Below are 72089 nucleotides of genomic sequence, written 5' to 3'. Positions count from 1 at the left end.
CCCTCCATCCATCCACTCCATCCATCCATCCATCCTTCCCCTCATCCATCCATCCATCCACTCCATCCATCCATCCTTCCCCTCATCCATCCATCCATCTCCTGATCCATCCATCCATCCATCCATCCCTCATCCATCCATCCTTCCCCTCCATCCATCCATCCTTCCCCTCCATCCATCCATCCATCCTTCCCCTCCATCCATCCCCTCATCCATCCATCCATCCCTTCATACATCCATCCATCCCCTCATCCATCCCCTCATCCATCCATCCCCTCATCCATCCATCCTTCCCCTCATCCATCCATCCTTCCCCTCATCCATCCATCCTTCCCCTCATCCATCCTTCCTTTCATCCATCATCCATCCTTCCCCTCACCCATCCATCCATCCATCCCATCCATTTATCCTTCCCCTCATCCATCCATCCATCCATCTCCTGATCCATCCATCCTTCCCCTCCATCCATCCACTCCATCCATCCATCCTTCCCCTCATCCATCCATCCATCCATCTCCTGATCCATCCATCCACCCCCTCCATCCATCCATCCATCCATCCATCCTTCCCCTCATCCATCCATCCTTCCCCTCCATCCATCCATCCTTCCCCTCCATCCATCCTTCTCCTCATCCATCATCCTTCCCCTCATCCATCCATCCATCCTTCTCCTCATCCATCATCCTTCCCCTCATCCATCTTTCCCCTCATCCAGCTACCCTTCCACCCATACATCCAGCTATTTACATTTTCTCTCCATCCTTCCCCTCACTCATCAATCCATCCATCCTCTCTCATTAGCCATTTATTCAATCTTTCATTCAACCATTCACCCTTTCACTAATTCATCCAGCCATTCACCCATCCCTTCACTTACTTACTCGCTGACCTTCCCATATTAATTTTGAGCTGAGCCCTTTTGAGAAGAGGCCCATCAAGAACTTCACCCTCGCTGCAGGGGCCGTTCCAGGACTGGGACGGAAGCCACCCAGGGAGGAGACAGGATCCACCACAGGGGGGGACAAGAGCCACCACAGGTGGGGGTGGACTGGAGCCACCACATGGGGGACAGGTGCCATCACTGAGGGGAGGGCAGGAGCCATCACAGGAGAGGGAAAACAGGGGTGGGCATGCAGTATTCTAGTATCATCTTGGGCTCCTCTCCTGCACAAGACAACGAGAAGACAGGCTCTCTGTCCAACATGCCATCCCCCACTGTGATGTACAGTACTTAGAGGAGATACTCTAAGAGAACTGATTGAACTGATTGTCCTCCATACTTTGTTAATCAGTGTGGGTGCGATTGTGCCATTTCTTTATTTTCTTATATTATAGAGTGCATGTTTGAAGAACCGAGGTTTGCTTACAATTTAGTGACAGTAATTAAGCTCTGTGAAGAGAACCACGTGCTGCCTCGGTGTAATCAGGGGTGTAATCTGGCCGAGTCTCGGATGTTTGGGGCCCTGGGTATAAATGGAATGTGTGAGCCCCCCTCTAAATAGCAGATACATGACACATTCAGGGCTGTTTGCATGTGAATAGATGTCGCTGCTCCTGAACCGGCAGCCCCTCCCTCTCAGTCACCTTCGAAGCACCTCTTAACAGGTCATCAAGGGCTGGAGGTGTGAGAGTTGCCACCCCGCTGTGCCTCTCCAATGCTGCGGTGCATCTGAGGAGCTTTGGTGCAGCATCGGAGTGAAGAAAAGAGGTGAGTGCAAGCTGTGCCGGCTTTAGGGTGGAGCAACCGGTGCCCTGTTAAAATGACGGACAAATGGCGTCCGTTAAAGATTCCTTCACGGACAACGGACAGGCGGCCGAAATTACGGACTGTCCGTGAAATTTACGGACGGTTGGTCACCCTAATTTGCACGGAGGCTATTATTCCCAGGCACAGAGGCACAGCAGCACTTTCTCCACCTTCCCACACCTCGCCACACCCGCTCCGCGGGTGCCGCTTCGACCTGTGGGCATTAGAGAAGGTCGGCTGACGGAGTGACGACGCAGGCGGTACCGGGCGAGAGGCACCAGCCGGGCTGCGAGCGTGCGGGGACTCCATCAACCAGGAGTCCCTGCAAGACCGACGACCAGCTTCCAGTCCGCTCTCCCTGCTGGCCCGCCCCCCGCCCAACGGAGGATCAGAAAAACATCCCTCACCTGTCGCTTGCCGGTTACTTGCTCATTTGCACGGAGGCTATTATTCCCAGGCACAGCAGCACTTTCTCCACCTTCCCACACCTCGCCGCGCCCGCTCCGCGGGTGCCGCTTCGACCTGTGGGCATTAGAGAAGGTCGGCTGACGGAGTGACGACGCAGGCGGTACCGGGCGAGAGGCACCAGCGGGGCTGCGAGCGTGCGGGGACTCCATCAACCAGGAGTCCCTGCAAGACCGACGACCTGCTTCCGGTCCGCTCTCCCTGCTGGCCCGCCCCCGCCCAACGGAGGATCAGAAAAACATCCCTCACCTGTTGCTTGCGGGTTACTTGCTCATTTGCACGGAGGCTATTATTCCCAGGCACAGAGGCACAGCAGCACTTTCTCCACCTTCCCACACCTCGCCGCACCCGCTCCGCGGGTGCCGCTTCGACCTGTGGGCATTAGAGAAGGTCGGCTGACGGAGTGACGACGCAGGCGGTACCGGGCGAGAGGCAAAAGCGGGGCTGCGAGCGTGCGGGGACTCCATCAACCAGGAGTCCCTGCAAGACCGACGACCAGCTTCCGGTCCGCTCTCCCTGCTGGCCCGCCCCCCGCCCAACGGAGGATCAGAAAAACATCCCTCACCTGTTGCTTGCGGGTTATTTGCTCATTTGCACGGAGGCTATTATTCCCAGGCACAGAGGCACAGCAGCACTTTCTCCACCTTCCCACACCTCGCCGCACCCGCTCCGCGGGTGCCGCTTCGACCTGTGGGCATTAGAGAAGGTCGGCTGACGGAGTGACGACGCAGGCGGTACCGGGCGAGAGGCAAAAGCTTGGCTGCGAGCGTGCGGGGACTCCATCAACCAGGAGTCCCTGCAAGACCGACGACCAGCTTCCGGTCCGCTCTCCCTGCTGGCCCGCCCCCCACCCAACGGAGGATCAGAAAAACATCCCTCACCTGTTGCTTGCGGGTTACTTGCTCATTTGCACGGAGGCTATTATTCCCAGGCACAGAGGCACAGCAGCACTTTCTCCACCTTCCCACACCTCGCGCACCCGCTCCGCGGGTGCCGCTTCGACCTGTGGGCATTAGAGAAGGTCGGCTGACGGAGTGACGACGCAGGCGGTACCGGGCGAGAGGCACCAGCGGGGCTGCGAGCGTGCGGGGACTCCATCAACCAGGAGTCCCTGCAAGACCGACGACCAGCTTCCGGTCCGCTCTCCCTGCTGGCCCGCCCCCGCCCAACGGAGGATCAGAAAAACATCCCTCACCTGTTGCTTGCCGCTTACTTGCTCATTTGCACGGAGGCTATTTTTCCCAGGCACAGAGGCACAGCAGCACTTTCTCCACCTTCCCACACCTCGCCGCACCCGCTCCGCGGGTGCCGCTTCGACCTGTGGGCATTAGAGACGGTCGGCTGATGGAGTGACGACGCAGGCGGTACCGGGCAAGAGGCACCAGCGGGGCTGCGAGCGTGCGGGGACTCCATCAACCAGGAGTCCCTGCAAGACCGACGACCAGCTTCCGGTCCGCTCTCCCTGCTGGCCCGCCCCCCGCCCAACGGAGGATCAGAAAAACATCCCTCATCTGTTGCTTGCGGGTTACTTGCTCATTTGCACGGAGGCTATTATTCCCAGGCACAGAGGCACAGCAGCACTTTCTCCACCTTCCCACACCTCGCCGCACCCGCTCCGCGGGTGCCGCTTCGACCTGTGGGCATTAGAGAAGGTCGGCTGACGGAGTAACGACGCAGGCGGTACCGGGCAAGAGGCACCTGCGGGGCTGCGAGCGTGCGGGGACTCCATCAACCAGGAGTCCCTGCAAGACCGACGACCAGCTTCCGGTCCGCTCTCCCTGCTGGCCCGCCCCCGCTCAACGGAGGATCAGAAAAACATCCCTCACCTGTCGCTTGCGGGTTACTTGCTCATTTGCACGGAGGCTATTATTCCCAGGCACAGAGGCACAGCAGCACTTTCTCCACCTTCCCACACCTCGCCGCACCCGCTCCGCGGGTGCCGCTTCGACCTGTGGGCATTAGAGAAGGTCAGCTGACGGAGTGATGACGCAGGCGGTACCGGGCGAGAGGCAAAAGCGGGGCTGCGAGCGTGCGGGGACTCCATCAACCAGGAGTCCCTGCAAGACCGACGACCAGCTTCCGGTCCGCTCTCCCTGCTGGCCCGCCCCCCGCCCAACGGAGGATCAGAAAAACATCCCTCACCTGTTGCTTGCGGGTTACTTGCTCATTTGCACGGAGGCTATTATTCCCAGGCACAGAGGCACAGCAGCACTTTCTCCACCTTCCCACACCTCGCCGCACCCGCTCCGCGGGTGCCGCTTCGACCTGTGGGCATTAGAGAAGGTCGGCTGACGGAGTGACGACGCAGGCGGTACCGGGCGAGAGGCACCAGCGGGGCTGCGAGCGTGCGGGAACTCCATCAACCAGGAGTCCCTGCAAGACCGACGACCAGCTTCCGGTCCGCTCTCCCTGCTGGCCCGTCCCCCGCCCAACGGAGGATCAGAAAAACATCCCTCACCTGTTGCTTGCCGGTTACTTGCTCATTTGCACGGAGGCTATTATTCCCAGGCACAGAGGCACAGCAGCACTTTCTCCACCTTCCCACACCTCGCCGCACCCGCTCCGCGGGTGCCGCTTCGACCTGTGGGCATTAGAGAAGGTTGGCTGACAGAGTGACGACGCAGGCGGTACCGGGCGAGAGGCACCAGCGGGGCTGCGAGCGTGCGGGGACTCCATCAACCAGGAGTCCCTGCAAGACCGACGACCAGCTTCCGGTCCGCTCTCCCTGCTGGCCCGCCCCCCGCCCAACGGAGGATCAGAAAAACATCCCTCACCTGTTGCTTGCGGGTTACTTGCTCATTTGCACGGAGGCTATTATTCCCAGGCACAGAGGCACAGCAGCACTTTCTCCACCTTCCCACACCTCGCCGCACCCGCTCCGCGGGTGGCGCTTCGGCCTGTGGGCATTAGAGAAGGTCGGCTGACGGAGTGACGACGCAGGCGGTACCGGGCGAGAGGCACCAGCGGGGCTGCGAGCGTGCGGGGACTCCATCAACCAGGAGTCCCTGCAAGACCGACGACCAGCTTCCGGTCCGCTCTCCCTGCTGGCCCGCCCCCGCCCAACGGAGGATCAGAAAAACATCCCTCACCTGTTGCTTGCGGGTTACTTGCTCATTTGCACGGAGGATATTATTCCCAGGCACAGAGGCACAGCAGCACTTTCTCCACCTTCCCACACCTCGCCGCACCCGCTCCGCGGGTGCCGCTTCGACCTGTGGGCATTAGAGAAGGTCGGGTGACGGAGGGACGACGCAGGCGGTACCGGGCGAGAGGCACCAGCTGGGCTGCGTGCGTGCGGGGACTCCATCAACCAGGAGTCTCTGCAAGACCGACGACCAGCTTCCGGTCCGCTCTCCCTGCTGGCCCGCCCCCCGCCCATCACGCCCCCTATTTCATCTCCACAGTCTCCCGCAGCGCGGGACGCAGCCCGGGGCGAAGACCGGGGCGAAGACCGGGCAAAGAGCGGGCCGTTTGAGGCCGTTAGAGGCAGGTAGAGACTGGACTGGGCCACACCACTTGGTCCTACCGCTCTCCCTTACTGGCACTACCCCGTCGATTACCTTGTTTACTCACTATGGCAACCCGAGAGTTCAGAGACAGAGCGGTCAAGACCAAATTGAAAAACGGCACTTTAGATGATTTTATTACCAGGACCCAGCACAGGGTGTCTATTGAACTAGACGCTGCAAGAAGACTGTCACAGGAGCTAACTGCAGCCAAAAAATCCTCCCTAGGGCCCATTGCTTGGGCCAAAACACCTGACCGCCCACCTGGTCCCGCCCCTACCTTGATTGTTACACACGTAGACATCCACCAGCCACAAACAGCTATTATACCTTCATTGCAGGGGGGGTCTCCATTAAAATCCGCCTTCTCCTCACAATCCCAACCGGGTGAAATTGCTGGGCAGGAGAAGGAGGCTGAGGTGGGACTATCGGCAACAGCGCCATTCCGTAAATCCACGCCATCAAAAGGAGGCAACTCTCCTACTCCACAAAACGGACCACATATTAAAAGGAAGCGCAAAAACACTTCGGCATACTCGAGGAAAAAGGCCAAGATAGCGAAGGCCCAGCTATTAACTAAGGCACCATCTCAAGCTCCCTTAGATCCCATCCCACTGACTACTATTCACTCTTCTGAAATGAGACTAGATCGGTAGTTATTCACAAAAATAATGACCTCACAATAGAAAGTGACACCACTGGGGCCCCGCTTTGCACCATAAAAGGGAAGGATGTCGAGTTCCTATCAATTGTGTGGGAAACACTTAAAAAACTGCTCTCCCCACTTGAAGTGAGACTTTCACACATAGAAACTCAGCTCCTGGAAACCGAAAAAAGTATCTTAAATTTGGCAACCATTACTATGCAGAATAAAAAACCTACTTGCCCGCATGGAACTTCTACCCCCACAGCCCCATCTGATACTATAATCCCAGTTGCTGCTATCCCGCTGGCTCCCGCGAAGGTTAAGCCTACGGGATCTACTAATGCCACCCCACTCCCCTCTGCTACTACATCCACAGCCGCCATCTGTACTACTAGTCCAAAGGCCAAACCGATCCCAAAACCACGGCATAAGGCAAATACTCACGTCCCAACTAACAGGGCAACGACGATCATCAACCAATCGGTGGCTGATAACTTGCCACCAACCTCATCAGCCATGCCAGGACAATTGGTACCATCCACGATAGGTCAGTCAAACCTGAGGCATAATGGCCATAACTCTAATCATTCCAAAACTCAGAGAGCCAATACTAATAATACACGCTTCAGGGGCTATGTAGACCTTCCCCCTAAGGTAAGATCCTATGTTGTAGTGCTGACAGGGGTTACAGAATTGACTCATAACCAGCAGGAAGACTTTGCTTCACTAAAGAACAAAGTGATCCACTGGCTTAATGTCAATAGGCCAATACCCAACCACCTAAGGAGTAAAATCCTTATGGTGCGTAGGGTACCATGGGTAGGCACCACACACAAGTCCGTTAGTGGCGACTGTGTGATTGTCTCCTTTGAGGACCCTAATACTGCACATGCCATTCACTCCTGGAATAACTACAGCACAAACTCACCAATAGCATCCAGACCCCTCACTTACTTTTACCCACCCCATTCCTATTCAAACCAGGGAGGGAACTGGAGAAGGATCCCGGAGAGGAATGGTATCTGGGGAGGGCCACCCAACCATTGGGCGGACACACATGGCGGTTGGAACGGGGTACCGACTTCCAACAGATACGGGTGCCTTGAGGAAGTGGATTGACGTCCACACCTGCCTACCACCGTAGCCTCAGCACCCGTCTCAACAAGTTGCCCGATCCACCCCATGGGTCAATCAACTCTCACCACATTAAATGCACACTCGGGCCGTTTAATTTCTCCCCCACCACAAAACCAGCTGGAGGATTATAACTTCACAGAAGGGCCAGGTAGGCATGATGTCACAATACTAAAGTCAACTAAATCTAAAACTCATAAATTAGATACGAATGTCAAGGATAGCCCTCCTACCCTGTCTTGCCCAAAATTGAAGAGGGTCCCATCGGGCACACCTCTCCCCACCCAACAAGGCGTATCCACCCTACGCAAATGTTCTCTGCCACTAGCTACCATTAATACACCGGAGGCTCCAGGAGTAATTTCCATTCTCTCATGGAATGTAGCCGGGTTAGCTAACAAAGCAGATTCACCTGAATGGGGGGAACTCATTGAAGGGTATGATATATGCCTTTTCCAAGAGATGTGGGCCAGAGAAAAACATTCCCGACCGGGTTTTGCCACCTTCGAGATTCAAGCAAAATGGGGAGGAAAGGGCCGTCCATCAGGGGGCCTTTCGATCTGGGTTGGGTCCCACTTGGGCTACAGGGCCACACACCTGGAAACCAATTCCCTGGATTTCCAGTGTGTATCTCTAGAATGGCCAAGTGGAGGAAAAGTAACACTGATCAACATATATTCAAGACCGGTGGGGGTAGCAGCCACCTCGGGAACAGTTGAGGACCTAGCCCTGTTTCTTGATTCGCTCACCCTCTGCTCCCCATTAATTGTAGGTTGTGACTTTAATCATCAGTATGAACCTCTCCCTGACCACCTGGCGGGCATATCCAGTGAAGAGGACGAACTATGGATCATCCCTACCCTGACCGACCCACTGGTCAGGGCCTGGACTCCACTTGCCACTCAAATAACGTCCCTCACGCTCAGTCACTCGCTGAGGGCCTGCAACGGCCGAACAAAAGGGGATATCCCGCCAAAATATACCTTTAACAGACCAGGCCACGAGTCACGTATTGACTATATCATGGTCTCAGTCAGGGATTGGGGGAAAGTGAAAGATTTCGGTGTAATTCCCAGATCCGACAGTGACCATAACCTGCTTTCCCTAAAATTCGAGCTACAGGGGCCACAAACAGTCAAGGTAGATGAAAACTCCTCTTCTCAGGTGGACCTTGCACTATCCAGCAATAGACGTAGAATTAAATGGGCAAAATTGCTGGAAAACCCGAGTAACATCGGAAGACTTTATGCATTAGTTGCCCCCGCCCTAGAAAAGGTTGAGCGCTGCATGCACCAACCAGTTAACGATCTAGAATTCGATCCCCCAGGTAATTCCATGGCATCTAATCCCTCCCTAGATAAGTCTGCACAACTGATTGAGCTTGGTACCATTCACTCTGAGTTATGCACCAATCTCGCAGAGGTGCTGAACCCGGTGGCCAGGCCAAAGAAGCCCAAGCAGAAAAGAGTCACCTGGTTCAGCGCTTCCTGCGGGATAGCAAAAGCTGCATTACTGGAATCACTGAAAGCACGAGACACTCCAAGCGAAATTAGGGAAAAACGACTAGCCTATAAATTAGCCCTCCGTGCTGCCAAAGCAGATTGGGATGAGGGGAACTGGACCAAAATGACAGCTGCCCTTGCATGTCGAGATGCCCGGACTTTCTGGCAAATCGTCAAGCACGGCTCAGCTGAACCACTTGCAGCAGTGGAGGCCAACATAGCACCTTCTGTCTGGGAGGAACACTTTAAAAATCTTTAAAAATCACATAGTAGCGACGAGCCGATGACCCTACCTGAAGATGTGTTGCACTCACCCACTGAAAGTGTAGCCCCCATGGATGGATTCAGTGTGGAGGAGATCGCCATGGCAATCACTGCCCTGGCTGCCGGGAAGGCGCCGGGCCTTGATAGGTTGCCAGGCGACCTCTATAAACACGAACCTAAGATATGGGCTCCTTATCTTAGGGTGTTATTCAACTCGATCCTGAATGGCATGCCAATCCCCTCGACTTGGCCGGGGGCAGAGATAGTCCCAATTTTTAAGAAGGGATCGCCTCTGCTACCAGCCAACTACAGGCCAATAAGCCTGATTGACGTGTCACAAAAACTCTTTGCAAAGCTGCTGCTAAACGGCCTGCTTGAGTGGATTAGGGATTGCAATATCCTGAGTCCTTTCCAAGCAGGATTCAGGGAGAAGGTCTCTACCATAGACCAGGTCTTTCGGCTTGTCCTCATTTATTGGAAAACGGTGCAGCTGGAGGGTGGCAGCCTCTATACTGTATTCGTGGACCTGAGGGCGGCGTTTGACCTGGTCCCCCGGACCAAGCTGTGGGAGGTCCTGGCCAAATTGGGGGTTCCTGAGGGCTTGTTGAAAATGATAGTTCGCCTTCATAGCGCCAATTTTGCACAGGTGAGATGTGGCAGGATGGGCGTACTGTCCGAGAGGTTCCCCGTTGGCAGGGGGGTAAGACAGGGTTGTGTGCTTGCACCGACCCTGTTTTGCCTCTATGTCAACGGGGTTATCTCTCACCTGGAGGGGGTACCCAACTCTGATGCTCCAAAATTGGCTGCCGAAAGGGTGCCGGCCATTATGTTTGCCGACGACACCCTGCTGCTATCAAAGTCGGCAATGGGTATCCAGCGCATCCTCAATGGCTTTGTGGTTTTCTGCGAGGGCCATGGTTTAGAAATCAACACTATCAAAACTAAATTCATGGTCTTCAATCCCCCACAGAAATTCCACTCCAGCCCCAGTATTGCACACAACAGGCTCGAGAGGGTGAAAACCTTTGAATACCTGGGCATTATGTTAAATGATAAATTATCCTGGAACATGCACCTGGAGAAGGCTCTACTTAAACTGACCCAACACTCGGGGGGCATTATGAACCTTCTGGCGAACAATAAATCTTCAATCAGGCCCATTGGACCCCCAATGCAGATTTACAAAACACAGGCTAAGGGGGCCGCTATGTACCGGTCTGAACTCTGGGGCCATGTAGGAACACCAGACCTCTTGAAAGTGGAGAATAAATTCATCCGAATGCTTGTAGGACTACCTCCTAGTACGCCCCTTGTCCCCCTCAGGATGGACCTGGGCCTGCGTCCGATAGACGACGATTTGGCTTTCCGCCCGTTGGCCTATTGGCGCAGACTGTGGGCAACCCCAGAATTGGCCAGCTACAGACAGGGACTTCAGGAGGTCCTTGCTATGCCGGATGCTGGAAAAATCAAATGGCTCAATTTTATCAAACTGGAACTGGAGGGTTTGGGACTTTCTAAAATGTGGTCTGATCCCTTGGCCACTTGCCAACTCATTCCCAAAAAGGAACTAGCCAAGGCATACCATGACAGCAAATTATTGCTGCTTCTCAACCAATTAAAACCCGGGTCACTAACAGACTCCTTCATGTCCTTTAAGGCCACTTACAACTTTGAATCAACTCTAGACAAAGTCCACCCTCCTCTACTTAGGAAATTATACCTGCAGTGGAGACATGGGTCCCGCCCTATCCGATCATTTACAAGCAAATGGAGCAATGATGTAACCAGTACTTGCCCAGCATGTAGAACCTCGGATGAAACTGAACTTCACATTCTCTTTTTCTGTCCTGTCTATCGAGAAATTCGCAAACACTGGATTGTCCCCTTATGCAGAAATCTGGGATTTGGAAGTGTCTGGCCGCTTTTAGAGTCCTGAAAAACAATCTGACTGACTACATTGTGTTTGCGGTGGCTAAATACCTGGGCTCTATCTGGATTACCAGAAGGAAATGCCTCAGGGCTGGCAACTGACTCTTCTGTATCCAGGATACGGCAGTGCAACACGAGACTGAGCTAAACCCTGATTTTAATATTTTATATTACACTGTATAACTTTTTATGAAACAACAGTTTTAAAATGTATGTTTTTTATTGTCTTTTATGGTAAAAATTCTTACCGAAATAAAGATACTTTGAAATTGTTTGAGTTAAGTCATTTGTTGATGTCATACAGACTGTTACGTTTGCACAGTTGCCAAGTTTCCAGATTTGCTTCTATGTGCCATCCCAAAGTTGAGGTGTCTTTATCTGTGGAGTCCAATGTGGGTTGAGAAGGTGATGGAGCAGGATTCGCATGTAATGCGACTTGCTTGTACTCAGTCCTCTTGACATAACGTTAATACATGAATCAACATGTTTGTCATATTAATATTGCCTTTCACAACACATTGGGTATCTAGAAGAAGCTTGCATATGTGTTTCTACTAATGATAAACCGCTTGCAATTAAAATGGCTGTTGCTACGCGGGATTTCCTACTGCGCATGCGTCTGTCATACTCAGGTGACATGACGTATCTTTCACCTCCTACACCTGGCACTGAACCCACACTAACTTTGTGTATCGTGGGAATGAGCAACCTACCTTTAACTGCAGAATTGAGTGTAGGGGGGGGGGGGACCTAGCTCCCCAGTTTTTGATCCATCCCTGAAGTTTACCAGTGCTATGATGGGCCTGGCATTAACGATTGAACAGGGTGTGATGTGTTTTCCACCACCAAGGGTTGTGCACGAACCACACAGCTTGTCCCTCGTTGAGCCGCCTCTTCTGGCATCACTTCCATTGGATGTAGAAAGCTGTATTGAAGGGATTCCTGGTAGTGGTTTCAATACAGTATTGATACCAACTGCGGGGGTGGAATCAGCCTGGCGCTCGCCGGAGTTTCCCGGGGCAGATCATATGTCCATGCCCTTGGCCAGGGTTCCTAGTTCTACCCTTGACCCCCCAGTGACTGATCCTATCTCACGGTCGGATAGAGCTGGAGGCTCTGTACTGAAGATGGTCAGCTGGAACATAGCGGGCCTCGCACGGAACATTGACATACCCAAATGGAATTCCTTTGTTGAATCCTTCGAGATATGTTTATTCCAGGAAACCTGGTGTTTGGAACCAAGCTACAAGGTGGGTTACACCACCTACTTTGTATCGGCGTCCCAACCTTCTGGAGGGAAAGGCCGCCTGTCTGGCGGCCTGCTAATCTGGGCTAGGGTTTCACTGGGATTGACCATCAAGTCCTTATCGACTAAATCACCTGACCTGCAGAGACTACTTATGAGAGGGCCAGCAGGGGGGCGGAAGCTTGACATTTTTAACATCTATGTTAGAGGGGCAAGGGCTGGTACACCTATGCTTCATCTTACAGGCATTGAGGAGGAACTAGGCTCTTGAAGTGCTGATTCACTTGTCATCCTAGACTTCAATTGTACATTTGAACCCCTTACTAGTGATGACATTCTTGGTACTAGGGAAGATGATGCTAGGAGAGGCACCCCCCCCCTCACTCTACCACCCATTAAAAGCTGGACCCACAGAGCCATTGATCTTAATGCCCTTTGTCTGGAACACGGCCTTAGAGCAGCTAATGGTAGATCAAAATCAGACTCCTCCGGGGCGCATACATTTAACAGAGTGGGCCACTCCTCAAGTATTGATTACATTCTTTTGAATTTCAGGATTTGGGCTCACTTGATTGACATGGTGGTTTTACAATCTATTGATAGTGATCACAACCCCCTAGCTCTGACCCTGTCTACCTCTTGGATGGGTGTGATTCCGGTTTCATCCCCACATACGTGGAAAGCATCGCACGAAGTCCGCCCCTCCAATTGTGGTAGGCGCTTGAAATGGAATAAAGTTGCGGCCAATGAGGGAAAGATCCTGGAAGTAAATTCCATAATGTCTAACACCATGTTGCGCTTAGATTCCCCTGGTTTTAACCAGTCTGATGTCCCAACTTTGTTTTCCGAGACCACCAAAATGTTAGGTGAATTGTTTGTGGTCCGATCTGTGGGCGTAAGGGGCAATGTAAGAGGGGGACCGATGGGTAACACTGGTTGGTTCTCTCCTGCCTGCCGTGTTGCCAAAAGGGAACTAATCCAAGCCGTGAAAACCAAGGAGGGCATCCTGATTAGTCTTGCCAGGAGAAATTACAGGAAGGTTCTATCTAAGGCAAGGGTCGAACATGAGAACCAGTTCTGGAACGACCTGAAGGTGGCTAGTTCCAGGAAGGACTCAATGGCATTTTGGGCCCTGCTAAGAGCTAGGGATAAACCCGTAGAATCTCTGATAACATGTAATATAGCTGGGGGAGTGTGGTTTGACCACTTCTCCCAGCTTTATACATTGCCTGTGGGTCCTGCCGCTACCCCATTAGAACAGCCCCCTATAGTATGTACAGAGTCCAATGAGGTAATACCTTTTACACCCAAGGAAGTAGCGGGGACGGTTAAGTGCCTTGTTTTAAACAAGGCAGCGGGTCCTGATGGCCTCCCGGGGGACCTGCTTCGGGCTAACCCAGATGAATGGGGGAGATTGATTGCTACCCTACTGAACTCAGGCTTGGCTGGGGGGACTTTCCCGGACTCATGGAAGGGCGCAGAGGTCGTCCCGATTTTTAAGAAGGGGAGTCGGGATGACCCTGCTAATTACCGCCATATAAGCCTCCTTGCTTCCACGTAGAAGGTGGCAGGCAAAGTGATCCTAGGAAGAATCTTACAGTGGGTAGAGGAGAAGCAAATTCTCTCAGACTTCCAGGCCGGCTTTAGAACTGGTATGGGGACTATTGAACAATCTTTCCGACTTATGATGCTGTTTTGGAAAGTGGTTGTACTGGGCAAAGGCAGTCTGTACCTTGCTTTCATAGATCTCCGGACTGCCTTTGACCTGGTCCCACGTAACCAACTCTGGAGTGTACTTGATGCACTGGGTATTCTCCCTTACCTTCTTAACTTGCTGATAAAATTGCACGAAGATAATTTTGCGCAGATCAGGTGGGGTAACCAGGGTGAGAAAACCCAATGTATTCCTGTAAATAGAGGCGTCCGCCAGGGATGTGTATTAACCCCCACTCTGTTCTCATTGTATGTTAACGGAGTGGTGGAGCATCTGCTACAACATCCAGCAGATGCACCTTCCCTGGCGGGCAAGAAAATTCCTACCCTCCTATTTGCAGACGATACCCTCCTGATCTCCAAAACCCCAGCAGGCCTGCAGAGTCTCCTAACTAGTTTTAAGACCTTTTGCGACTCAAGGGGACTAGTCATTAATGCAGGGAAAACCAAGTTCCTGGTCCTACATCCCACGAAGAAGACTGTCAACCCCCTATCCTGGAATCAGTTCCACTTGAAAGGGTTAGGGAATTCGACTACCTAGGTATTCGCCTTTGTGACTCTATGAGTTGGCAATGCCATCAACAGAAGATGCTGCTGACCCATAAGAGAGTGGTGGGGGCTCTTCTTAAGGAACAACGTGCTTCACCCCTTAAACCCATCGCACCAGTACTTGATATCTACAGGGCTAGAGGGGTTAGCGCAGCTTTGTATGGGGCTGAACTATGGGGCGTGCAGAATGTGGATCAATTGTCTCGCGCAGAAAACAAGTTTCACAAAGATCTTATGGGCCTCCCTTATAGTACTCCAACTCTCCCACTTCTTCTGGATATGAGCACTCAGCCCATCAGCGACCAGGCAAGGCTAAGCCCTCTTCTTTTGTGGTCACGCATTTGGAGAGTGCCAGAATTGTCTGGTTTTGCAGATGGCCTAAAGGAAGTTATTTCACTACCTGGTTGGTCTAAGGTCCGTTGGCTGAGGGAAGTTAAGCGCATCCTCACTGACTTGGGCCTTGAAGACGCTTGGATCACCAGATCTGCTCCGCCCAAGATTGTCTTGAAGAAGCTATATTGGGGTTGGGTCTCTGATGGCAGAAATAGCAGGGCCAACTTGTGTAAGTTCACAGTTGAATTCCTTATGGTGAAGGAAGTGTATTTTTGTGAGCCATACTTGAATATTATCCTAAATTCCTGGGATAGGGCCCTTTATTTTAAGTTCAGGGTAGGCCTTCTCCCAGTGGGACAATTAACTGCTAGCTGGAAGGTTCCAGCGCAGTCAACACCATTTTGCCCCTTTTGCACTAACAGAACAGAGTCAGTTTCCCATTTACTGTTCGAATGCCCAGCATATGCAGCCCCACGCCGCAGATGGCTGAAGCCACTCTGCAGAGAGCTCGGCACTAGATCACATAAGGAGGCCCTACGAATTTTAAAATCAGATCCTCGGCCTTTATTTGCTTGTGGCTTGGCAAAGTATCTGGGATGGGCATGGCGCATTAGATCTAGGAGGTTTTTGTACATTGTTTAAAATCCATTTTATAGATTGTTTTTATGTATATGTCTTCGCATTATGAACTGTATACTTATCTCTATGCACTGACCTTTTTAAATGTTTTTATGTGTTTGTATTGCTTTTTAAGATACCATCTATATCGAAATAAAGCTTTCTACAACAACAACAACATATTAATATTGCCTTTCACAAAACATTGGGTATCTAGAAGAAGCTTGCATATGTGTTTCTACTAATGATAAACCGCTTGCAATTAAAATGGCTGCTGCTACTCGGGATTTCCTACTGCGCATGCGTCTGTCATACTCACGTGACATGACGTATCTTTCGCTAGAGGGGAAACTTTCGCTTCTGCGCATTAGAATTAAAATGGCTGCTCTGTGTAACCGCATGCATGAAGCTTGCTCGGCTGCTTTTGCTAAGCTGTTCGTTCTGCTTAATATTAACGCAATAGTTAAAAAATAAAGTAATGGGAATAGAGTAGAGACAAGTGGTATACAGTGCATTCATTTATTCTGTGTTCTCAAGCTGTTTCTTTTTCTATTCTTACATGTAAATCATTTTGGGCCTGACGCCTATTGCTGAACTCCATATTGAAAGAAACTTTGACTGCGCAGAGAAACACAAACCCTGAAGCATTGGCATTGAAACCCGGCCAAGTCATGACTTGCTAGAAGATGTTTCTGGGCAAGTCAACTTCTGACCCCTGTGAAGGAAGCTAAACTAAAATATGGACTACATTGTAATCATTATTGATAAATTCACTGCCGGGTGGAATAAAGATGTAATGAGAAAAATAAATTGATGAGCGGGAACATTAACTTTTAATATCATCAAGAAAAGTTTCATTTTGGTATGGTGTGATGACCTCTCCTCATTCCTTACCCAATCAAAATTTGGGATCCGTACACTTGCAACATTAGGGGGTGGTACACTGACCTGGAAAATAGTATAACTAGGGTAGGCTTAGCTAGTTAATTTGTCCGACTTGTCCGAATAGCTGACCTGTCACTGACCCAACGCACTCAATAGGTGCCAAGTGCTTTGCCAGCACTTCAGCTTCCTGGAACCCTGATTGGCTTATAGAATCTTCTCACAGAGAGCTCTGCAGCCCTCTGCTAGAAGATTCAATAAGCCAATCGGGGTTCCAGGAAGCTGAAGTGCTGGCAAAGCACTTTGTCGGTGAAATCGATAATCCAATCGGGGTTCTGGCTGTTAGCTGCAGAGAGGGAGTAGCGCATGCGCTGCAACTGAACTGCGGGTGCCGATCTTAACCTTTGGTGGTCCTGTCCAGATCCAAATTGGCTTTACCTGTCCTGATTCATATCTGCATCTGCAAGCCTACTGGCGACTGCAACTTTGGGGTTTCTGTCCTTTGTCCAGCCCGTGCCCAGGGTTGGTCTTCACACCATTCTAGGTAAATATACATTTGTGTGGGTTTGTCGTATTTTTTTCCTTTCTCTTTACCCTTCCTATTGTTAAAGCTTCAATTACATATGTTCCCTTCTTTTACCCTCCCTTTGTTAAATGCTCAAAATCATTTTGATTTCATATTATGTTCCTTTTCTTACCCTCCCTATTGCTAAATGTTTGAAAACTGTTTAATACATTTTTTGCATAGTTACATTCTGATATTGATTTTCATTATTGAGAGTCTTTTAGTGTTTAATCTTTGGATCATGACCATTTAAGAAACTTAGATAAAGATTTTAAAACTTCCCGAGTCTGTGGTTATTATATGAGTGCAAATGTTATTTTTTTTCCTCTATCTATCTTCAATCTAACACCCTGATCCAATAGGTTTATAGGTACCAGCGACAAGTATTGGTAAGTCTTTTTGAAAATCTGTTTATTAGCATAGTGGTTCGAGCAACACTACAGAATTATCAGTAGAGTCCAAAGCAGAGTGAGTCGTACTCTCATTGACATAGTACCAAGTGAATCATCATACAGTTTGTGTTTTGTTGTATTATGAAACAAGTAAACAGTCCCCTTAAAAACCTGAAAAAACCCCACCCTCCACCCACAAAAACCCTCCCCCCGACACTCGTAGCACATGCATTGATAAGTCTGATCGTGCTTGGCTGTACCCTTGGGTCCGTTCTTCTCAGTAGTAGCACCCTATACAGTTAGTCATGGACAGCAGTAATTGAAGCACGGGAAGTCCCGTGACATTGTCTAGTGTACCACCTGTGGTGCGGCACGTGTGTGCCCGGTATGGCGGGACTCAGTCCAGTGCTATGGCATCGACTCTACAGACTCCCCATCTCCCTCCGCTTCAAACATCCCAGTAAAGCAAACCAATCCAGTGAAATCGGTGTTTTTCTGAGGCCCCTGCATTCTTCACGCTGTAGCGCTACCCCCTCCGCTTTGCCCCACCGGGACACCTCCGCTTTCCACAATTCGGGATCAGGTGGTTTGGGTGACTTCCACCTCATCGTAATTGCCCGTTTAGCCAGCAGTATGGCCAGGTCAGTGAAGCATGTCGCCACACTTCTAGCGCGTGCCGTGGGTCCCAGCCCCAGTAGCGCATATTCCGGAGTGAGCGGGCGTGGTAGGGCGCCTGTGCTGGTGAGGGATTCGTTGACAGTGGTCCAGTAATAGCCCAGTTTGGGGCAGTCCCACAACATATGGAGTAGTGATGCGTCATCCGCGGTGCATCGGGGACAGGTGTCCACTGCATTAGGGAACATTGCGTGTATGTGGTGAGGTGTTAGGTAAGCCCTATGGAGGAGCATGAGCTGGATGAACTTAAATTTAGGGTTTCTGGCTACCTTCTTGGGAAATTGGAGAATATGTTCCCATTCCTTGTCCCTTAGCGGTCGTCCCACATCACCCTCCCACCTCACCCTGAGAGGTAGGAGCGGGAGTGCTCTCCCCGCTCTGATGCTAGCAGTCAGCCATTTAGTCAGGTGGCTCCCCGTCCCCATGAGATACAGCATCATTGCGCCCATTTCCCAGCAACGTAATGGCGGAGGCCGGCATGTAGGAGGAAGGATCCCCCTAGGACGCCATGTGCAGCCCTAAAGTCTCCGAAGGACAGCATCCGCCCTTCTGCAAAGAGGTCCCCTATGGTTGCCACCCCATTGTCAAGCCATGGTGTGAGTGCGTGTGTTGTGAGCGGGCCCATCTCCAACGGGATACCTAGCAGCGGGATTGTAGGGGCATAGGATGTCGCCGGTGTAGTGTATTTCAGCGCTTTCCGCCAGTATCGGACAGCAAGCCGAAGGAGCGGGGGAGTATTCCTTGGTATGTCCGAGCGGGGCAATAGCAAGGCATGAATCTTCCCTCTGGAGCGGTCTTCCTCCGTCATGTCAATTTCTTGTAGGTTCCGACCAGCCAGCCAGTACGCTAGCCATTGCAACTGACATGCGAAGTTGTAGGCCCTGAAGTCCGGCACTCCCATGCCACCGGCTCCAGAAGTGAGCTGCAACTTGGCAAGGCCTATGCGCCGCCGCCCTGAGCCCCATATGAGTTCGGTGAGGAGTGTATCTAGCGATTTGAACGTCGATGCAGGGATCAGAAATGGCAAGATGGTAAAATAGTAAATGAGGCGGGGGAGCATCACCATCTTGGAGATAGCTATTCTGCCGACCACTGATAGGGGCAATGACAACCAAAATTGAACTTGCGATTTGAGAGTTCTAATAGCACGGCCAATGTTGCCATCTAGCATGGCATCGGCATCCCTGTAGATCTGTATCCCGAGATAGCGGAAGGTGGTATCTGCCATCTGGAAAGCGTGCGGTGTGAAGGGTAGGGGAGTGAGCGGACCAGGGGCGGCAACCGTGAACCCGTAGGACTTGGATTCGCTTATAGTGAGGCCCGACAAGTGTCTGAAGTCCTCGAATATTTGAGCTATAGGAGCCAGGTCTCCCCTCAGGTCGCAGAGATATAGGATAATGTCATTGGCATAGGCGGACACCATGTGGGTAGTCGCGCCCCGTCGAATGCCACAGCGGGGAGCCGCCGTCCTAAGTTTACAGAGTAGCGGTTCAAGGGCTAGGATGAATAGGAGTGGGGATAGTGGGCATCCCTGTCTGGTGCCCCTGGCTATGTCCACTGGCCCGGAGATGTATTTGGACGTGCGCACCCGGGCAGTGGGGCGGGTGTATAGTAGTTTGACCCAGGCGACATATTCCGGTGGAATCCCAAATCTTACGAGCGTAGCAAACATGAAATCCCACCTTAGGGAATCAAAGGCCTGTTTCAGGTACAAAGAGATGCAGCCTTCAGAGCCCATGTCTGCCGGGTCTCGCAACATCATTTGGGCGAGCCTTCTGAGGTTCATGGCCGTGCTCCTTCCCGGCACAAACCCGCATTGGTCGGGGTGGATCAGGTGGGGGATATGCTGCGCCAGGCGCATTGCTAATACCTTACTTAGAATTTTGGAGTCGGTGTTAAGGAGGGATAAAGGCCTGTAGTTATCCAGGTGCATGCCATCCTTGCCCGGTTTTAAGAGAGAGGTTATTAAAGCCTGTAGAGAGGACTGCGGCAGCATGGCCGTCTGTCGCGCCTCCAGGTAGACAGCGTGTAGGCGCGGGGCTAAGAGGTCGATGAACGTAGAGTAGAACTCAGCCGGTAGGCCATCCGTCCCAGGGGCTTTGCTCCTCGGGAGAGCACGTATTGCCTGCCTGATCTCCGCGATAGTAATAGGTCGCTTCATGTCCTCGCTTTGCCTAGTGGTGAGTTGGGGTAGGTCTAATCCCCTCATAAAGTCTTCTAGCGCAGCCTCGGGGAGACATTGGTGGAGGCCATAGAGTGCTGTGTAATAGTCCCGGAATGCGGTATTTATCCCTGTTTGGGTCGAAGCCAGTACACCGTCCTGATCGACTATTTCTAAAATCGGGTGGTTCATTGGGATGTCACGTATAACACGGGCCAGCAGGGGGCCCGACCTATCTGCCTGTGTGTGCTGTCTGTTAGTGTACTCCTTATAATCTAGCAATCTCAAATCTTCCAGCAGTGTAGCGTGTTTAATGTGCGCCTCTTGCAATGGGGTGAAGTGTGTGTTCGTGCCCGCAGCTTCGCTTTCCAGCATTGCCAGAGTACCTTCCACTTCCTTTAGATCACCAATCACCTCCCTCCTCCTGCCCACCCGGGAGGCCATCGCTTCCCCCCTGATGAAGACCTTGAAGGCGTCCCACTCAATTCGCCTAGAACTGGCGGTGTTAGTGTTTGTGTTAAAGTAGGTCTCAACAGCATCCGTCATGGACGACCTGAAGACCGAGTCTTCAAGCAGTTCCGTCGGTAATCTCCAAGTTGGAATAGGGGCCAGCACCCGGCCCCATTGCCAGGAGAGCTCGACAGGATTGTGATCCGAAAGGGTCTTCCCCATATGCTGGGCTTGGACGACTGACCCCAGTAGGGAGCGAGAGCAGAGTATGCGGTCTATTCTGGTGTGCAGGTGGTGTGGCGGGGAAAAGAAGGTATATTCCCTATCCAAAGGGTGCATGCTGCGCCACGCATCCGCCAAATCCCAGCCCACCGCCCATTGCGCCAGTGCATCTGCCTGTTTCCTGCTTTCCGTGGCATGCAGTGGGGGATGGGACCTGTCAAGTGCAATATCTAACACAGCGTTGAAATCCCCACCAATCATCCACTGGTGATCTGCCCAATCCGCGAGCCCCCTATTGACATCGACTAGAAAATCCAATTGGCCTGAATTCGGCGAATACACACAGCCCAAGACAACAGTGTCCCCATCCAACAGGCCCTTCACAAACACATATCTGCCTTCCCTGTCAAGTCTCTGCTCAATCGGCTTAAAGGGAACTGAGTTGCGGAGCCAGATAGCGGCCCCCCTTGAGAACACTGAGTAGGACGTGGCAAAGAGTTGACCCTTCCATTTCTTCCTCAGTTTTGTACCCTCCGCGCAGTTCAGGTGCGTTTCCTGTAGGCAGGCTATCATTGTCCCCCGGCGGTTGAGCTGGGCTAGGATCCTATGTCTCTTGTGGACCGAGACCATGCCCCACACGTTCCAGGTGCACAAGTTATAAACGTTAAGCGGCCCCATGACTGAGCTTGTAGTACGGCCACGGTGGGACCGTGAGTGACCATGCCAAGTACTTCGTGCTGTAGGATGAGAGTGTCGTGCAAACAGTTAACCCCTGAACATCGAGGTCCCCGTGCCAACGGGCTCGGGATCCAAACCAAGGTGCCCAACGTGGGCAAAGTTTAAACAGTTCCAAATGCATTCGGTGGGGGAAGTGGGCCACTCTTGCCTGACTTGTACTGGCTGGCGGTGGTATGGAAGCCCACTGTAGTATAGCCTGCTAGCAACCCCCCATTACATAAGGAGAAACTCTGTACATACATTACCACCCTGGCTTTGTTCGTAGTGTGAGCCGCTGGCGTTAGAAGTCCTCCGCTACCTGCGCCGTGATCTTGGGAAACAATTGTAGGCTGTCCGCCGACCCCGACACTTCAGTGTGCGTGTCAGAGGCACTGGCCTGGCCCCTGGAGATTTCCGCGTCATGAGCGGCGAGGGCCTCCTCTGTCAGATGCACCACCGATGATCGATCCGTCTGTTGGTCCGCTGCGGCCTGTCCCCTCGGAGGTGGGCGTGTTGTGGTGGTTCGTCCAGCTTTGGAAGCGTGACGACTCCGGCCTGAGGGATTCCGTTGTCTGTCGCTTCTGGTATCCTCAAAGGGGTCCTGGGAGGTCGGCGGTGTCAGTGTCACCTCCATCCACTCCTCTGCCTCCTCCGGCGAGTCAAAGAAGTGAGATTTGTTCCCGTGCATAATCTTGAGGCGAGCGGGGAACAGGAGGGCATATTTCAAGTCTCTCTCCCTGCAGCTTGCGCTTCACCCCCATGAAGGTGGACCTCGCTCGCTGCACCGTGGGCGTGAAGTCAGGGTAAATGGAGATGTTCTTGTCTTCATATCGGATCAGCGCCTTTTCACGTGCCACTCTCAACACCGTGTCACGGTCTCTATAGTGGAGGAGGCGTGCGATTAAGGGGCGCGGGGGTGCTCCTGGTTGCGGAGGTTTGAGGGCATCCTATGCGCCCGCTCGACGCTATATAGTGCCGTGAGATCTTCCGGACCCACCATCTTCCTGATCCAGTTTTCCACAAATTCGGTAGGGTTCCTCCCCTCGCTGCGTTCCGGTATGCCTAGGATGCGGACGTTGTTGCGGCGCGCCCGCCCTTCCGCATCGTCCACCGTGTCCCACAGCAGCTTGAGTTGCTTTTCCACACCTTCCAGCTTCGCAGATTGTTCCGTCTGTTGAGGTATGAGGTCGTTCAGCGCAATTTTCTGTTCCGACACCCTTTCCGCAAGTTTGTTATGGTCGGCTCTGAGTAATGAGAGGGCCATCGCCATACTGTCTATACGTGATTCCAGCGCCTCCCGTGTGGCCCGTATTTCATTAGGAATGAGATCAAGTTTGGCGTCCTGTGAACCTTTACCGGTCGGCGGGATAACGTCTGCACTAGATGAGGCGAGAGGGTCCTTGGATCCGGTTGATTGCATATCTGCGGGTGCGTTGTGGTCCTGGGTCCTGCCCCTGTGCTTCCCCATCGATCTGGTGCACAGGGTGGCGTGGAAGTAGGCGCGCTCACCGCTCCCGGTTCGCCCGCTTGATGATACTCCGGTGGGCGGGAAGGACGTCTGTGCAGGCACCCGTGGTATCCCAGGAGGCAGGCGAGATGATGATACACCTCAGGGCGAGGCAGGGTCAACAGCCTTGCAGTGACAGTGGTGCTTGTGACGGCGCTCAGTGGAGGATCCTCCACCAGGTTGCAGCTCTGGCCCCTGTGGTGTGGCGAGTGCGGGTGCCGGGTCGCTTGTGGGGGACCCGTCAGCAAGTAGCAGAAGGGAAGGCGCTAGTTGTCAGTCCAGCAGAAGGCACCCCTCAGGTCGTGGTCCCCTGTGGTAGCTGTGTGTAGTGGAGCCCCACGGTGGTGCCTAGGGTCTCCTTCTCCGTGCTGTGGGTGCAGGGGCCGTGGCGGCTGGGTGGGGTAATTCGAGGGCTGTGGCACTCCACCGCTATGGTAATCCTCAGTGCAGTGTTCCGCGTTGATTGCCCGGGGAGTCTGGGGCCCAGAGTGAAGGCAGGGGGAAGGCAGAATGGCGGCTATGGCGCTGTCTCGGCGGGAGGCCGCAGTGAGCCGCCGGTGTGTGCGGGTATCGGCCACAGGCCTTTAGGCGCCAGTGTCCCCTGCTGTTCAGCCCCCGAGCCCCCCTCCTGTTGCTGGTGTTCGGGCACGGTCGTCTCCCTCTCGCGCGGGCGGGCGCGAGGTCGGCTCCGGAGCCCCAGAGCCGCGATCAGGGCAGGCAGGCCGGGCCCGGCCCCCGGTCTCGTCGGGTGGGAGGGAGGCAATGTGTCGGCGGCAGGAGCCACATCCGTCGTCGGGCAGGAGAGCCCGCCCGGGCTCGATGGGCCCGCTCACCTCCCGGACCTTCTCTCAGTCCGCCAGGGTCGTGTCGCAGCCCGGCCACCCGCCCAAATCGAGTCCGCGGCTCACCTCGCTGTTGTAGGCCTCAGAGGTCGCCGCCGCTTGCCAGGGTGTCGGTGCTGTCCAGGAAAGGCGGTTCCCCGCAATTATCCGCCGTTCGCCCCCTGGGACTCCGGGTGGTGAAAAATGGGGTGGTTGGTGTTGCAGGTCACCAGGATAATTCGCTAGTATATAGGGCTAGGGACGGAGCTCCTCAGCTACACGTCCGCCATTGTCGGCTCTTGGCCACGCCCCCCCCAAGTATTGGTAAGTCAATGGTATATAACCTAGTAAGTAAATTAACTGGTAGTAGAGCGAAGAATACCTGATTATGTTATGAGTTATTGATTATGGGCCCAGGTGAGTATGGTAAATTTATAGTCGGGTGACCTGCGCGCTCTATCAGTATATTCTTTTGGTAGCAGAGCTATGGTTAGGGTTTAGTTAAGATAGGTAGTTAGTTAGTTATGTATTGATTATTGATCGATTAAATCTGATTTACATTGATTATATTGATGATATATTGATTTATGTATTAACCAAATTTGTTCGTACCTGTTATATGTTTTGTCTGGAATCCCCGGGGGCAGAATAGCGGGTGGTAAATGGAAACCACACTGCAGTGAGGTCACTTACCTAGAGGAAATAAGTGCATGGTTAGGTAAAACCAGAAGCACTATTGTTACATCTGGCTTATGTCTTGCATTTCCCTTGCTTAGAGTTCCCCATTGCTTAGCCACTGTAAGTGGTAGAATGCCTGATGACATCATAGAATGTTTGGTGCCTGACTGGTGTGTGGAGAGGCAGTTGATGGCAGGCAGGCTGAGCGACAGAAGAACTGCTCCTGGTGGGGTTAAAATTACATCTACTTATATCTGTATTATTAACTTAACCTGGAACTAAGCTACAATAAATCAAACCTATTATATTATACTGGATTCAAGGACTTTTAATTGTTACAACTATTTAGGGATTTTCTGTATGAATGTGTGAATAAATGATAGCAAAGAGTTCACTAGCAAAACTTTTGGTGTGATATCACCTAGAAAGGGTCACACGGAAGGAGTAGCAGGTTCGTCTGAGCTTGATTGATAGCAAAGGGGTTCACTGGTGAAACTTTGGCCTTAGTATATCCCAGAGTGGATAAATCTGAAGGAGTAGCAGGTTCTCTAATGCTTGCGTGAAGGGTAGACAGAAGGGATCTCCTTGTAGTATATGAAGAGTAAGCGGAAGGGATTTACTCGTAGAGAGTGAAATTTAACTTTCCTTTGAATTAGTCACTCAGGTACAGTGGCAAATGTATTTACATTGTTGAATAATAAAAATTTACATTAGAAGTAAAAAGAAATTAAGTTTTCGTATTACCTTGCAAAGGAGGGAGTCAGTCGTGGAGCTGTGCTGACGTCACTCAGAGAGCTGGTATTGGTTGAGACAGCGGGTGTGTAGCTGAGGTAATAATTGCAAAGGAGGGGTGAATACAGGAGCGTGGGAACTAGTCTCACGAGAAAAAAATGCACAACTATTGGTTGGATTTATCTGAAATCGAAATTTTGATTGGTCGCTGAAAAATAAAAGACGCGCTGGTATTGGAAATAATTTAGTAAACAAATTAAGAATATCCAGAAGATTTGCGTCTGAAATATATTTGGCATATAGGTCGGTTAGTAGGAAATAGACCTGATAAGAGATATTTAGGGTTTGCACAAGAACAGCATATAAGAGGAAGACCCTTCAATATGTACGGAGGAAAGAGAAAAATGTCATTCATTAAAAGAATTAAGAATTATTTCAAGAAAGATAAAGTAATTAAAACAAGAGAAGTAATTATTATTCCCCCACCAAATATGCCCGCATCATATTTATTTATTTATTTATTTATAACAACATTTGTAAAGCGCGAACGAAGGCCCTCGGGCATCTCGGCGCTAGGTTACTGCAATGTTTAGCCAACAAGGGGAGCTGATGTTCATTGATTAAAAAGCCAGGTCTTGAGATTTTTGCGGAAAGACCAGAGGGAGGTACTGGTCTTGATTGAGTGAGGCAGTGTGTTCCACAGTTTCGGTGCGGCTACGAGAAATCTTCTGTCACCCCAGTTGACAGATTTGGTTTGGGGGACCATCAGTTCAAAGGAACTGGAAGAGCGCAGTGTTCTAGAAGGGCAGTAGGGGATTAGGTTCTGAGTGAAGAACACGGGTCCGGCATTATGTAAAGCCTTGTATACCAGGCACAGAGACTTGAACTTAATCCTCATCTTAACCGGTAACCAGTGAAGTTGTCTTATGGTGGGTGACACCGGTTGGTATTTGGGGATTCGCCCTAGGAGCCTGGCGGCTGCCTTCTGAATAGCCTGCATTTTCGATAGCACTCTCTCCTGGGCACCTAGAAACAAAGCGTTACAGTAGTCTAGGGTGGAGAGTACCAGGGAGCTCACCAGTGTTTTGGCGGCGTTTTCGGGTAGGAAGGGCAGAATTTTCTTAATGAGCCTTAATTTATGAAAGGCTGAGGAGGAAATCTGGTTAGCATGTGGTAAGAAGTTCAGACGATTGTCGAACAAGACTCCAAGGTTCCTCACCTTGTTGACCGGGTCTGGGGGCTGGCCCATAGGTGAAGGCCACCAGAGGGGGGATCACTCCGGGGAAAGATTGCCAAAAATTACAACTTCCGATTTATCGGAGTTTAATTTCAGGCAGTTTTGGGCCATCCAGCTCCCAATTGCCAGCATGCCCTGATTGAACATGTTGGCTATTTGAAGCCCGTCATTCTTGACGGCGAGGACCAGTTGAGTGTCATCTGCGTAGGACGTGAGGCTCATCCCATGTGCCCTGATGACTTTGGCGAGGTCCGACACATAAATGTTGAATAGTGTCGGACTTAGGGATGAGCCTTGGGGAACTCCACATGGCAGTGACAGGGGGGAGGATTCAAAAGGTCCAACAGTGACTACCTGGGCCTATTAGCCAGGAAGGAGGCAAGAAGATTTTTTGCGTTACCTCGGATGCCTATGCTCTCGACACGGTCGACCAAGGTGGCATGGTCGACCGTGTCGAAGGCCGCCAATAGATCCAGCAGGATCAGGACAGCTGTGCCTCCCGCATCCCGAATGGATCTGATATCATCCGCCGCTTTGACCAAGGCGGTCTCAGTTCCATGGAATCGGCGGAAGCCAAACTGCGATTCATCCAGACATTTGTTTTCCTCAATAAAGAAAGAGAGTTGGGCATTCATGATTTTTTCCACTATTTTCGCTAGTAGTGAGAGACTGGCGATGGGGCGGTAACTTTTGAGTTCTTCCTTGTCAAGGGTGGGTTTTTTGAGGAGCTGTTTTATAAGGGTTTTCTTTAATGTCTCAGGGTAAGTACCTGTGCTAAACATGGAATTGCAGATATCAGTTAAGGCCGGGAGAACTGCATCCATGATTGGCCGCAGAACCTTCAGGGGACAAGGGTCTAGGGCCGAGCCCGATTTAATGGAGGATACGATGTTTTGTACCTGAGAACAGGTGACCTCTCTGAACTGAGGAAAGATTGGACCGTCAAGGTGAGTTGAAGGCCTGTGGGGAGGGGTTGCGTTGTTGGCGAAGACCCGATAGATGTCGTCAACTTTGCTGAAGAAAAACTTAGACAGAGCATCACAGAGAGCTTGGGACGGGGGAGGTGTGAGATCGACAGAGAGACCTGCTAATTGTTTGGTGGTCTCGTATAGAGATTTGTTCGAGTTTTGTGCAGTTTGTATTTTGTCACAGTAATACTTTTTCTTAGCGTCAAAAATGAGATTTTTGTATTTTGCTACTGACTCTTTGTACAGAGATTTGGCTTCGAGAGTGTAATTCTTCCTCCAGTGTCTCTCTCTGTTTCGACACTGTTGCTTTTGTGTGCGTAATTCCTCCGTGTACCATGGGGCCGACGGGGTAGATCTGTTGCGTGACCGTTGTTTGACTTGAACCAAGTCTTTGGCTGCTGAGCTCACCCAGTTGTGGAGTTGGGAAGTAGCGATGTTAGGGTCGGGAGATAGAGTGGGGGAGGTGTCTTTAAGCATGGTTTTCAGCCTGCATTCGTCTATGTCATCCCATGCCAGATAGGGTTGGCGGGGATTGGAGTTGGACTTGTCGGCCAAGGAGTCGTGTACTTGTAGCGATGCTAGGATGAGATGCTGATCAGACCAAGTTAAGGGGAGTATTTGTGTGACTTGGAGGCCCGTGGCATTGGTAAAAATGCCATCTAACGTGTGACCTCCTTCGTGCGAAGGGGAGTGAACCAGGGGAAGAAGGCCAAAGGTGGACATGTCGGCTAAGAGCGTAGCAGTATCAGGATTGTCTGGGATGTCAAAATGAAAATTAAAATCACCTAGAATAGTGAGGGAGTTGTCAAGCGCAGATGCTTCCAAAAAGGACCTAAGAACACCAATGAAATCGTTCCTGGGCCCCGGAGGTCGATACAGGAGAATCCCTTTAAAGGTATAAGAAGGGGAGAGTTTGATCGCAAATTCTAAGGCTTCACAGGAGGTTTGTGGAATCATTGTGAACCTTACTGTGTAAGTGTCACGAGCAATAATGGCAATACCACCGCCTTTTTTCTTTGTTTGCCTATCCAATCTGTGGGTGGTAAACCCCGCAGGAACGGCAATAACTATATCCGGGTCGGACGCTTGGCCCATCCATGTTTCTGTCATAAACAGAAGGTCTAATTTATAATCATGGATCAGCTCATGAATGTCTTGGCTGTGTTTGCCAAGCGAGCGGACGTTCGTAAGCGCGATGGTGTGGGTTTTCGTAGAGTAATGCTTACCACCAGGGGGTGATTTGCGGGTGGAAAGGGGCCAGGGGAAAATTCAATAGAGAGTAAGCAAAAAAGAAGTTCCCTTGTCATGGGTGTGGCAAATTGGGGCACTGGAAGAACGATTGTAAGGTTGTGCAAAATAACACTGTCCAAACTAATGATTTGAATCCACAGACGCAGAATGAGGTGCCACAGAAGCCCCAGCAGCAGGTAATACAAAACCAGTTACCCCTTGCACCTATGCCAAATTTTAGGTGCAAAGCACACCAGAGTGTGGATACCACAAATTGGGAGGGAAGTGAAAGGAGAGACACAGCGACATCACAATATCTTTTGAGTGATACGTTTTTCACTGAAGACACCTACTGAAGGTGCCTGATAGGGGAGGACGAGGAGTGCGTACTTGACGCCTCCTTGCCGGTAGATCAGTCAGGTCCATACATTGTAGGAAAGGTTGAAGGAAATGATGTCACCTTTCTATTGGACACTGGTGGTACCCATTCTACTGTGAGAACAGCAGACGTTCCAAACCTACCCCTCTAGGGAGAAGCGATCCAAGTAGTGGGCGTTTCTAATAAACAAATTAGTACCCCAGTTACAGATCCAATGGAAGTTAGAATAGGCAATTTTAAAGAAATCCACAGATTTATTGTGTGTGATTCAAGTCCAGTGTACCTGTTAGGCAGAGACTTGTTGTGCAAGATGAATTGCACTATCTTTTGTACCCCAAGTGGTGTTGAAATTCAAACCCCAGATGAAGACGGAGTTTATAAATTAATGTTAGTAAAACAGGAAACTGAAAATAAAAAGTTAATTATAGAAGACTTACCAGAAGAATTACGACAGACTGTAAATCCTAATGTATGGGATTTTACCAGAAAAGATGTAGGATTAATGGCAAATGTCGATCCAATAAAAGTGACAGTGAAGGAAGGAACAGTTTACCCAAATACTCGACAGTACAAAATGAGCCCAGAAATAAAAGCAGGTGTTGCAGCAGAAATAAAGCGATTGGTTGAAGCAGGTATTTTACAAGAAATAATGAGCAGTCCATGTAATTCGCCCATAATTGGAATAAAGAAACCAAGTGGCAAGTATAGGGTCATACAGGAACTCCGCAAAATTAATAAGATTGTTGTCCCATGCTGTCCAGTTGTGCCAAATCCTTCAGTAATTCTGTATCAGATACCGTGGGAGGCTGGATGGTTTACCGTGATAGATTTGTGTCACACATTTTTCTCGATCCCATTACACCCAGATAGCAAATTTATTTTTCTCTTTTGAATTTGACAGTCATATATAGATCTGGAACCGCGTTCCACAGGGGTATACAGAGAGTCCATCGATTATTAATCAGATTTATTTTGAAAAAGTGCCTTGAGTCTTTGGTGCTGCCTGGACAGTCAGTCCTGGTCCAGTATATAGTCGACCTATTGGTGGTGTCTAAAACTTGAAATGACTGTGTTGTAGAAACCATTGCCTTGCTGAATCATTTGGGTGAAGGAGTGCATAAAGTGTCACCTGAGAAATTGCAATTTTGCACCACATCAGTGAAATATCTGAGGCACCAAATAGAAAGAGGTGTCAGAAGGGTTACCACAGAAAGAATCAGAATAATTAAAAAGATGAATTTACCTCAAACTCAGAAAGAGATTAGAATGTTTCTTGGTGTTGTGGGTTACTGCAGGCAATGGATTGTAGGATTTGCAGTCCTAGCAAAACCGTTGATACAAATGACAAAGAAAAAAGCAAAAGACCTAATAGAATGGGACGACAAAAGTATAACTGTTTTCCTGAAATTCCGAGCATACTATTCAAAAGATTTTGCATTATTCTGTGACACACGAGATAATTGTGCACTTTCAGTTTTGACCCAAACTCACGGTCTGATGAGACGTCATGTGGCATATTTTTCTTCCACACTAGACCCAGTGGCATCTGCATTGCCTGGATGTCTAAAAGCAGTAGCTGCAACCTGCATGAGTCTTGAGCAAAGCGAGTCCATTATTATGGGACATCCAGTAACAGTGTATGTTCCACATGCAGTTGGGATTTTGTTAACAAGGACCAAGACCCAGTATCTCACTCCTAGTCGGCTGACTAAATATGAGAGAATCCTTGTAGGTGCAGGGAATGCAACCATTGCAAGGTGTACTATTCTGAACCCAGCAACACTGCTACCTAATTCACACTTTGCTGAAGTGAAGGGAGAAGTCGAACATGATTGTATTGACTTAACTGAATATAGTACAAAACCCCGTCCTGACATAAGAGAAGAGCCGTTAATTGATTCTGAATATGAGCTATTTGTAGATGGCTCATGTATGAGACATGAGGAAGGAGGTTTGAGTGCTGCCTACGCAGTGTGTACGTTGGGGGGTCCATTTGAAGCATCCTATTTACCTGGAGTGAAGTCTGAACAAGAAGCTGAATTGGTTGCACTGACAAAAGCCTGCAAATTTGGGAAAAATTGGAAGGTAACCATATACACTGATAGCCAGTATGGTTACGGGGTTGTGCATGACGATGGCCAATTATGGATTCAAAGGGAGTTCCTGACTTCTTCAGGTACTCCAATCAAAAATGGTCGATATGTAAAGGATTTGCTTGAAGCGATTCAATTGCCAAAGAAGTGGCTGTGGTCAAGTGTGGTGCTCACAAATCTGGAAATGGCAAAGTGACAGCAGGTAACCGATATGCTGACCAGGTAGCCCAACATTGTGCTAAATTTAGAATGGCTATAAACAAGAAAGTTGAAGTAGGTGAAAACAGCTGCCAACTTATTTTGCTTGAAGGATGTTTAATTTGTCAACAGATGAATCCTGGAAAGAAAACTGTGGTGTTACCAGGAAAGATTGGGAAGGCAGAGGGTCCCTTAATACGATTACAGATTGATTTCATTCAGTTACCCCCTTGTTCAGGACTAAAATACATTCTTGTCATTATCTGCCTGTTTTCAAAATGGGTGGAAGCTTACCCCACACGCAGAATGATAGTATCACTGTAGCCAAACTTCTACTTAGAGAACTGATACCACGTTTCGGTTTTCCAGTAACGATTGAATCAGACCGAGAAAAACACTTTAATAGTGAAATAATTAGTCTAATTTGTGAAGCATTCAATGTTAAACAAAAACTGCACTGTGCATACCGCCCAGAGGCTTCTGGAGTGGTAGAACAACTGAATGGTACAATCAAGTCAAGATTGGGAAAGATGTATGAGTCTACCCGATTAGAGTGGCCAGATGCTTTACCTCTTGTTTTGATGGGACTCAGAAGTATTCCAGACCGGAACACAGGCTTGAGTCCTCATGAAATATTAATGGAAAGAGCAATGAGGCAAGCATGGGTGCCAGGACACAAACTGATAAATATATCTGATGATTTAGTACTGGAGCACTGCAAAGAACTGGCTGACCAAGTGCGTTCTATCTCTCACCAGGTGGGGGAAGATGCTGTCGCCAGACCAGCAACTCCAGCACATGACCTGAACCCAGGTTACTGGGTGGTGCTAAAGAAACATACTCGCAAATCTTGCCTTGCACCGAAGTGGGGAAAACCAGGGCAAGTAATTTTGGTTACCACCACAGCTGTAAAGTGCGCCCTCCACGGCCTGGTTGCCCCCACGCTCCCCACCTGCTCTGCCTGCCTCCTTACCTGCTGCCTCCCTGCTGACGCCGATCCGGAGCCCCAGCCGCCACAGGGCCGCTCGACCTCGGATCCCCGGCGCCCCAGCCGCCGCAGGGCCGCCCGCATAGGTTTTCCCGCCGGTACCTGCCGCGACCCCGCCCCCCGCCTGCCGATTGGCCCACGCGCTCCCCGCCTCCCAGCGGACCCTCCCTCCCGGCTCCCTTCTTATGACGCCCCCGGAGTGACCGCGCAGCGGACGCGCGCAGCGGGAGCGCCGACTGAGCGCCGAAGGTGCGCCAAAGGTAAGCCCGTCCACGCCTGGACCGCGCCCAGCGTCAGGCCCCCTGGCCCCCGCAGACCCCAGCCCACCCGCCGGACGTACGACGCCGCCACCCTCAACGCACTCAACGCCGGCCGAATCCCAGGATGCTACCGAGCCACCCCGAGACGCACCCACGGACCCTTCTGCTGCAACTCCTGCAAATTCACCTGCATCCGGACCTGCACTACTCCAGCACCACCCAAGACCAAAACGAGCAACAGCAGCAGCCACCTGAAATGCATCCTGCTCAACACCCGCTCCGTCCACAGACACGCCGTCGAGCTCTGGAACCTGCTCAACACAACTTCACCAGACGTCCCCTTCCTCACGGAAACCTGGATGAACACCTCTTCAGCGCCCGACATCGCCATCGCCATCCCAGACGGCTACAAGATCGTCCGAAGGGACCGCATCAACAACACTGGAGGAGGCATTGCCATCATCCACAGGAACACCATCCGCATCACGACCAACACCGATGACACCCTCGCACCCGCCGAGCACCTGCACTTCCAGGTCCACATCAACCCCAAGACCACCCTCAGAGGCACCCTCATCTACAGACCCCCGGGACCACGCACACAATTCAGCGAAGACATCGCCGACTTCATCAGCCCGCACGCCCTCCCCTCCGCTGACTACATCCTCCTCGGGGACCTCAACTTCCACCTGGAGAACAACAACGACCGCAACACCACCACCCTGCTGGACAACCTCGCCAACCTCGGACTCAAGCAGCTGGTCACCACCCCCACCCACTACGCCGGACACACACTCGACCCCGTCTTCTCATCCAGCAAGGACATCGCCTTCAGCCACGCCACCGAACTCCACTGGACGGACCACAGCTGCGTCCACTTCAGCTTCAGAAGGACCACGATCCACCACCACCAGCAACAGGTTGCACGCAGAAGCTGGAACAAGATCACAGCCGACCAGCTCGCGACCGCCCTGAGCAAGAACCCACCCACCAGCGCAACGAACCCCAGCCAAGCGGCCACCAACCTCACGAAGTGGATCAGCGACTGCGCAGACGACCTCACCCCTCTGAAGACCCGGCCTAGCAGACCCGGTAGCAAGAAAGCCCCATGGTTCACCGACGAACTCAAGAGCTCCAAGAAGAACTGCCGAGCCCTCGAGAGAACCTGGCGCAGAGACCCAACACCGGACAACATGACTGCCCTCAAGCTCGCCACCCGAAAACACCACCAACTCATCCACGCCACCAAGAAAACCGCATTCAAGGAACGACTGGACAACAACGCACACAACAGCAAGGAACTCTTCAACATCGTCAAAGAGCTCTCCAACCCCATCGCCGGAAACAACGACATCACCCCTTCGCAAGACCTCTGCAACTCCCTCGCCTCCTACTTCCACAACAAGATCGCGGACATACACAACAGCTTCAGCACTCAACCGACGCACGCCACGACCGAACCACCGCCCCCCCCCACCACCCTCCGCACCTGGACCCTGATCAGCACCGAAGACACCGTCCGCACAATGAACTCCATCCACTCCGGATCTCCTACCGACCCCTGCCCTCACCACGTCTTCAACAAGGCCGACGCTGTCATCGCACCCCACCTGCAGGACATCATCAACACCTCTTTCGACACTGCTACCTTCCCGGAGAGCTGGAAGCACGCCGAATTCAGCGCTCTACTAAAGAAGCCATCAGCCGACCCCACCGACCTCAAGAACTACCGCCCCATCTCGCTGCTCCCGTTTCCTGCAAAAGTCATCGAGAAGACCGTCAACAAGCAGCTGGCCACCTTCCTCGAGACGAACGGATCCCTCGACCTCTCGCAGTCTGGCTTCCGGGCCAACCACAGCACGGAGACCGCCCTGATCGCAGCCACCGATGACATCCGAGCTCTGCTTGACAACGGAGAAACAGCGGCCCTCATCCTCCTAGACCTCTCCGTGGCCTTCGACACTGTCTGCCACCGTACACTAGTGCAGCGACTCAGCAACGTCGGAATCCAGGAGAAGGCACATGAGTGGATCATCTCCTTCCTCGCCGGTAGGACACAGAGAGTCCGCCTCCCCCCGTTCAGATCTGAAGCCACCAAAGTCATCTGCGGCGTTCCTCAAGGCTCCTCGCTCAGCCCAACCCTCTTCAACGTGTACATGAGCCCCCTCGCAGACATCGCACGCCAGCACAACCTCAACATCATCTCCTACGCCGACGACACCCAGCTGATTCTCTCCCTCACCAACGACCCCGCCACCGCCAGAGCCAACCTCCACGAAGGGATGAAAGAGGTAGCCGAATGGATGAAGAACAGCCGCCTGAAACTGAACTCGGACAAGACGGAAGTCCTCATCCTGGGATCCTCACCCTCCGCCTGGGACGACTCCTGGTGGCCCCCCGCCCTAGGCAGCGCACCCAAACCAACAGACCACGCACGCAACCTGGGCTTCATCCTGGACTCCACCCTCTCCATGACCAGACAAGTCAACGCCGTCTCCTCGTCGTGCTTCAACATCCTGCGCATGCTACGAAAGATCTTCCGGTGGATCCCCACCGAGACCAGGAAGACGGTCACCCAGGCCCTCGTCACCAGCCGTCTGGACCACGGCAACTCCCTCTACACCAGCACCACCGCCAAACTCCAGAAAAGACTTCAGCGGATCCAGAACGCCTCAGCACGACTCATCCTGGACACCCCCCGCCGCAGCCACATCTCCGGACACCTGAGAGACCTGCACTTGTTCCTGGTCACCAAAAGAATCACCTTCCGACTCCTCACCCACGCACACACATAGCCCTACACAACCAAGGACCAGGATACCTTAACAGCCGCCTCAACTTCTACGCTCCCAAATGCCAGCTTCGATCGACCGGCCATGCCCTCGCCACCGTCCCCCGCATCAGAAGAGCCACCACAGGGGGACGGTCCTTCTCCTACCTCGCCGCCAAGACATGGAACTCCCTCCCGACCCACCTCCGCCTGACCCAGGACCACCTCGCCTTCAGGTAGCAACTCAAGACCTGGCTGTTCGAGCAGTAGCGGACCCCCTCCCTTAGGGCCTTGAGACCCTCTGGGTGAGTAGTGCGCTATATAAATGCTTTGATTGATTGATTGATTGATTGAGTTCCACACTGGATCCATGCTAGCCATACAAAAAGAGTGACTGAACCTGATGAAACTGAAGCTGAAGGTTGTGCAGCTGAGGGGTCTCAAGATATAGATCCTGAAGTAGCTGAAGAGGAACAACCAAGCACCAGTCAAGATGATTGGATTCCAGAAGTTGAGATACCTGCAGAATACGTGAGAACCAGAAGTCAAACCTATCTAGATAGTCAGAGTGATAGTGAGGATGAGATAGGTCTAGAAGAACGGACTCAGATTACAGAAATTCAAGCCAATGGTAATCTTTTTTTTTTTATAAATCTTTTTATTATTTTAAACAAGAAAAAGGAACAGACATATTTGGTGCCATACATACATATGTTGATAATAGGGTGAACAGGATTCACAGCAGGATAAACATGAAGCAACAGAAGAATCCCTGAGAGGCCAACAGTAATGAATACGGAATAAGACTAGCAACCTTACAATCAATAGAAAATTTAAATGCGGACCCTCAGGACCCTCCCACCCATAAAATCAAAACAGCAGAAGAATCATGGCAACCAGACACTGCAATTCGAAAAACAGAATCAGGATATTTCGACTTTATTGCTAGTATAGGATAAACTTAAAAAGAGATTGAAAAAAAGGGAAACCATATTAGTGATAACAGAAAGAAAACAAAAAACCCAACCCCCCCACCCTGCACCCCTGCAACGGCTATCGCCTAACCCTCACTAGCAGTATGCCTGTCGCCCCAACTAACTAAATTCTAAAAGTAGAAAAGAGAAACTGTGGGGGAGGGCATTTCCATATAAGCTCCCGGTCCCCTTTCCCCCTGCCAGAGAGAGGCACCCCCTATGATGAAAAGTCAATAATATCTATGACCAACAAAAAAGAAATTAGGGGGAGCCATGCACCGCCCAACCTCCCGCGAGACCAACAGCCACTAAATCTATATCCATTAAGGCAGTAATACCAACTACAGTCGATCACTCTCAGCCCTGGCCCTTCCGAACCATTATGTGAACCCCTCTCATCACTTCAGCAGGAGAACCAAAGTGAAAAAAGAGTCTGAATAAATGCAGTACAATACAATTCAAAGTCAGCAGGTTGCCAAGAACTTCCGCAGCACAGGAACACTCCTTCATGGACGGATAGTCCCAATGTAGTTTTCTTCAAGATCGGAAAGTCACCAAAGGGGGAAAGGATGGAACAGAAGTCCAAGGACAATCACCCACAAGATTCTCCGGGAAGGGAACGCAAATCGATTCTCCCAAAGTCAGCGATGATGATAGGTATGCCAATATGTTCAAAACACTGGGTTCAGGATTCTCCAGGAGACCAACCAAGGGCGGCTGCTCCTCTTGTCGCACGGGGCTCTCGTTCAGATTCAAGATGGTCGTAGCTGAAATCATAGCTTGCGGTAATACTTGAGATGTAATCGGGTCCGGTTCCACGCACTCCATCACCAATAAGCCCGTCATCATTTTGTGAATCAGGGCATCCACATGGGAATGAAATGCCCCGATGGCTGCCAATATCGTCTTTAGCGACGGCTCACTCTCCGTCCAGTCCATTTCTCCACGCTCAGCAACGATCATGTTCACTTCCCCCGGGGAGCTGGCTTCTTCGGGGGGAATGACAGGAGCGGAACGGACGACGTCAGAGGGGACTAGTCAGTTTCTGTGGCAACAATATGTATCTCGCTTCCAGAGCAAAGACCCCGACACACCGAACACCGGCCAGGCCACACCGGTTCCGCGGGTCAGGACCTCCACCCCCGACCACTGTCGTGCCACGTCATTCCTCCCTCAATGTTGGTCAGGCAAGATGAGCGCCGTCGAGATCGGGCAAAGAAAAAACCTCCACCTCGGTGGACCGGACCCTGACTGCCACTCACGGCCGATGTTGTTCAACTTCGACACGGCCAGATCAAAACTCGAGGCCCCGGCTCTCCTGCTGGATTAGGCCGCAAACTTCAACTCGACGCAGCTCCGTCACCCAAGCGAAGTAAGTTTTCGGAATTGCACCATCGGAGTGAGCATCGGTTCATCTACACGGAGTCGGGCGTAAAATCAGGATTATCGACAGGATCTTCTGGCAGGATACGCTGGGTCGGCGGAGCCGGGAGCCTAAGCGGCCATCTTGGTTGCTAGCGTAGCCCCTCGAAGACAATGGTAATCTTGAGGAGGATCTAATAAGGGAAAATCGATATACTTAGACATTCCAAATACCTGTCACAGCTCCAGAGTCTGAGGCGGGACAGATAGGTAAAAGGGCGGAAGGTCGAGCAGAAGAAAATCAAGGGTTCAAAGAGCTTGAGCAGGACCAGATAGGAGTAGAAAAATGTGTTCAGGAAGAAGAAGGTGAATCAAATCAAAGTCAAATTCAGCAGATACCTGAACAAGGCCAGATTAGTAACCAGCCAGAAGAAACGGAAATAAGACCTGGATCTATTCAGATAGAGAGGAATACAGAAGACAGCATTGAAATAGATGTGTCACAACTGAACGAAAATAAAAGAGCTTGGGAAGAAGGCCAGAGTACAGTGCCAGCTAAAAGACTCAGAAAAGGAGACAGGTGGCGTAGGTTTGTCTAAAGATTGAGACTTCGTCTAAAGACAATAAATGAGGAACCAGAACAGGTAAATGAAATAACTAGTCAAGCTGAACAGTCTGCAATACAACCAAGAAGGAGAAGTCCACGAATGAAAAGGCTGAATAATAAATTCAGGGTCTCTGAATGGACTTACATCGTTCTTGAAGATTTCGAAAATTTAGAAATAAGCGACGAAAGTGATGACGAATTGAATGCTGATCAGACTGACGAAGAAGTGAGACCCATTTGAAAATTTCACAGGGTAAAAGTCTGTGTAAAAGCTACAAGGAGGGGTTAAGTCTCCTTGGTTAGAAATGGCTGATCGAACTGTTAATGGAAGACCAAAAAGAAACTGCTTAAGAACATGTTGTAGAATATGCACATGTAGTATAGCGATAGTATGGTTAGGACTGACAATAGCTATTCCCTACATAATGAGTAGAGACATGAAGAATGATACTAATGAGCTACAAACGATGGATAAACCTAGAAGAATAGATGCACAAGAAAAAGCACTTAGCATTAAACAAAAGAAGGTAAATTTAGAAGCATCAGATGAGGAAGGACTACATTATACTGGAATTAAAAATAGAACTCACTTAAATGTATTTGCAAACCAATTAGTACACTATGTAGAAGCTATGGAAATAGAAGATTGCTATGTCTGTATGAAGTTACCTACTTCGGTAGCTGAAGGTGTGACTTACCACCATTTACCACTAACATATGGTATTTCATGTAGTGTTTTAGCTAGCTTATTTTATAAGAAAGGACCTTTGCTATATTACTATTCTAATTCCGATGTGATATTCTCTGAACTCCCTATACGTACTAAGAGTGATGTAACACGTTATATGGGTGAATATTTTCTAACAATAGGTACAATATAGCTGAAGCACACAAGAATTATTTAACATGCTTATTACAAGAAAAAGAGAAAATATTTTTGAATATGGTTGAGAAAAGGAGAGAGAATTTCCAAAGAAAAGCAAATGATAAGAATCATAAAATTCCTAAATGGACTGAAAATAATAGGGTTCACCCCAAATGGCAAGACTCATGCTGCTATGTTGCTAGATTTCGAAAAGAAAGGGAAACTCTGTCTCCATAGAGAAAGAACAAGTTATTATAACAGTATATTCATTGGTTCCAGTGAATGTGAACACAATTTTAAGGTAATTGGGGGTTGGGGTTTCAAAGATGGAACTGAACCTGTGTTTCCTGGAATTTATTTTATATGCGGAAACAAGGCTTATTTCAAATTGCCAGATCATTGGTATGGGAGCTGTTATTTTGGAATAGTTTTCCCAAAGATATATTATGTAAATAAAATCACTGGAAACAATGAACAGACTAATGGATTAATACGTAATAAAAGAGCTAGTTTTGGTGAAATAGTAGGTGATATATTTAGTGCATTGGTACCTACCGTGGGAGTGGCTCTGAATACACACAGAATTTGCAAATTGTCAACAGTAGTGGATCTGTTATCAACTGACACTGCTGGAGGGTTCTTGATGGTCAATACCGAATTGGTTGCGATCAGACCAATGGTTTTACAAAATCGACTTGCTCTTGATACATTATTAGGGAAAGAGGGCGGAGTCTGTAGAATGTTGAAAGCGCAACATTGTTGCCCTTACATACCTGACAAAAGAGTTAAAATTAAGGGTATGTGAAAAATATTACGCATTTGGAAAAAGAGCTTAAACCACTGGAGGTTGATAGTGCATGGAAGAGACTTACTGATGGTCTCTCCTCAATAGGTAGTTGGCTTTCTAATGTAGGAAAAAGTTTTGTAGGTAGAATACTGATGCCAATGGCGGGAATGGGCTTACTGATTTTAGGGATAATATTTTGTAGCAAATGTCAGAAACACAAAAAGGCATATACAGTAAATAAGAGAGGGAAAAAGAGAAATATTGATGAACTTGAATTAGAAGAGTTGAATGGAAATATATACAAGAAAGTGAAAAACGTTCACGCAAACAATGAAAAGAAACAAAATAGAACGTTTGAAGAGATTGAATTAGGTGAATTGTGAAAAGTTGGCATATCTTTGATTAATTGGTGATGATATAAAATATCATCAAAGAGGGGATTGATGGAGCAAGGATTCACACGTAATGCAACTTGCTTGTCCACAGTCCTCTCGACATAACGTTAATGCATTAATCAACATGTTTGTCATATTAATATTGCCTTTTACAAAACATTGGGTATCTAGAAGAAGCTTGCATATGTGTTTCTACTAATGATAAACCACTTGCAATTAAAATGGCTGCTGCTACGCGGTATTTCCTACTGCGCATGTGTCTGTCATACTCACGTGACATGACGGATCTTTCGATAGGGGGAAACTTTCGCTTCTTCGCATTAGAATTAAAATGGCTGCTCTGTGTAACCGCATGCATGAAGCTTGCTCAGATGCTTTTGCTAAGCTGTTTGTTCTGCTTAATATTAACGCAAAAGTTAAAAATAAAGTAATGGGAATAGAGTAGAGATAAGTGGTATAAAGTGCATTCATTTATTCTGTGTTCTCAATCTGTTTCTTTTTCTATTCTTACATGTAAATCGTTTTGGGCCTGACGCCTATCGCTGAACTCCATATTGAAAGAAACTGCGACTGCGCAGAAGAAACACAAACCCTGAAGCATTGGCATTGAAACCCGGCCAAGTCATGACTTGCTAGAAGATGCTCCTGGGAAAGTCAACTTCTGACCCCTGTGAAGGAAGCTAAACTAAAATATGGACTACATTGTAATCATTATTGATACATTCACTGCTGGGTGGAATAAAGATGTCATGAGAAAAATAAATTGATGGGCGGAAACGTTAATTTTAATATCATCAAGAAAAGTTTCATTTTGGTATGGTGTGATGACCTCTCCTCATTCCTTGTCCAATCAAAATTGGGGATCCGTACACTTGCAATATTGGGGGGTGGTACACTGACCTGGAAAAAAGTATAACTAGGGTAGGCTTAGCTAGTTAATTTGTCCGACTTGTCCGAATAGCTGACCTGTCACTGACCCAATGCACTTAATAGGTGACCAAGAGCAGAGGGCTGCAGAGCCCTCTGTCAGAAGATTTGATAACCCAGTCGGGGTTCCGGGAAGCTGAAGTGCTGGCGAAGCACTTTGTCGGTGAAATCGATAATCCAATCGGGGTTCTGGCTGTTACCTGCAGAGAGGGAGTAGCGCAAACGTTGCAACTGAACTGCGAGTGCCGGTCTTAACCTTTGGTGGTCCTGTCCAGATCCAAATTGGCTTTACCTGTCCTGATTCAAATCTGCACCTGCAAGCCTACTGGCGACTGCAACATTTGGGGTTTCTGTCCTTTGTCCAGCCCGTGGCCAGGGTTGGTCTTCACACCATTCTAGGTAAATATAAATTTGTGTGGGTTTGTCATTGTATTTGTTTCCTTTCTCTTTACCTTTCCTACTGTTAAAGCTTCGATTACATATGTTCCCGTCTCTTACCCTCCCTTTGTTAAATGCTCAAAATCATTTTGATTTCATATTATGCTAAATGTTTGAAAACTGTTTAATACATTTTTTGCATAGTTGCATTCTGATATTGATTTTCATTATTGAGAATCTTTTGGTGTTTAATGTTTGGATCATGACCATTTAAGAAACTTAGATAAAGATTTTAAAACTTCCTGAGTCTGTGGTTATTATGAGTGCAAATGTTATTTTTTTCCCTCTATCTATCTTCAATCTAACACCCTGATCCAATAGGTTTACAGGTACCAGCTACAAGTATTGGTAAGTCAATGGTATACAACCTAGTAAGTAAAATAACTGGTAGTAGAGCGAAGGTTACCTGATTAATTTATGAGTAATTGATTATGGGCCCAGGTGAGTATGGTAAATGTATAGTCGGGTGACCTGTGCGCTCTATCAAAGGTGTACCAGCTTGCTTCAAGCTCCAGTTGGTGGTAGCCGGCGATCTCCGCTGAGGTGGGCCAGTATCTCCCCAGGTCAAACAGGATTACTTTAGAAGCCATCCCAGAGTCATTGGATGATCATCCAACTGCTCTAGAAGTAATTTGCACACTATCAGACATCATCAAGCTCTTGAAGTCATCAGCAGACTTTAGAAACTTGAGCTCGATGGCTTGCGAATGACTTGAAAATGAGCATTGATGACTTCACAAAGTGTGACTATTCCTGAAGACTTCAGGAAGATGTAAGAATGAGTATGTGATAACTTCACAAGGTGTGACTTTGGAAGATTTAGGAATGTGTATTTGATGACTTCACAAGGTGTGACTATTCTTGATGACTTCAGGAGGATTTAAGAATGAGTATGTGATTACTTAATAAGATCCAATTCTGCTTGATGATTTGAAAATATACATTCAAATCACCACAAGCATCATTTCTTTTTAACGTTATTAAATTGCTCCTGATGTTTTGAGAATGATTATACTTCTAGTGCTGATGGGTAATTGGAGAAAAATGTAACACACAAAAGCCAAAAGTGACTGCAGTGATCAAATATGAGATAGGCCACTGCGAGGAAATATGCAGCTACACAAGCTGTTTTCAACTGACCCTATACCACTAGGTTTAATTTCAGCTAGTGGTTGATTTGTCGCCCAAAAAAAAGCGACGGTCCCAACTAGTCATGCATCGACAGGAGAAAATTGTCAACTATGCAGAAGTGCTTTTTAGGTTGAGCCTGGGCAGCGCATGCCGGCTCTGTAAGGCATGCTATATTTAGGTTAGGCATAGGAGCTCTGCCCATTTCAAGTCCACCCCTTCAATTGGCTCGTGTTAGTGTCCTTGCTAAATCGTTGCTCTTCATTTGTAAATAGGCTTACTAGTCCCTCATTGATACCGCTTTGTCTGCATTTGTAACCTCCCATAATGACTGGACTTTTTAACTTGTGTCGTTACACGGTCTGTTTGATAAGTCAGTGAGCACTATTTTCTTTAATGATGTTCTCCATGTTCCACCAACAACATTGCTGCACACAGCTCACTTTTATAATGTATTTATTTAAATTACAGCATTGTCCGCTTTAACTATAGCGGCTGAGCTTATTTAAATAGTTAAAATTACATTGCGAGCCACTTTCACTCTAGCGGCGGCGGCGCGTACTTAATTACCAGTGTTGGCCACTTTCACTTTCGCGGCCCGCTACAGAACTACACATTTTTCACACTGCACAGTAGAGCACAAATGTCCGTTTTCACATATCTGCTGCACTAAAGCATGTTTTGTACAGTTTGCACACAGAGATACAGCAATGCAGTTAGCCCGTTTTCAGAATCTTAGAATAATGCACATATTCACACAGTCTCCACAGTGCTGCACTAATGCACGTTTTACCCAGTTTGATAGTGATACATAAATGCCCCTAGCTTTTAGGCTCCTGAAGTAAGGCGTGTGTTGCACATTTTAATTAAAACTGCAGTAATGCACGCTTACCTAATCTTCACAGTGCTGCAGTTGTGCTCATTTATGATTAGTCATCCTAGCCACACATTATTGCACATTTGTTTAAGTTCTGCAATGCTTCAGATGCTTTGCAACTGCATAAAAATGCAATAAAGCACATAGCACATTTTTCACAATGCTTCTGTAATCTACATTATCCGATTTTCACTATGCCACAATGATCCACATGATACTCCAAATTCTACAGTGCTGGACTAACGGAAATATCTGTCTGTTTGCCACAATGCCACCCCAAATGTACATGTATTTATATAGCGCAAATCGCCTCATCGCAGGCATCTATGCGCTTGCTTAGGGAACCCGTCCTAGTATTCCCCTGTGAGATACACCGGCAGGGTATCCACAAGGTGAAAGCCAGGCATCCCGCCGCGAGGGACCGTTGTGGAGATTAAGCAAGCTATTGCCCAGAGTCGTAGAGTGTGAACCCGTGAGTCGAGTAGGCACCGGAGCGAGTATTATCGAGTCCGTGGAATTATTGGGCCCAACCCCCGTCGGGGCGGGGAATTGAACCCTGGTCCAGGGCCGATCTCAGCTTCCGGGTCTGCCGCCTCTAACCCCTGAGCCACACCCCACGCATACCAATCAACACAATTATGCAGTAGCGAACTTATCTGTCCTACTTATGCAGTGCTGTAGTAATGCCCATTTGTGCTTGGTTTTTACAGTGCACAGTGATGGGCATATGTACTACAGCAAATACATCATGCTTTCATTATTACACACTGACAAACACTTACTAGCTCGCATACAGACACATTGCTGAAGTACAGGCAATCAAACAGGCAAACAGACACAGTTGTGCACCTGTTTTGCACCCATTCCCCCGTTTACGCACATCCAATCTTTACGGGACAACACAAGAAAACTCTTGCTGAGATCGGAAACAGTAGGAGAAATGCTGTCTCCAATTAACTTCAATTAGGGTCATGTTTAAATGTAAACAAAACAAAAATAAGGTCACTCGACTGCTGAAAAGAATCAGAATTCTGCAAACTAAATCGGAGAGCTTGTATTTTAACTGTTTTCAGCAGGCTGGTCCTAGGCCTTCTGAGGCCCCGGGCGAAAGGGAAGATGTGAGGCCCCCTAGTTTAATATTGGTCACAAGAAGTGACATCACAGAAAGTAACATCACAGTACTATTGATCTTATTTGGCATCACTGAAGTCACGCCAGGTGTACGTTGCGCTCTATAAATAATTTTAAACTCAAACTCAAACACACACACACACAACCACAACCACACACAACCACACACAACCACACAACCACACACACACACAACCACACACACAATCACAACCACAACACCACAACACCACACAACCACACACAACCACACAACCACATACGAACACACACACAACCACACACACACACAACACCACAACCACAACACCACACACACACTACCACACACATAACCACACACACACACACCACACACACGCACACAACCACACACACACACACAACCACACACACACACACAACCACACACGCACAACCACACACGCACAACCACACACACACCACACACACAACTACACAAGCAACCACACAAACAACCACACACACACAACCACACACACACAACCACACCAAGCATTGGCATAGCCAATAGGTCTCGCCTTTGGGAACTTATAAGTGTTTAGCCATGCAACAGTTAATGTGGTTGCACCAAAGATATTGTGCTGCATAACTAAATACTTAGAAGGTCCCAAAAGCGAGACCTATTGGCTATGCCAATGCTTGTTTTTATAACCCATAATACGCAAACCCAGTCACAGTGGTGTGTTTTTACATGACAACATGTGGAGTCAAGAAGACAGTACTACCCTGGTCAGTTCCAGGGATTCAAAGATCACTAAATGTAACTGAGACACTTCATTGTATATTTGGCCTGTGTCAACGAAATTCCAGCTCTAAAACAACACAATCATGGGAGAGCATCCAGATGCATACTTCTCTCCAAGGTATCAGACCTGGGACGTAAGGTGTTCGAACTATCTAGTAAAAAATAAAATATTTACATTCTAAAACTATATGGTTGATGTTGAAGCACTAAAGATCAATTTGGATATTACTGAACACGTATTTGAATCACGGGGATGTTTGTCACCAAAAGATACATATAATAATGCTAAAAAGTTAGGTATTAACCTCTGGCACAGCTGAAAACTGTTGTGGGCGGAGAATGAGCACGGTAGCCAAGGATTGTAAAGCGAGCCCCAGGTCAAAATTTAAAGCGTAGAGCACTTTTTTAAAAGGTCCACTATACTTAAACGGCAAGGTGCTGTTGCGTTCTACTAGTAACTTATGAACGTGGTTTCCACGGCAACTGATTTTGCTTCACGTACTTTTTAACGTCTCTGCTTCCTGCCCAATAGCCACCAATGGCTAAGGTGCCCACTGCCATGACAAAGATGATAACCATATTGTAGTCCAGGACAGGCTCAATAGAGGCATACATTGCCACCTTCACTGACTTGCCAAATGTATCACCAATATATGAATGAGTCCTACTTAAAACTTACAGTCCAGCTGTGCTTTCTGAAACAGACACCAAAGGCTACAAGGCCCAGGGAAGGGGGCCCCCACACTATGACCTTGCAGCTCCATCCAGTGCTTGAAGGCCTTAGAAGGGGGGCCCCCTCCCATGGGCCTTCAAACAGTAACAAGGCACTTCCCAAGAGACTGCTGAGAGCTCATCAGAGTACAAAAACAAAACAAAAAAAACCTCAGTTGAAGGGGTGTTCTTTAATAGTGGACAGAAAATAAAGTGGTAGCTGTACCTAGCTTAGATGGCAACGAGAACGGTAAATATTTTTATGTTTTGTATGTAATACTGCCCCCCTGTGTCAGATCAGTATGAGTCAGATAGTGTTTCTGCACAAATGAATTAATTGCTTTTAATTTATCGAGCTAGGAAGAATGTATCGACCACTGTATGTAACAGGCATTATTATTACCAAACTTTAGCTGTATTCAATGAAGATGAGAGACACTGCCCTATCAAGATTCGAAGGCTGCTCCCTCCTCCCCTCACCCACCTACTTTTACCTGTGTCCGGCTTGTGCTGGAACCAAAGGGGCCTTCTGTTGCCTAGATACAAAATGCACAAACAGCGCCGATAATGGCCGGTACTTAACCGAGGCGCTGCCCTGCCCCTGACATTGTGAGGCCAACATAATTGCTGGCCCAGCCATTGTGCCGTCCCCCATTCAGGTTGTCGCTTCCCCCACCCGTAATGTAATCAGGTGAGGCAGGGGGCCCTGTGGTGGGCTGAGGAGGTGTGACCTTTCACAGGGGCGCAAGGCCCCCTAAGCACGAGGCCCTGGGCAGCTGCCCACACTGCCCATGCCTAGCGCCGGCCCTGGTTTTCAGGGTGCCGCTCGTAGCCGGAGTTTGTGCTGCTTGTTTTGTTGCTGCTCCTAACGCACGGGGACAACAAGGACCAGGAGCACTTGGACGACGCTCACCTGGGCTTGACGCCATTTCCCCACAGCGCTATTTCACGGCACGCGGCCCCCGCTTCGCGAGCGCCTGGCGAAGCCAGGGCCAAGGGCGGGCCCGTCTGAGCCCGTCCAGGCCGGGGCCGGGGCCGGGCTGGGCCCCCCATCGAACATTCAAGGAACTGTAAGCATATTTATAAATTGGACTTTGTATTATATAGCCCATTTGACATTCTATTTTCTGTTTGTGAATATAATAGCATGCAGTCAAAGGATAAATGGCGGCACGTGCAGGAAAAGGGAGAAAGGCAGCGATTGGTGGGAGTGTTACGGGAACACTGGATAATGTAGATTTTCCTAGTATTTATGACGGAAAGTCTTAATTTTATTAAAGACACGGAGGCGAGTATCATGCCTTCTTTTCCTGCTTTATTTTGAATAGCGATTCAGAAAAGGGGATGGTGATGAACAGAGCGTCTGAATTAAGCAGACCACTCTTACCCAGTCCAAAGATCAGGGCTTGATCCATCACCGTTATTTATCTCACTGCACCATCCCAGCTCAGAATCTGGCTATATGCAAATCAGTCTGTCCCTGGCCCAGTGCATCATGGGAACAGGGCAGACTAAACTACCAAGCCAATTCTTCACCAGAAAGGAGACAAGCTACCGGGGACCGGTTTCTGGCATTTCAGCCTTCTTCGGCCCGGCTTGCTTGAATCCTGATGGTGCAGTGAGAAAGGGACTCATGTCTGAGTATACCCTGCCACACCTATAGTGGCCAAAAACGATTCAGAAAAGGGGATGGTGATGAACAGAGCGTCTGAATTAAGCAGACCACTCTTACCCAGTCCAAAGATCAGGGCTTGATCCATCACCGTTATTTATCTCACTGCACCATCCCAGCTCAGAATCTGGCTATATGCAAATCAGTCTGTCCCTGGCCCAGTGCATCATGGGAACAGGGCAGACTAAACTACCAAGCCAATTCTTCACCAGAAAGGAGACAAGCTACCGGGGACCGGTTTCTGGCATTTCAGCCTTCTTCGGCCCGGCTTGCTTCAATCCTGATGGTGCAGTGAGAAAGGGACTCATGTCTGAGTATACCCTGCCACACCTATAGTGGCCAAAAACGATTCAGAAAAGGGGATGGTGATGAACAGAGCGTCTGAATTAAGCAGACCACTCTTACCCAGTCCAAAGATCAGGGCTTGATCCATCACCGTTATTTATCTCACTGCACCATCCCAGCTCAGAATCTGGCTATATGCAAATCAGTCTGTCCCTGGCCCAGTGCATCATGGGAACAGGGCAGACTAAACTACCAAGCCAATTCTTCACCAGAAAGGAGACAAGCTACCGGGGACCGGTTTCTGGCATTTCAGCCTTCTTCGGCCCGGCTTGCTTGAATCCTGATGGTGCAGTGAGAAAGGGACTCATGTCTGAGTATACCCTGCCACACCTATAGTGGACAAAAACGATTCAGAAAAGGGGATGGTGATGAACAGAGCGTCTGAATTAAGCAGACCACTCTTACCCAGTCCAAAGATCAGGGCTTGATCCATCACCGTTATTTATCTCACTGAACCATCCCAGCTCAGAATCTGGCTATATGCTAATCAGTCTGTCCCTGGCCCAGTGCATCATGGGAACAGGGCAGACTAAACTACCAAGCCAATTCTTCACCAGAAAGGAGACAAGCTACCGGGGACCGGTTTCTGGCATTTCAGCCTTCTTCGGCCCGGCTTGCTTGAATCCTGATGGTGCAGTGAGAAAGGGACTCATGTCTGAGTATACCCTGCCACACCTATAGTGGCCAAAAACGATTCAGAAAAGGGGATGGTGATGAACAGAGCGTCTGAATTAAGCAGACCACTCTTACCCAGTCCAAAGATCAGGGCTTGATCCATCACCGTTATTTATCTCACTGCACCATCCCAGCTCAGAATCTGGCTATATGCAAATCAGTCTGTCCCTGGCCCAGTGCATCATGGGAACAGGGCAGACTAAACTACCAAGCCAATTCTTCACCAGAAAGGAGACAAGCTACCGGGGACCGGTTTCTGGCATTTCAGCCTTCTTCGGCCCGGCTTGCTTGAATCCTGATGGTGCAGTGAGAAAGGGACTCATGTCTGAGTATACCCTGCCACACCTATAGTGGCCAAAAACGATTCAGAAAAGGGGATGGTGATGAACAGAGCGTCTGAATTAAGCAGACCACTCTTACCCAGTCCAAAGATCAGGGCTTGATCCATCACCGTTATTTATCTCACTGCACCATCCCAGCTCAGAATCTGGCTACATGCAAATCAGTCTGTCCCTGGCCCAGTGCATCATGGGAACAGGGCAGACTAAACTACCAAGCCAATTCTTCACCAGAAAGGAGACAAGCTACCGGGGACCGGTTTCTGGCATTTCAGCCTTCTTCGGCCCGGCTTGCTTCAATCCTGATGGTGCAGTGAGAAAGGGACTCATGTCTGAGTATACCCTGCCACACCTATAGTGGCCAAAAACGATTCAGAAAAGGGGATGGTGATGAACAGAGCGTCTGAATTAAGCAGACCACTCTTACCCAGTCCAAAGATCAGGGCTTGATCCATCACCGTTATTTATCTCACTGCACCATCCCAGCTCAGAATCTGGCTATATGCAAATCAGTCTGTCCCTGGCCCAGTGCATCATGGGAACAGGGCAGACTAAACTACCAAGCCAATTCTTCACCAGAAAGGAGACAAGCTACCGGGGACCGGTTTCTGGCATTTCAGCCTTCTTCGGCCCGGCTTGCTTGAATCCTGATGGTGCAGTGAGAAAGGGACTCATGTCTGAGTATACCCTGCCACACCTATAGTGGCCAAAAAAGATTCAGAAAAGGGGATGGTGATGAACAGAGCGTCTGAATTAAGCAGACCACTCTTACCCAGTCCAAAGATCAGGGCTTGATCCATCACCGTTATTTATCTCACTGCACCATCCCAGCTCAGAATCTGGCTATATGCAAATCAGTCTGTCCCTGGCCCAGTGCATCATGGGAACAGGGCAGACTAAACTACCAAGCCAATTCTTCACCAGAAAGGAGACAAGCTACCGGGGACCGGTTTCTGGCATTTCAGCCTTCTTCGGCCCGGCTTGCTTGAATCCTGATGGTGCAGTGAGAAAGGGACTCATGTCTGAGTATACCCTGCCACACCTATAGTGGCCAAAAACGATTCAGAAAAGGGGATGGTGATGAACAGAGCGTCTGAATTAAGCAGACCACTCTTACCCAGTCCAAAGATCAGGGCTTGATCCATCACCGTTATTTATCTCACTGCACCATCCCAGCTCAGAATCTGGCTATATGCAAATCAGTCTGTCCCTGGCCCAGTGCATCATGGGAACAGGGCAGACTAAACTACCAAGCCAATTCTTCACCAGAAAGGAGACAAGCTACCGGGGACCGGTTTCTGGCATTTCAGCCTTCTTCGGCCCGGCTTGCTTCAATCCTGATGGTGCAGTGAGAAAGGGACTCATGTCTGAGTATACCCTGCCACACCTATAGTGGCCAAAAACGATTCAGAAAAGGGGATGGTGATGAACAGAGCGTCTGAATTAAGCAGACCACTCTTACCCAGTCCAAAGATCAGGGCTTGATCCATCACCGTTATTTATCTCACTGCACCATCCCAGCTCAGAATCTGGCTATATGCAAATCAGTCTGTCCCTGGCCCAGTGCATCATGGGAACAGGGCAGACTAAACTACCAAGCCAATTCTTCACCAGAAAGGAGACAAGCTACCGGGGACCGGTTTCTGGCATTTCAGCCTTCTTCGGCCCGGCTTGCTTCAATCCTGATGGTGCAGTGAGAAAGGGACTCATGTCTGAGTATACCCTGCCACACCTATAGTGGCCAAAAACGATTCAGAAAAGGGGATGGTGATGAACAGAGCGTCTGAATTAAGCAGACCACTCTTACCCAGTCCAAAGATCAGGGCTTGATCCATCACCGTTATTTATCTCACTGCACCATCCCAGCTCAGAATCTGGCTATATGCAAATCAGTCTGTCCCTGGCCCAGTGCATCATGGGAACAGGGCAGACTAAACTACCAAGCCAATTCTTCACCAGAAAGGAGACAAGCTACCGGGGACCGGTTTCTGGCATTTCAGCCTTCTTCGGCCCGGCTTGCTTGAATCCTGATGGTGCAGTGAGAAAGGGACTCATGTCTGAGTATACCCTGCCACACCTATAGTGGACAAAAACGATTCAGAAAAGGGGATGGTGATGAACAGAGCGTCTGAATTAAGCAGACCACTCTTACCCAGTCCAAAGATCAGGGCTTGATCCATCACCGTTATTTATCTCACTGCACCATCCCAGCTCAGAATCTGGCTATATGCAAATCAGTCTGTCCCTGGCCCAGTGCATCATGGGAACAGGGCAGACTAAACTACCAAGCCAATTCTTCACCAGAAAGGAGACAAGCTACCGGGGACCGGTTTCTGGCATTTCAGCCTTCTTCGGCCCGGCTTGCTTGAATCCTGATGGTGCAGTGAGAAAGGGACTCATGTCTGAGTATACCCTGCCACACCTATAGTGGCCAAAAACGATTCAGAAAAGGGGATGGTGATGAACAGAGCGTCTGAATTAAGCAGACCACTCTTACCCAGTCCAAAGATCAGGGCTTGATCCATCACCGTTATTTATCTCACTGCACCATCCCAGCTCAGAATCTGGCTATATGCAAATCAGTCTGTCCCTGGCCCAGTGCATCATGGGAACAGGGCTGACTAAACTACCAAGCCAATTCTTCACCAGAAAGGAGACAAGCTACCGGGGACCGGTTTCTGGCATTTCAGCCTTCTTCGGCCCGGCTTGCTTGAATCCTGATGGTGCAGTGAGAAAGGGACTCATGTCTGAGTATACCCTGCCACACCTATAGTGGACAAAAACGATTCAGAAAAGGGGATGGTGATGAACAGAGCGTCTGAATTAAGCAGACCACTCTTACCCAGTCCAAAGATCAGGGCTTGATCCATCACCGTTATTTATCTCACTGCACCATCCCAGCTCAGAATCTGGCTATATGCAAATCAGTCTTTCCTTGGCCCAGTGCATCATGGGAACAGGGCAGACTAAACTACCAAGCCAATTCTTCACCAGAAAGGAGACAAGCTACCAGGGACCGGTTTCTGGCATTTCAGCCTTCTTCGGCCCGGCTTGCTTGAATCCTGATAGTGCAGTGAGAAAGGGACTCATGTCTGAGTATGCCCTGCCACACCTATAGTGGCCAAAAACGATTCAGAAAAGGGGATGGTGATGAACAGAGCGTCTGAATTAAGCAGACCACTCTTACCCAGTCCAAAGATCAGGGCTTGATCCATCACCGTTATTTATGTCACTGCACCATCCCAGCTCAGAATCTGGCTATATGCAAATCAGTCTGTCCCTGGCCCAGTGCATCATGGGAACAGGGCAGACTAAACTACCAAGCCAATTCTTCACCAGAAAGGAGACAAGCTACCGGGGACCGGTTTCTGGCATTTCAGCCTTCTTCGGCCCGGCTTGCTTGAATCCTGATGGTGCAGTGAGAAAGGGACTCATGTCTGAGTATACCCTGCCACACCTATAGTGGCCAAAAACGATTCAGAAAAGGGGATGGTGATGAACAGAGCGTCTGAATTAAGCAGACCACTCTTACCCAGTCCAAAGATCAGGGCTTGATCCATCACCGTTATTTATCTCACTGCACCATCCCAGCTCAGAATCTGGCTATATGCAAATCAGTCTGTCCCTGGCCCAGTGCATCATGGGAACAGGGCAGACTAAACTCTGTCCCTCACCACCCCTTGTTGTAAATATTTTTGTCCACCCTAAGCGTGGAAGGGTATTCTCAGATGTGAGACCCTTGCTCATTGCACCATCAGGATTCAAGCAAACCGGGCCGAAGACGGCTGTAATGCCAGAAACCGGTCCCCGGGAGCTTGTTTCCTTCCCAGTGTAAGAATTGGCTTTTGTAGTTTGGTTTGCCCTGTTCCCATCATGCACTGGGACAGGAACAGACTATTTTGCATACAGCCAGGTTCTGAAACTGGGATGGTGCAGTGAGCTAAAAAACGGTGTTGGATCTAGCCCTGATCTCTTGACTGGGTGAGAGCTTTCTGCTTAATTCAGAGACTCTGTCCCTCACCACCCCTTGTTGTAAATATTTTTGTCCACCCTAAGCGTGGAAGGGTATTCTCAGATGTGAGACCCTTGCTCATTGCATCATCAGGATTCAAGCAAACCGGGCCGAAGACGGCTGTAATGCCAGAAACCGGTCCCCGGGAGCTTGTTTCCTTCCCAGTGTAAGAATTGGCTTTTGTAGTTTGGTTTGCCCTGTTCCCATCATGCACTGGGACAGGAACAGACTAATTTGCATACAGCCAGGTTCTGAAACTGGGATGGTGCAGTGAGCTAAAAAACGGTGTTGGATCTAGCCCTGATCTCTTGACTGGGTGAGAGCTTTCTGCTTAATTCAGAGACTCTGTCCCTCACCACCCCTTGTTGTAAATATTTTTGTCCACCCTAAGCGTGGAAGGGTATTCTCAGATGTTAGACCCTTGCTCATTGCACCATCAGGATTCAAGCAAACCGGGCCGAAGACGGCTGTAATGCCAGAAACCGGTCCCCGGGAGCTTGTTTCCTTCCCAGTGTAAGAATTGGCTTTTGTAGTTTGGTTTGCCCTGTTCCCATCATGCACTGGGACAGGAACAGGAACAGACTAATTTGCATACAGCCAGGTTCTGAAACTGGGATGGTGCAGTGAGCTAAAAAACGGTGTTGGATCTAGCCCTGATCTCTTGACTGGGTGAGAGCTTTCTGCTTAATTCAGAGACTCTGTCCCTCACCACCCCTTGTTGTAAATATTTTTGTCCACCCTAAGCGTGGAAGGGTATTCTCAGATGTGAGACCCTTGCTCATTGCACCATCAGGATTCAAGCAAACCGGGCCGAAGACGGCTGTAATGCCAGAAACCGGTCCCCGGGAGCTTGTTTCCTTCCCAGTGTAAGAATTGGCTTTTGTAGTTTGGTTTGCCCTGTTCCCATCATGCACTGGGACAGGAACAGACTAATTTGCATACAGCCAGGTTCTGAAACTGGGATGGTGCAGTGAGCTAAAAAACGGTGTTGGATCTAGCCCTGATCTCTTGACTGGGTGAGAGCTTTCTGCTTAATTCAGAGACTCTGTCCCTCACCACCCCTTGTTGTAAATATTTTTGTCCACCCTAAGCGTGGAAGGGTATTCTCAGATGTGAGACCCTTGCTCATTGCACCATCAGGATTCAAGCAAACCGGGCCGAAGACGGCTGTAATGCCAGAAACCGGTCCCCGGGAGCTTGTTTCCTTCCCAGTGTAAGAATTAGCTTTTGTAGTTTGGTTTGCCCTGTTCCCATCATGCACTGGGACAGGAACAGACTAATTTGCATACAGCCAGGTTCTGAAACTGGGATGGTGCAGTGAGCTAAAAAACGGTGTTGGATCTAGCCCTGATCTCTTGACTGGGTGAGAGATTTCTGCTTAATTCAGAGACTCTGTCCCTCACCACCCCTTGTTGTAAATATTTTTGTCCACCCTAAGCGTGGAAGGGTATTCTCAGATGTGAGACCCTTGCTCATTGCATTATCAGGATTCAAGCAAACCGGGCCGAAGACGGCTGTAATGCCAGAAACCGGTCCCCAGGAGCTTGTTTCCTTCCCAGTGTAAGAATTGGCTTTTGTAGTTTTGTTTGCCCTGTTCCCATCATGCACTGGGACAGGAACAGACTAATTTGCATACAGCCAGGTTCTGAAACTGGGATGGTGCAGTGAGCTAAAAAACGGTGTTGGATCTAGCCCTGATCACTTGACGGGGTGAGAGCTTTCTGCTTAATTCAGAGACTCTGTCCCTCACCACCCCTTGTTGTAAATATTTTTGTCCACCTTAAGCGTGGAAGGGTATTCTCAGATGTGAGACCCTTGCTCATTGCACCATCAGGATTCAAGCAAACCGGGCCGAAGACGGCTGTAATGCCAGAAACCGGTCCCCGGGAGCTTGTTTCCTTCCCAGTGTAAGAATTGGCTTTTGTAGTTTGGTTTGCCCTGTTCCCATCATGCACTGGGACAGGAACAGACTAATTTGCATACAGCCAGGTTCTGAAACTGGGATGGTGCAGTGAGCTAAAAAACGGTGTTGGATCTAGCCCTGATCTCTTGACTGGGTGAGAGCTTTCTGCTTAATTCAGAGACTCTGTCCCTCACCACCCCTTGTTGTAAATATTTTTGTCCACCCTAAGCGTGGAAGGGTATTCTCAGATGTGAGACCCTTGCTCATTGCACCATCAGGATTCAAGCAAACCGGGCCGAAGACGGCTGTAATGCCAGAAACCGGTCCCCAGGAGCTTGTTTCCTTCCCAGTGTAAGAATTGGCTTTTGTAGTTTGGTTTGCCCTGTTCCCATCATGCACTGGGACAGGAACAGACTAATTTGCATACAGCCAGGTTCTGAAACTGGGATGGTGCAGTGAGCTAAAAAACGGTGTTGGATCTAGCCCTGATCTCTTGACTGGGTGAGAGCTTTCTGCTTAATTCAGAGACTCTGTCCCTCACCACCCCTTGTTGTAATTATTTTGAATAGCAGCAAGATAAGCAACAAACTACAGATACCCAGAAGGCACAGCAGGAAACTACTGACCAATGGGGTTAGAGTAAACAAACAAATGACCAATCACAATCAGGATAGTATAAATGGCCAGCTCTGACCACACGAAGTCCTCTTTTCTTGTGCGAGAAGTCAAAGAGAATGCATAAACAAAGGAAAAATAGACAATAAAATGCAAAAAGTCATAATCCAAGCCAGAAGATCCTGTAGGAAACTCAGGACTGCAGGATAACACTGGAGGACACTCCTATTGAAACGAAGTGAAGAACCAGATGAAGGAAGTCCATCCACGGGAACAGGTGCAGAATTAGTTAGAGGCTGGTGGTAAAGCCGGAGTTCCTAAGGGTGGGAAAAACAGAGAAAATTAGAAGAGTAGTGGTGGGATAATACTCGCCTCCGTGTCTTTAATAAAATTAAGACTTTCCGTCATAAATACTAGGAAAATTTACATTTTATGTCAAGAACGGAGGCTCCTATTATGCTTGTTCAAAGCATATCAACAACTACAGAAGAAGCATTAACAACAGGTTTGCAATAAAATGTTTTGAAAATAGCATAATTAGACCAATCTGCTGATTTCAGGATATCGTCCAAACGAGAGCCTGCCCAAAATGCTTTAGAGGCCATAGCACCCCTGGCGGAGTGCGCACCGAAAGCAGAAACAATGCCCGCAAGGGACATGATCCACCTCACCCAATGGGATAAAGTGGCAGAGGACACAGGATGATGGGGTTTGCGAAAAGAAATGAGCAATTGCGAATGAGAGGAAGACCTGAGATCAGCAGTTTTTCGTTCGTAACTCTTTAAACATTGTCCAACACAAAGTTGAGGTTGCGAAGGAAAATAAGGATAAAACACAGATTGTAAATTAGTTTTGGTACGCCTGTGAACCTGAAACAAAACACCGGAAGGTGAAAATTGTCTGTGAGACAAATCCAAAGCCTTGACATTAGAAACACGTTTGATTGAAATTAAACATAACAACATGGTGAGTTTGGCTGAAAGCATTTTTAGAGAAGGAGCATCATTGTCAGGTCATGAAATAAACAATTTGAACACCAAATTAACATCCCACAAAAAGGAATACTTAGCCAATGGAGGTTTTGAGAATCGAACTCCACGAAGCAGTCGACATACCACAGGGTGGGAACCAACAGGTTTATTGTCAATAGGACAATGATTCAGGGAGATAGCAGATCTGTACAGATTAACAGTGCGATAGGATTTACCCGCACTGGCTTCGGAAGCCAAGAAATTAACCACGAGGCTTAAAGGAGCTGAAAAGGGATCGACAGACGGTTCCATACACCAGCTTGCCCATAAAGACCAAGCAGACTTGTAGGCTCTGGAGGTGCCAGGGGCCCAAGCTCTGCTGATAAAGATTGAAGCCTCCTGTGAAATAAAGACGTCAGACGGGGAAGTCCGGAAATCTTCCAAGCTGACAGAACTAGAGATCTGTCCAGAACCATGGCATGAGGAAGGTCCTGCGGGTCCAGCAGGAGATCCTCGCTGAAGGGAAGAAGGACCGGAAAGTCCACTGCCAGTTCCAAGAGAGAGGGGAACCAGATTTGAGCCTGTCAGAAAGGAGCCAGGAGAACCAAGGATGTCGACTGACGACAAACCTGGGCCAAAACCCTGTTGATCATCAGGAACGGAGGAAACGCATAGTTGAGATGCAGTGACCAGTCCTGTAGAAAGGCGTCTGTTGCGAGAGCAAGCGGGTCCGGTCTCCAGCTGAAGAAAACGGGAAGTTGGGAATTGAGCCGGGAAGCAAAAAGGTCGATAGAAAAGGGACCCCATTTCTTGGAGAGAGAAAGAAAGACGGAGGCAAGCAGCTTCCAATCGCTTGAATCTCGAAGATATCGAGAATGCCAATCTGCTATGGCATTGAGACTGCCAGGAAGATATTCCGCTCGGAGAGAAAGTTTGTGTTGAAGACAGAATTCCCAAAGACTCTTTGCTAGTTCCGCTAGCGGTTTTGAATTTGTGCCACCTAGATGGTTTATGTAGCAGACCGCAGAAACATTGTCCCTCCGAAGGAGAATGGAACAACTTGCCTTGTTCTTTGCCAGACTGCGGATTGCAAAGGAGCCTGCCAGCATCTCTAAACAGTTTATGTGCAATGACGACTCCTCTGGAGACCAAGTACCTCCAGTCGAGATTGAACCACATCGGGCGCCCCAACCCGACAGGCTGGCATCTGATTCTAATACAAGATCTGGGGCCGTTGCAAAGATCGTCCTCCCGTTCCACGCATCTAAATGGTCTATCCACCATTGTAGTTCGAGACGGGATTCTAGGTCTAACTGGATAAGATCTGAATACGCCAAGCCTTGGCGAAGATGACGAATCTTTAAGCGCTGCAGGGCTCGATAGTGTAGCGGCCTGGGAAAAATCGCTTGGATGGAGGCTGACAAAAGACCTACGACTCTTGCAAGGGAACGTAGAGACACCTCGGAAAGGCGAAGAATTTGACATAACTCTGACCGAATTGCCGAAATCTTGGATTTTGGAAGGTAAAGAGATGCGGTGGAAGAGTCCACGCGGAAACCTAGAAATTCTACACTCTGGGAAGGGACTAACATGGATTTCTCGGAATTGATGAGGAACCCCAGATCCAGGAGGAGAGACTGAGCGACATTGAGATGGGAAAGAAGAGTTTGCTTGTCCGAGTGCATGATCAAGATATCGTCCAGATAAATGATGAGACGAATACCTAGAGAGCGCAGATAGGATACCACAGGCTTCATCACCTTGGTGAAGCACCAAGGAGCGGAAGAAAGATCAAAAGGAAGCGAACAAAACCGGTAAGTGACACCGAACCACTGAAATTGAAGATATTTCGTGTGGGACTCGTGTATAGGAATTGAAAGATATGCATCTTGAAGATCGAGTCTGACCATCCAATCGGATTGGCGCAAGGTATCCCTGAGATGGAGAATGGTCTCCATCTTGAAGTGGCGATAAACCACAAACTGGTTGAACCACTTGAGATTGATGACTGGACGAACTTTTTTGTTCTTTTTGCGAACCAAAAAGAGTGAGCTTGGAGGAGGAGCTACGACAGCAAGCAAGATGGCCGCATAGTCTCCCGGCTCCGCTGACCTCCGACTTTCGCTCGAAGATCCTGTCATCTATCCTGATTTCCCGTCCCATATCCGTGTGTATGAACTAATCTGCAGTCCGATGGAGCGATCCCGAGATTTTTCCGACATTGTGGAGTGGAGTAATGTCGAGGTTTGATTTGAGGCCTAACCCAGTCTGGAAGCCGGGGTCTCGAGTGCTGGTCCAGCCAGGTCCTAGTTGAACAACAGCGGATCGGTGAGGGCGGCAAGGTCAGGTCCATGGAACTTTCAACATCTTTTGGATTGCTTTGTTGCCGATCTGCTGCCTGGCACCGTATCGGAGGTGAGGAGACGAGTGACGCCCGAGGCGGTGTGGTGGGGGTCCCTGACCCGGAGGCCTAGCGTTCGCATCGCCGGTGCCGTTGGGTTGGAGACTTGGCGCGCACTAACGCATGTTGACGATCTGTCCCTCACGGTTCATTCCTGCTCCGACTAATCTTACCCCGGGGAAGGCGACTCTCCGTGGGGATCACTATGCCTGATGTTATGCGGAACCCGGCGGAGCGGGCTAAGTGCGGCCCGTCATTGCGGTCAGTGCTGGCAGCCATTGAGGCACTTCAGGCGACTATGGAGGCCCAGATCTGGAATCTGATGTCGGCAGCGGATGGAATTAGAGGATCGGGACCGGACCCTGACTCGCTGCCCGAGACCCGGCGGCCAGATCACTTCCCGACAGACACCCCAGCAGTGCATTCAGACCCGGTGCTTGGAGCTGTACCTGCCTCTACAGAAGTGGAACTGTTCGAACATGCTGAGATCGGCGTTTCAACTATATGGTCGGAATCTTTGGTTCTGCAACCGCGGAACATTTAACTGCTGTTCCCGATTTGGAAACCTTTGGTCAAAACTGTGAATTGTGTTGGATTGTGTTGCACCTCCTTCCCAGCTGGTCCATCAAGATGGCGGACGGGACAGTGCCTGGCCTTGGAGTCGGGGAGGGGCATCGTTGGAACCGGCCGTCTACTTTGGGATTTGCCATCCTTTCTCCATCTAACATACCATATTTCGGCAACTTCTGTGTAAATTTTGACAATTTGACGATGGGGCTCTACTTATCGGAGGGAATCAGCAAATTTGATCGACGGGGCCAAGGCTAAGACTGTTGTTTGGGGTTTCACACTATGGTTTCATCGGTAATGGGATTGCTTTACTAGGTTAACAGAGACCGGGGCGGGGTTTATAGTTTCCTCCGGTGTACTTTTCTATTGTGGTCTGCTCGATTGTGTCAGCTTTGTGGGGGATTCTTCGTTAAGGCGGTGGGGAGAGACCGGGAATGCGTATGATATAGCCCTCCTCCATTTCTCCGTTTAGGGTAGGGGTTTAGTCCCTTCTTTCTTTCTCTTTGTTCTTCCTATATTGCGGGTTTCAGTTCTTTGGGGCGACAGGCACGCTGCTAGGGGGGTAGGCCGTAGTCATCTGCAGGGGAGCAGGGTGGGGGGTTGGGGGAGGGGATTTTTTTTCCGTATTGTTTCTATGGCCTTTTTTCTCTTTCTTACCTTTCCTTGCCTTTTCTTTCGTTTCTCCCTTTTTCGGGTCAGCGTAGTGGGTCCATTCTTCTGTCAATTCTCGACTTTTTATCCGTGCCTATACTTTTCACGGTATTTCAGTATCATTGGGCGGGCGCTTAACTGGTGCGAACTGTGATTGTATGCTTGTTTATCCTGAATTGTATGCCTTAGCGCCACTGTCTTAAATGAGATTGAGCTAATTGTGGAAATTCTACTATTTTGCCCGCCCTTTATGCGACTTTGTGATATTGTATGGCACCTGATCCTTCTATTTGTATATTGTAAAATGGAGCCTTTAGTATCCTGTCATTCGCATGGTATGGTCTATAGCCAGTTTTAATTGAAGTTGTGATACATACGCTTCCCGGGAGGCCGAGTCTTGTCCTAACTGATTTGCTGTGATGAAACTGATTAGCGGCCGGCCCTGGTGGTTGTAGGACCATATTTGTAACTGGTTGAAGTATTAATAAAGGTCCCCCCCCCCCAAAAAAAGAGTGAGCTTAGAAAGCCTGAGGGATCGAAGGGAGCGGCAAGAATGGCTCGTTTTTGGAGAAGATTTTGAACCTCTTGAGAGCCGAGCAGAGCTACGTCTGCGGAAAAAACCAACGGAGGAGGAAAAATAGACTGGAAAGGCTGAGCGTAAAACTCTATGAGATAGCCTTGAACGGAATTGAGGACCCAAGGGTCTGCAGTAAGCACGCGCCACCTGTGAAGAAATAGAGCAAGACGACCTCTGATAGGAGGGGGAGGGCTCACCTTGGTTGTTGACGTTGTTGTTGTTGGCACGGAAACCTTTCTGTCCTCGGCCCCGGAAGCCACGTCCTCTTTGGGGATAAAACTGTGACTTGAACTCTTGATAGCCTGAGTTGGCTGCTCCTCTGGAACCTTGGTTCGGATAACCGCGGCCGGAAGAGCGGTTCCTGCCTCTGCCGGCCCTGCCAAAAACCCGAGGGGCAAACACTTTTTTGATGGAAAATTGGGCCTTGTCCAAGGAAGCAAAAGTGGACACGTAACGGCTGAGATCCTTGACGAGGGAATCTCCAAACAACAGACCGTCGGCCTTGACACCCGGATCCTGGGTAGCCAAGTTGGCCAGCTTCGGGTCCAATGTGATCAATAGGCCCTTACGGCGCTCATGGATAATTGCCGCATTGGCGTTGCCTAACAGACAAAAGGATCTCTGGAGCCATAAAGAAATTTCTTCTGGATTAAGTCAAGTCAAGTCAAGTCAGAGATTTATATAGCGCACTACATACCCAGAGGGTCTCAAGGCGCTTGAGGAGGGGAGGGGAGTTACTTGTCGAATATCCAGGTTTTAAGTTGCTTTCTGAATGCTAGGTGGTTCTGTGTGAGACGTAGGTGGGTGGGGAGTGAGTTCCAGGTTTTAGCTGCGAGGTAGGAGAAGGATCTACCTCCCATGGTGGTTTTATTGATGCGAGGAATGGTAGCAAGGGCTTGGTTGGAAGATCGTAGCTGGCGAGGGGGGGTGTAGAAGGAAAGTCGTGTGTTGAGGCATTCGGGTCCAAGTTCGTAGAGTGCTTTGTGGGCGTGGGTTAGGAGTCGGAAGGTAATCCTCTTATTGACGGGGAGCCAGTGGAGGTTTTTCAGGTGGTTAGAGATATGGTCTTTGCGTGGGATGTCTAGTATGAGTCTGGCTGATGCGTTCTGGATGCGTTGGAGTTTTTTCTGGAGTTTTGCGGTGATACCGGCGTATAGGGTGTTTCCGTAGTCCAGGCGACTTGTAACCAGTGCATGGGTGACTGTCTTTCTGGTTTCGGTGGGGATCCAGCGAAATGTTTTTTTGAGCATGCGGAGGATGTTGAAGCATGAAGATGAGACTGCGTTGACTTGTCTGTTCATCGAGAGAGAGGAGTCCAGGATGACGCCCAGGTTTCGTGCGTGGTCCGTCGGGATGGGTGCTTTTCCAAGGGCCTCTGGCCACCAAGAGTCGTCCCAAGCGGAGGGGGAGGTGCCTAAGATAAGGACTTCTGTTTTGTCTGAGTTCAGTTTCAGACGGCTGTGCTTCATCCACTCTGCTACTTCTTTCATGCCTTCATGTAGGTTGGTTTTGGCGGTGTTGGGGTCTTTGGTGAGTGATAGGATCAGTTGGGTGTCGTCTGCATAGGAGATGATGTTGAGGTTGTGTTGGCGAGCGATGGTCGCGAGGGGGCTCATGTATACGTTGAAGAGGGTGGGGCTGAGTGAGGAACCTTGGGGTACGCCGCAGATGACTTCAGTGGCCTCGGACTTGAAAGGTGGGAGGCGGACTCTCTGGGTTCTTCCGGTGAGGAATGAGGTGATCCATTCCAGTGCTTTTCCTTGGATCCCGATGTTATTGAGGCGCTGTAGGAGAGTGCTATGGCAGACTGTGTCGAAGGCTGCGGAGAGGTCGAGGAGGATGAGGGCGACTGTGTCTCCGTTGTCTAGTAGAATTCGAATGTCGTCCGTTGCTGCGATGAGAGCGGTCTCCGTGCTGTGTTTGGCTCGGAAGCCGGACTGTGAGGGGTCGAGGGATTTGTTGCTTTCGAGGAAGGCGGCGAGCTGGTTATTGACGGCTTTCCCGATGACTTTGGCCGGGAATGGTAGGAGCGAGATGGGGCGGTAGTTTTTGAGTTCGGTGGGGTCCGCTGTGGGTTTTTTCAGAAGGGCGCTGAGTTCGGCGTGTTTCCAGCTTTCCGGGAAAGTGGCGGAGTTGAGGGAGCAGTTGATGACGTCTCGGAGGTGTGGTGCTATGATGGAGTCTGCTTTGTTGAAAATGTGGTGAGGACATGGGTCTGTGGGGGATCCTGAGTGGATGGAGTTCATCAGGCGGATGGTGTCCTCGGTGGAGATTGGGTTCCAGTAGTTAAGGATGTTCGAGGGGGGTGCAGGTACGGCAGAAGATTGGGTGGGATGGTCTCCGGGTTGGATGTCGAAGCTGTTGTGGATGTCTGCAATTTTGTTGTGGAAGAATGAGGCTAGGGAGTCGCAGAGGGCTTGCGAGGGGGTGATGTCGTTGGAGTTGGCTGAGGGGTTGGTGAATTCTTTGACGATGTTGAATAGTTCCTTGCTGTTGTGGGCGTTGTTGTCTAGTCGGTCTTTGAATGCGGTTTTCTTGGCAGTCCGGATCAGTTGGTGGTGTATGCGGGTGGCGTTTTTGAAGGCGTTCCTGGTGCTGGTGTTTGGGTCTTTTTTCCAGGTCTTCTCCGGGGAGCGACAGAGTTTCTTGGATTTCTTAAGGTCATCATTGAACCAGGAGGCGTTTTTGCTGCCAAGTTTGATTTGACGTTTTTTCGGTGGTGCTAGGATGTCGGCGCTGTTGGATAGCCATTGGGTGAGGTTGAACGCTGCTTGGTCGGGGTTTGAGGAGTAGGCAGGTGGGTTTTGAAGAAGCGATGAGGAGATCTGGTCGATGGTGATTTTGTTCCAGTTTCTTCGTAGAGTGGGTTGGAGTCGGTTGTGAGTGGTGGTTTTATTGTAGAAAAAGTGTACGCAGATGTGGTCCGTCCACTGGAGGGTAGTGGTGTGACTGAAGGAGACCTGTTTGCTGGAGGTGAAGATGGGGTCGAGTGTGTGACCTGCGATGTGGGTGGACGTAGAAACAAGTTGTTTGAGCCCGAGGTTAGCGAGGTTGTCCCGAAGGGAGGTGGTGTTGCTGTCGTTGCTCTTTTCCAGGTGAAAGTTGAGGTCTCCCAGTAGGATGTATTCCTCGGAGGGGAGGGCGTGTGGGGTGATGAAGTCGGTGATAACGTCGCTGAATTTTGCACGGGGTCCTGGAGGTCTGTAGAGGAGGGTGCCTCTGAGTGTGGTCTTGGGGTCGGTGTGGATCTGGAAGTGAAGGTGTTCGGCGCTAGCTAGGTTGACGTCTGAGCTGGTTGAGATGCGGATGGAGTTCTTATGGACGATAGCGATGCCTCCTCCTGTTTGGTCGATGCGATCCTTACGGATGATCTTGTATCCTTCCGGGATGGCAATGGTGATATCTGGGGCTGAGGAGGCGTTCATCCATGTTTCTGTCAGGAAGGCGACGTCGGGAGAGATGGTGTCTAGTAGATTCCAAAGTTCGATGGCGTGTCTGTGGACTGAGCGGGTGTTGAGCAGGATGCATTTTAGGTGGTTGGTGTCGGGTCTCTGCTTGGTTTCGGTGGATGAGGAGTTGGGTTTGGTGCTGTCGAACTTGCAGGAGTTGCATGAGAAGGGTCCATGGGTGTGACTAGGAGCGGCTTGGACGCAGTTGGGGGAACGGCCGGGGTTAAGGGCTAGGAGGGTGGTGGCATCATAAGTAATGCGGGGTGGTGGGAGGTACGAGGGCCAGGGGGTATGGCGCTGGGCGCGGTCCAGGCGCGGACGGGCGTAGACGGGCTTACCTTTGGCGCACCTTCGGCGCGACTGGGGGGGGTCCGAACCGTCCAAGCGGGCTGTCTCCGCCATGTCCAAAACCCAGGCCAAAGGACCCACGACATCCAAAAGCTTGTCCTGGCAAGTGGACCAGGCCTTATCCACACCCCTGCGAGGATCTTTGCCAAACTTCGAGAAGAAGGTAAGAAGCGGATGATCTATAGAAGGAGTAACAGTAACCTGACAGGGAAGGGAAGGTTTGGGACACTCAGACTTGAGTTTAGCACGAACAGACTTGTCCAAAGGCAGGCGGAGCTTGGAGGATATGTACTCCCCCACATGTGGAGTGGGGAACCACTCTGTAGAGTTAGGATGTCTGATAGAAGCGGGGTCAAACATAGGATTGCCCTCCGAATCCAACACAGGCTGAGATGCAAAAGCATCCAATCTCGCTTTCTTGGGGGAAGGAGGATCAACCAACTGAAAGAAGTCTGCCAAATCATCAGTGTCACCTAAATCATCGTCATCATCTGTGTCAGGAATAGTATTAATGACCAGCTTCTTAGGAACCTCCACATTTTTTGTCTTAGTTTTACTTTTAGACATAGAAATCTTTATCCCCTCCTTGGTGGGAAGCCTGGGAGGAACCACGTCCTCAGTCAAATGCGAGGAGGACTCGCGACCCAAAAGTGACACATTTTTGGCAAGAGAAGTGGAAGGAACCAGTTTGCGTTTTCTGCTATCCCCCGCAGAATGGGCCAAAGCTTTGGTCATGAGGCTTAAAAGAGAATTCTCCATGTAATTAGAAACAAGAGTCATGGAAGCCTCGACAGCAGTCTCCACAGAATTATTAATAAAATGACTAAGGTCAGACTTGAAAGCCTCGCTTTCTTCAGTGTCCAATTCGGGAGAACTTGGAATCTCCATTATCAGAAAAACAGTAAACAAGGGGTTAATGGGACCAGGAAAGGCAAAGGGGCGTGAACGGGCCGGAATGGCAGGGAGACACTCCCCTGGGGGCGGGCACCGTGTGAAGGAACAGCGAGAGGCAGTCGGGCAGCAGAAAAGGCACAGAGCACAGACCAACTGCCGGTGAAGAGCAGAGAACTGGAGCGGGAAGCGCGCGCAGCGGTAAGAACCATACGCTGCAGCGCGCGAGGGGGAGGGCCGAACCTGCGGGACCGGAGAAAGCCCGGGGAAGCGAGCGCGAACACGCTCGAAACAAAATACAAGTGCATTACGAGTCAAGCAATAAAACGGCAATAACCATGCAATAACCAAGAAATAAACACAGTAAAACAGTTAATTCATATGCGACTTATCTGACTGCGTAGCAGCAAGAAAAGAGGACTTTGTGTGGTCAGAGCTGGCCATTTATACTATCCTGATTGTGATTGGTCATTTGTTTGTTTACTCTAACCCCATTGGCCAGTAGTTTCCTGCTGTGCCTTCTGGGTATCTGTAGTTTGTTGCTTATCTTGCTGCTATTCAAAATAAAGCAAGAAAAGAAGGCATAATAGGAGCCTCCGTTCTTGACATAAAATTTTATAACTAGGGTGTGAGGGTGGGTGTGCAGCCGGCCGGAAAAGCAGGCGAGGAGGCCGTATATAGTGTGCTATACTGGTTGTTTATTGTAGAGAGTCAAAGAGGAATGTCACAGGGGAAAACAGAGAAGGCTCCAGGGTACGGGATCCGCTCCGGGTCTTGGGTACAGCTCCCGGTCTTCGGGTACTCCAACGACGGCTCCGGTGACGCGGAGGATCCACGGAGGGCAGTAAGAGAAAGAGAAAACAAGGGACAGTTAGTCCTATCCTAGTCTCAGGACACTATGTACCGCTCACCGTCGCCCGGGACGTGTATTGAAAGGGACGGAAAGAGACAGTGAGGGAAGGGAGGTATCGGGAGGTAGGAACACAGGTCGGTTGAAAGAAAGGGTGCTTAGGCGGGACGTGAAGGGAATGGTTGGGGCATGCAGTGGGGTGCTATACAACTATACTACAGTGCAGGGGACGTGACACTAAAGAGATAGGGGAGAATGTACAGGGACTTTACAGGGGCTCCTAGCGAGCAGGAAATAGGAAGGTTTAAGGCACTCACGCGGTCCGCCGTAACTCTCCAGTGAGTTACGGCCGCTCTTCAGCCACCTCCTGTGGACTCCACCACTCTTCGGTCCACACGTCTGCGTCGCACGTCTGCTCTCCGTCTCCAGCTCCTTCTCCTTCACCACCTCCAGTCCGAGGGTCCTGCCACGAATCTCCGACCGCGTTCTGTTCCTGGTTCTTGGTTTTATCCTGTTCTGCCGCTGCCACAGGGGCGGAGCTTCCGGGGTCCGCGAGATTTGATTCCGTCAGACTCGGTGCTCTGGTTGGTCCCTGTGGGAGAAAGAAGGGCGGGGTTCCCTGGGTTATGGCTGGTGCTTCGAGTTTTGTCCTTGCTATGGCGTTTTGGCACCGGGGATGCAGTCCTGGTGGTAACGAAGGAGGTATGTTCGGGAGAGGGCGGTGTTCATGTTGAGGTCGCCGGGACGTCGTCTCACATCCCCTTTCCCTAGCTGTCCTTCTTGTACTGGAGGGAGAAGAAGGGTATCGCGAAAGGAAATCCACATTACCCTGATCGGATCCTTTCCGATGTTTGGTTTTGAAGAAAAGGGCTGTAGGGATAGAAACCATCGGAGGACCCGGTCGTTCTGACCTTTGTTCCGGGCCATCCACTCCAAAGGGGCGTGATCGGTGTAGAGGACAAAGTCTCTGCCCTCCAGATAGTATCGCAGATTGTCCACCGCCCACTTTATGGCCAGGGCTTCCTTTTCCACCACAGCGTAATGTTTTTCACGGGGGAACAGCTTGCGGCTTACATAGAGGATGGGCCTTTCGTTACCTAGGGCATCTTTCTGGGTTAGCACCGCCCCTAACCCATGATCGGAGGCATCCGTTTGTAGGATAAAGGGTAGGGAATAGTCGGGGGGGACCAAGACAGGACTTGAGGTCAAGGCTTCTTTTACGTCCGTGAAGGCCTGCCATGCTTCGGGAGAGGGGTTCCATAACATCTCATCGGATCGGTTTGATTTTTTTAGCAGATCCGTCAGAGCGGCTGCTCTCTGGGAAAAATTGGGCACACACCGTCGATAATACCAGAGAAGCCCTAAGAAGGCTCGAAGGTCCTTTTTTGTTTGTGGGAAGGGAAGGGACCGAATAGCTACTGTTTTACTTTCTTGGGGTCTTATCAGGCCATCCCCCAGAAGATACCCCAGGTATTTCACTGTCTTCGCCGCCAGGGTGGTTTTGGCGGGGTTAATGGCGAAACCAAAGGAGCCTAGGGAGGAGACAACGTCGAAAAGATGCTTCAAATGTTGGGGCCAGCTGTCGCTGAAGATGATGATATCATCTAAATAGGCGCCGGCGTACTGTGAATGGGGCCGCAAGACGTGGTTCATAGCACGCTGAAATGTGGCTGGGGCGCCATGAAGACCAAAGGGCATGACTAGAAACTGGTATAACCCCTCAGGGGTGGAAAAGGCAGTCTTCTTTTTGTCTTGTTCCCTGAGAGGTATCTGCCAATACCCTTTGCATAGATCCAGGGTTGATATATACTTTGCCTTTCCTATCCTCTCAATCATTTCGTCCACCCTGGGCAAGGGATAGCTGTCGAAGGTAGAGACCTTGTTGACCTCACGAAAGTCAATGCAGAAACGGACTGACCCGTCTGGTTTTGGCACAAGGACGATAGGGGAGTTCCAGTCACTAACGGAGGGCTCTATGATTCCCATCTTCTGCATGTCAGCTATCTCCTGTCGTATAACCGCCCGGCGGGCCTCGGGGAGTCTGTAGGGTCTCAAGCGGACTACTTTCCCGGGTTCCGTTTCTATTGCATGCTCAGTGATACTGGTTCGACCAGGAGAAGAGGAGAAGACCCCTTTCAGAGGTTCTAGGGCTTCTCGCAGCTCCTGGGTTTGTACGGGGGTCAGTTCAGGGTCAAGACAGGGGTCAAAAGAGAAAGGAAGGGGTTTGCGGGTTCGGGACAGGACTGGACGGGGTCCTTCCCATTTTTTTAGCAGATTTACGTGGTATATCTGGGAGGTTCCACGTGTAGGGTCTATTTCAACCTCATAGGTAACCGGGGTCACCTGCCGGAGGATGGTGTAAGGCCCTTGCCACTGTCCCAGAAGTTTCTGGTCGGACGAGGGCATCATGAGGAGGACCAAATCGTTGACAGCAAAGACGCAGGACCGGGTGCCCTTGTCATACTGCTTCTTTTGGCTGTCCTGAGCGTTCCCCAGATTCTGCCTGACTATGTCCCGGATCATGGATAGGTGGGTTTTCAGATTTTCCAGATATTCGGGGAGCGGACGTGTACGATCCGGCTCGGCTTCCCAGGCCTCCTGTGCCATGTCTAGCAGGGTACGAGGGGGACGCCCGTACAGCAACTCATACGGAGAATAGCCTGTGCTACTCTGGGTTTTGCAGCGGATGGCGAAGAGGGCCAAAGGCAGCATGTCCTCCCACCTTTTTGCTTCCAGGCCCAAGAGCTTTTTTAGAGTCTGCTTTAGGGTGGCGTTATAACGCTCCACCAATCCGTCCGTTTGCGGATGATAGGCAGATGTTCTGATTTGTTTTATTCCGAGTTCAGAGCATACTCGTTTCATCAGAGCGGAAACAAAAGGCGTGCCCTGATCGGTCAGGATTTCCCTGGGAAACCCTACCCGAGAAAATAGGGAGATCAGTGCTTTCGCTATCGTCTGTGTAGTGGGTTGGCGTAGGGGTATTGACTCCGGAAAGCGGGTGGCATAGTCCACTATGACTAGGGCATAGCGACACCCACTACGGGATGGCAAGAGTGGTCCTATGATGTCCATCCCTATTCGGCTGAAAGGGATGTCTATGAGAGGGAGGGGTTGCAAAGGTACTCTGGGGGGTCTATGCCGGCTGTTTTTCTGGCATACAATGCATTCACGACAGTAGGTTTTTATCCTTTGATATACCCCGGGCCAATAGAATTTCTCCAGGATGGTTTGACTGGTTTTCTCGTCCCCGAAATGACCCCCCAGAAGGTGGCTGTGGGCCAGGAAGAGGACTTTGTCCTGTAAGGGACCGGGGACAAGTAGCTGTGCGTTTTGTTGTGGCCCCCCTTTTCTGTATAGCAACTCGTTTTTCTTATAGAAGTAAGGACCTACTTGCAAGGGGTCTTCGTGATCGAGGGCTCTTCCCTTGAAGAAGGGGATCCTCCTGTTGAGCCACTCTGAACTCCCTGTCGGTCTGCCACGGGTGGTCTTCAGTAAATGCGGGAAAAGCGCCGACGTACTCTTTCTTTTCTTTTCTCTTTTGGCTTTTAGTTTTGTGAGGTTTAGGAACTGTCACTGGGTGGGTCTGTCCCTGATAAGGAGCGTCCTTCCACCACTGTGTCAGGAAGTCAGAGGTGTCCTGGAGAAGTGTAGGCAGTCCCGGATAATCGCTCCCTAGAATGGCTTGTTCGGGGAGAGCGGGCACGAGGCCAACGGTGAGGGATGTTCCGGGGTCGTTCCGATGCTGGACACGCACCTGGGTAGTGGGGTAATGTTTGGTGTCCCCATGGACACACTGGATGGCAACTATCCCCGTAGGGTTACTGACCGGGTGCGCCAGGTCTTGTGGCCTCAGGACGCTCTGACGGCAACCGGTGTCGGCAAGGGCCATAAGTCGTTGACCGTCAATAGACACAGGACAGTGGAATGCTGGTGGTGTGGTCCCTGGAGGGGTGCACAGATAGTTCCTTACAAGGCCGACCTCCATCGGCTCTTCCTTCTGCGGGCACAACCGGGCGATGTGTCCAAACCCACCACACGCATAGCACTGGGGTCCGGGATTAGGGGGCCGGAACATGACCGGTGAAGGAAAGAGGGGAGTAGGTTCTGGTCTTCGATTCTGGAGGGGCCGGGGAGGACGAGAGTGCATAGCATTCGGGGCCCGGTGTGGATGCTCCTCCTTACCCCGCTGGAGTTCCTGTGCTCGACTAAAGGCTAAAGCTATCTCAATGGCCGTCTCCAGGGTGAGTCTGGAGTGTTGCCTCACTCAACGCTGGGTGGCCGGGTGTCAGGAATTCAGGAACTGTTCCAAATATATCTTCTCAAGGATGTTGTCCTTTGTGGAGGTCTCGGGTCGGAGTCATCTGTTTGCAAGATCCCTAATCTGAAATGAGAGGGCCCTTGGATTCTCTTGGGGCCTCTCTTTTGCCTGTCGTAGCTTTAGTCTATAGGTATCATCGTCAATCCCAAGACGTTCCAATATGCACTGCTTGATATCCGCATACGGTGTGGTGCCCTGTATGTTGGCCTGTTGATAGGCGGCTTGTAGGTCGCCCGTGAGAAGGGGACCCAGGTATTGACCCCAACGGTCCACTGGCCAATTGGCTGCTTGGGCGAGTCGTTCAAAGTTAATGAAGAAGTAGTCCGGATCTTCTCCCGGGACGTACTTCTGCAGTACCACAGAAGGGAGGGAAGTTATAGGTCTTTGTTGACCCAGGGCAGTTGTTAACTTTTCCATGGTTTGCTCGTGGGCTGTCCCTTGTCCCTTCAGAACGTCGTGTAGCTGTCCCCTGTCGTCTTCGGCGGTCTGTAGGAACTGCTCCATCAGTTTACCAAACTGTTCCTCGGATTCCGCCATCTTTCTAACAACGGCCTCCATGCTTCCAGCGGATCCCACTTCTGACACCAGATGTGAGGGTGGGTGTGCAGCGGGCCGGAAATGCAGGCGAGGAGGCCGTATATAGTGTGCTATACTGGTTGTTTATTGTAGAGAGTCAAAGAGGAATGTCACAGGGGAAAACAGAGAAGGCTCCAGGGTACGGGATCCGCTCTGGGTCTTGGGTACAGCTCCCGGTCTTCGGGTACTCCAACGACGGCTCCGGTGACGCGGAGGATCCACGGAGGGCAGTAAGAGAAAGAGAAAACAAGGGACCGTTAGTCCTATCCTAGTCTCAGGACACTATGTACCGCTCACCGTCGCCCGGGACGTGTATTGAAAGGGACGGAAAGAGACAGTGAGGGAAGGGAGGTATCGGGAGGTAGGAACACAGGTCGGT

The 72089-nt window shown here is 49.9% G+C and overlaps 1 protein-coding gene across 1 annotated transcript; it reads right to left on the bottom strand.

Annotated features, from left to right (window-relative positions):
- Positions 1-40150: 40150 nt before the first annotated feature.
- Positions 40151-65963, bottom strand: LOC147733957 (uncharacterized). The gene is made up of 3 exons (XM_086952467.1): positions 65099-65963; positions 61476-61934; positions 40151-40158 (listed from the first exon to the last, which is right to left on the bottom strand). Exons 1-3 carry the CDS (start codon positions 65961-65963, stop codon positions 40151-40153), a joined length of 1332 nt encoding a protein of 443 aa, XP_086808593.1.
- Positions 65964-72089: the final 6126 nt, after the last annotated feature.

The sequence above is a fragment of the Lissotriton vulgaris genome, chromosome 1_2, assembly GCF_964263255.1.
Source record: "Lissotriton vulgaris chromosome 1_2, aLisVul1.2, whole genome shotgun sequence".
In the NCBI taxonomy this organism is placed as follows: domain Eukaryota; kingdom Metazoa; phylum Chordata; class Amphibia; order Caudata; family Salamandridae; genus Lissotriton; species Lissotriton vulgaris.
This window is presented reverse-complemented; position numbering and strand designations above follow the sequence as displayed.

Coding starts and splice junctions, on each gene's coding strand:
- LOC147733957 (XM_086952467.1), bottom strand. CDS start 65,963: ATGGAGATTCCAAGTTCTCCCGAATTGGACACTGAAGAAAGCGAGGCT. Junction 61,935..65,098: donor AGCCCGCTTGGACGGTTCGG/ACCCCCCCCAGT, acceptor TTGACTTGACTT/GACTTAATCCAGAAGAAATT.